This window comes from Musca vetustissima, unplaced genomic scaffold (genome assembly GCF_032173495.1).
Source record: "Musca vetustissima isolate MV318-11 ecotype Yass unplaced genomic scaffold, APGP_CSIRO_Mvet_v1 utg4101, whole genome shotgun sequence".
NCBI lineage: Eukaryota > Metazoa > Arthropoda > Insecta > Diptera > Muscidae > Musca > Musca vetustissima.
In genome coordinates this window covers 547,272-619,360 of record NW_026886930.1, presented here as the reverse complement: position 1 = coordinate 619,360, position 72,089 = coordinate 547,272, and the positions used below count along the sequence as shown (strand labels likewise).

Genomic DNA, 72,089 nt, shown 5'->3' with positions numbered 1-72,089 from the left:
ATTCTATAGGCATTAAGATATTTTATTAGATATTTGTTAAGACATTTTGGTCGTCTATTATACGTCTTGCTCTTCATAAGTATTTTTGGCCTCCTACAGGAATTTCAGAAAGGATAGGTCTACGAGAGGAAAAGTAATTTATTTAGAACGCCTTTTGTGCTCCGTTAGACCTTCTACACATCTATGTATATGACCTTTTGGTAAACCATAAAATCTTCCAACATTTCATAAGATATTCTGTCATTCTAGGCCTACTTATAGTCCAAAAAATAGATTTCTGGATTTCTATAAGAACTTCATACCTTCTATAGGTCTTTGGCTTTCGATACGATAATTCTGGGTTTCCCATGATATTCCTACCTTCTGGTCATTTAAAAGACATTTAAGTCTTGTACAAGATCTTCAGGTCTTCTATACGCTCTTCAGGTTTTATAAAAAAACGTGTGGTCATTAAAAAACCTTGCGGTTAGATTTCTGGCACTTTAGATATTTTTCTTAGATATTTTGATCTTCAACAAGATCTTCGGGTCATCTCTTATACCTCTTTTTATAATATATTGTATATAAGACCTCATCCTCTTATATTTTTCGAATACTAGAAGGCCTTCTATAATCGTAATGGTTGTCTACATACCTGTTTTTTAAAAATATTTGGACTTCCATTAGACCAGGTTTCCTATAAAACATTTTTTGGTATTCTATTAGATTTCTGTACTTCTATTAAATATTATGTATAATATTCTGGCCTTAAATAGACCCTTCTGGGCTCATATTAAAATTTCAGGCCTTCAATTTGAACGTCTAGTCTTCTATATATATAGAAGGTCAGAATATATAAGCTATTCTGACCTTCGGATTTTCTATATCTTTTTATATCCACATAATCTTATCTAGAAATTCTGCCCTTCTGTCAGACCTTTGTCTCTACAAGTACTTCTGGTGTTCTGGTCCTCCCTATGATTTTTACAAAATTTTGTAATTATCTATAACAAATTCTTGGCTTCCACAACACCATCCTTTTTAAGGACGCCTGGCTATATATTTCATCCTCTGATTTTTTAAATAACATTCTCACCTTCTATAGGACTTTCTTTTTTGCCTTGTTTTCTGTTTGAACATAGGCTCTTTTAAAAGTTCTTCTAGTTTTTAATACGACTTCCAGGACTTTCATAAGAAGATTTGATCTTCTGATCTGTTGGAGGATCTTCGACATGACCTTTTAACTCGCACCTTCGCACGATTTTATATATTATGTCAAGACCCTCTGATAATTCCGAATACATTTTTGGCATTTATTAGAAATTCTGGTCTTCTCTCCAAACTTCTCGTTCCTTCTACGGCCTTATATTTTCCTATAAGTCGTCCATTACATCTTTCTGAACTTTCATATAAGATTCTAATTTCCAAATACAATTTCTGGCCTTCCATGAGACCCTCTAGGCTTCTTTTGGTTGCTTATAAGACTTTAACCCGTTTATCTTTTTTGAAATTATAATCTTTTACCGGTCTTCTAGTCTCCTTTAGGACCATATGATCATCTGTAAGGCATTTTAAAATATATTCCAAGTGTTTACTTAGAGTAAAGTTTAGCAATGCTTTAGGGTATTCACTAATCGACTTGCCCAACTTATTATCTCCTCCCTTTGTTTAGATACATATCAATGGTATTGTGGCAACAACAACCAACGAAAAAGGTACTCGCACAAAGCAACAACAGCACCAACATTCGACTCCATTAGCATTCAGGAAACAAAGATATAAAGTCAAACCAACAGTACCGCATAACGTATGAGTAATGGTATTTTGGGCTAACCATCATACGCCACCATGAAAGGGAAATTCATAACCGTCTTAAAATCGTTTTCTTTTGCCGTTGTGTCTGCGTGCGCGCGTGTGTGTTTGTGTATATGGGACTTAACAAACATATGCAAAGTTAGTTAGGTTAGTCACCGTCTTTTTAATGACTATACAGGGAATAATTTAATGATTGTATTTGGAAATTATGTCCCGAGGAGTCAGGTTGTGGGTAAGGGTGTTTGATAGTCAAAGCAACAACATACATACATATGTTGAACATACTCGTGAATGATTTGGTATTAGGAATATGAAATTTATGAGATGTCATGTAAGATAGTGGCGGGTTTCGTGTTAATTTTGAATTCCATGGGGAATGTTTGGTACATGGTAAGCTTTTAGGGGGAAATGAAATTTGTAATTCCGAAGAAAATTTTGGTGGGAGTATTGATCTTTTAAGCATTATAATGCATTGGTTTTTCTTTTCGAAGGTTGAATTTTATTTTTTACTTTTAGGGTAAATTAGCATGGTTTGTCTTAAGTAACAATAATAATGAGTTCTCTTAGCTACAAATTGTAACGAATCCACCCTTGGCCTTTTTAAAGCATATCAACAATTTTCAAATCTTCTTTCTGCTTTAACCCAAATATGCAAATTGTTGGTGTATTCATTAGGGTATCAACATAAAAACTGAGATTCCAGCCATTGATGGTAGTAATAATCCGAAAAGGGTTACTTTGCCTTTAAGCACCATTAACGTACCAAGGCAAGGCAAATGTAAGGCAAACATGGCCAATATGCTTTAATATTTTCTTTGGGATAACGAGACTTAAACATACTTTCAAAAATTATCAACAAGCAAATGCAAATATTTGAGAGAGCTGTAAGAATATCTCCCCTATAGTTATTTTAAATTAATTTCAGTTTTCTTTTTTTTACATTTTCAAAATATTGATTCTTGCTTTCTTATGGCGGAAAAATAATAATAATGCTGCACAACTAACCGATTTTCTATCGACAATTTGTAATAGTAACTTGGGTAGAACAAAATCCTATTTTGTGACAAGAAATTGAATTTTTGTATAGGAAAAAAACATCATCATCATTTTTGTTGTTGTCGCCATCGTGGATGTGCTTTAACGGTTCCAATGACAAACATGGAGAGACGCACACATATGCACCCAATCAGCCATGCAAGGGATATGAACATTGAAAAATCTATTATTGACTATTTTTCTGAAAATCACAACAGAATCATATGTGTCTGGGTGTGTGTATGTGTGTTTTCAGAGCAAACAATACAATAAAAACAACATTGTATGGGTTTTAGAGAAAAATAGCAAACACTCAAATAATGAAATTAAATGCAATCTTATAAATATCACGTTATATATTGGAAAGAAAATTATTTCTATGAATGAAAATCGCATCTCCTTTTTGGGAATAGGTCTGATATATATTCTATGAGATCTACTGATATTATAAAAGATTTTTCTATAAGATTTTCGATTATTTCTATGAATGAAAATCGCATCTCCTTTTTGGGAATAGGTCTGATATAAACTATACAGATCTGATCTTCTATGAGATCTACTGATATTATAAAAGATTTTTGATTATTTCTATGAATGAAAATCGCATCTCCTTTTTGGGAATAGGTCTGATATAAACTATACAGATCTGGTCTTCTATGAGATCTACTGATATTATAAAAGATTTTTCTATAAGATTTTCGATTATTTTTGGAACTCTGAAGATATGACATTATTAGTAGAGTAAGGGTGCTCGACCTCACTTGCCTTCTGTAGAATCTAAGAATATTTTTATTATACTTTGTAATCTCTTAAAACCCTCTTTTCTATTTCATGATATTTATATTATTTTGAATATTCTGAAATTTTATACGGTTTTATGGTTCCACAAGATCATTTGTTCTTCCACTGGAACCTCCGTTTGTATATTCGACTAGTGTAGTACTTTCATAGGTCTCCCATACTTCTTCTGTTCGACTTCATATTCTCCCTTAAAGCCTTTGGGTCTTTTATGATATTTTCAAAATATGTATAAGCAATTTAGGTCATCCCATTATACATCTAAGTTTTCTAAAATATCCTCTAGTCTTCTGCTTAATATGACTATTTTAAAAGTCTTTCTAATCGTCTATGAGAACTCAAAATTATGAATACCTAAGAATTATGTATAACTAAGAATTTCTATCTTCTAAACTATCTTCGGCATCCCATACAACCAGTTGACTCCTTATAAAGCTTTCAGGTTTTGAATGAAATTTTCGGGTTTTATGAGATTATATAGCACTTTATACTTTTCCATACGACGACAGTAGTGGGACATAACATTTATTTATTTTTTAAATTAATTAGAATTATCAGTAGTCTTTCTTTTAGTTATAAAATTTAAACAATTTTTTTCGATTATTAAAAATAAAAAAATTAAGAGCAATAAATGCTGCGGACTTATTTCGTCAGTGAATATTTTTCGAGTGTATTTTTCACAACATTAACACACCAAATGATACTTTTACGCATTCATGTTATTGTCTGATAGCAAAAAGAAAAAAGAACGAGGAAACACACACACAAAACAACAACAGCAGCTCAGTCATTTAGACAGTCAGTCAGCCAACCAGCTATACCCGAGTCACAGGAAATGTTCACTGATATTGTCAATAAAAATAAACATTGCAAGGCTATACGGCAATGAAATCAAATATCAAATACTGAACTTCGATATTTTTCGCCATGGCGGGAAATAGAGGATTTGCCATGATGTGAGGAGAGGAGACCGATGCAGTCTCCCATTAAATGCAATGCAAACATTGGAGCCATAGCAAAAACTAACGGATGTGGAACAATAAAACAGCAGGACCAGCAGCCACTGCTACGGATTTCTAACAAACCAAACAGCAAATAACAGTGAAATAATATTTTCCCAAACCGAATGAACGAACAGACGAACATTTGCTGTGAATATTTTCCAATAACTGTGATGTGGTGGTGGCGGCACATTCATCCTATGTCACGAGCCTGCATATTTGGTGTTGGTGGCAAGGAATTTCTTCGGCGTTTTTTATGTGGTTTTTCGTTGGGAATGCCACCAAAAAAATATGACAATGCCAAATGGTCTACCAACTACATGCTAGGTGATTTGCCAAAGCGTCCAACCAACCAACCAACCATCCATCTGAGCTAGCGATGGGCGACATAAATAACGTTAAAAATGCACTGAACCGTGATTGCGAGGGGAGATGAAAATTTTCCGCACCGCCTAAAAAACATGTGGGTGTTAATTGGTCAACCATTTCCATGTAGACTATGTAATAAAAATTCGAAAAATTTGTTTCCGTTTTGAGGATTTTCTCTTTATGTAATAGCCAAAAAATGAAATTAATGAAATTTAAAGATAATGTTTTGGCATCACCTTGTCGGAATGTTGGAAGGAGGTATACTAGCATGTTAATGTAGATATTTACCACAACTCCTTTTCTCATGGTCATCATGTTACCAAGCCAACTGGACAATGGTAAAAGTTAATACAATCTACTTAGTTCGAAATCTCATTACTTCCCAAAACATAGAATGGGAGGTACCAAAGAAGTTAATGTGAAACATTTCAGAAATGCTTCAAGCCAAAGAGAGGTAACTGAAATTATCAAATAAAAAAGTAAAATTAAATTGAATGAGAAGAGCCCTCGATCTAAGAGTAGTGGAACGACATTGGCTAACTTTAAATTCCTAAAAAATAGATTTCAAATAAGGATGGGTAAATATGGTTTGTGCAGTTTTCATATAATTTTACTTTCCCTCTTTGGTATCCCGGCCCAAAACATAAAATGAATCTTTGTCAATCAGTTCAAAATTATGAAATGGGTAAGAATTCATAATCAGGGTGTCAGAGAAAATTTTATAAAGAAATCGCAATATTAAAGATTGAACAATTTTGTACATAGATTGCTAGGTTTCGTAATACATTTTAGGTATTTTCGTGGCTCTAACCCCATTTCCTTACATTGGATGATGAAAAAACAACGGCGACTAACCGAGTAAGATGACGGTTCTTTTTGGTAGAACTATGCTCCCAGGAGGGGCAACAGAAAAAATCCATATCCAAGCGAAGTGACTGTAATTTTGCATTTCGGGTAGTTATTATTTGGCATACCTCAAAAATTATTCTATATAGGTAAATTTTTTGCATAGCTCCCACCTGATTTTGTGTGGGTTAGGTTCAAGCGGTCAACACGTGCCCTGCAATTGGATATAAACTTAGAAAACTTGAGATTGGCTTCCCTTTACTTCTAAGAATTCTGTATTATTTACGAGGTTCTTCAGTCTTGCCATTCATACCCCTTCAAGTCGACCTTAATGACTTGATGATACTGTCCGAACTCAAGGATAGTTGTTTATTTGTTAGTCTTCTTTTTGAGTAGTTCTTTTTAAATAAATAAGTCCGAAAAAGTGCGAATTTCTGTAACCCTTTGTACATATTCACTAAATATCTACAAATCCCTGAGATATATCTTTGATCCTGTCATATCTGTGTGCGATTTCCAAATTTTTATTTTCTGTGGACATTCTTGGTCTTCATTCCCTCACCTGATGGTGTTGGAATTTTACACAACTATCTCTGCAATTGCAATGCCTCAGATGATGTTGGCAATTCGTTTTCCGCCTTCCAATTTGGAATTGTTGAAGAAAAGTACCGAAAATGTCTAATATAAGTGGAATAAACACCCACACAAACACTCACACACACATACTTAGTTATCAAAATGCAAACACATTCCCATCAAACGCACACACACACCGAGACACATTCACTTACATTTTGAACATAAGAAACGGTATGAAATTGTTGCTATTTGAATTGGTTTGAAGGCAAGAAAAAAACAACACTAAGAAGAGGAGCATTACATGGACGACAAGAGATATCCACATTGAGTGTTCTTTTTTCATTTGTTTCTTGTTCTTCTTCATTCTCGATTTCTTTACGCTTCAGTTGATATGTGGAAAAATTCGTTTTTATTGCAAATACTTTACACAGATTATTTTGGGGAATTCGAGCAATTTGTTCGAAATTAAAGGTCTGCTACTGCTGCTGTTCAACGAAACTAATATCCTGTGATGAAGAAGAAGAAGACGAAATAGCCAAAAATCAAACTTTATTTCTCAATATCGTTAAGTTGTTGCTGTTTTCCAAACTGCTTATCTATTTGAAATTCGTCTATTTTTTTTTTTTTGGAAATGTATACTTTGGGATTAAGGTCTCATGTCAGGATATATATTCTTTTCACTAGAAGGATTAGTTGAGGTCATGTTTGGAGTAATTAAACAAATAACACAATTTAGAGGAGGCGAAGGGTTGGAGTAGATTATTTCTAGACATATTTGATGGAATTGAGGAATTTATTTGCACTTCTGGAAGAGGTATCAGTTTTCTTCTCTGTTCTTTTTTATTTCTTGGAATTGTTGGTACCAGGGTCTGAATCTTGAAAAATATGCTGATTAACGTTAGATAAAGTTATATTTATATATGATAATTTTAATATTTAAAATATATATTTTTTCTCAACAGTATATCTCAAAGATTCCTAGTAATGCAGACATTCCTAGTAATGCCCTGATGAAATCATTGTCAATATCGCCATTTTTATTTATCCTTTTCATTTTTCACAATATTTTTTGCTATAACCTCAATTTTTGGGTAAAATTTGTTGTAATTGCTCAATGAATATTTCAGCAAAATCCGAAACACAAACACCAAAAACTTCCTTAGTTTATTTTGTGCGTTTAAATAAAACCACCACCAGTGCAGATTTGATTTTTTCATTTTTTTACAACTCAAAAGAAACACAGGATAACAACAAATTCAACGCATAACCAACACACAACCACAAACTGATAGCATCGAGAGTGTGTGTGTATGTGCGCTTATGGTTGAGGGAGTGGCATGTTTAGTGGAGAAATGCAGTCGTAAAAAAGGCAGTGTTGCAAGTTAGTCAATTTTCGCAACACCAGCAGTAGTTGTTGATGCCAAGTCCTGCACATCCTTCTTTTTGCTCGTTGCTCATTTAATAAAAATTCTCTTCACTACACATTTTTTTTGGCAAAAATGAATATTTGCTTCTTTTTTAACAAGCTGTGGTTGGAGCTCATAAATCTTGTAAAACTAAAACTAAACTTTTAGCAAAGATGCTGCTGCGGGGTTATTTCTATTGGCTTCTTTGTATATCTTTGGCGTTAAGAGTGTTGGAGGCAAGAGGATAGAGGATAAGGATAAATTCATTAATTTTTTGCCTTTAATTTAAATCCTTTCAATTATTCAACTGGCTCAATGCAACGCGCAAATGGTTAAGTTTTGGCTTTCCTGTAGATCTTTCTTTCTCTCTTTTGGCCAACATTGCTTATCGCTGGCGAAAAGTTGTTCATCACCACCACAACTGAAACATTGTCGGCTGCAACCTCAACTTGTTAGTGCTTTATATAATTATTTGTGTAAAAATGTTGATAACTCCGTGACATTATTTAAGAAGCAGTGTGGTTTGTGCGAACAAAACTCCAAGATGCAGCTACCCTGTGGAGAGCATTGTCAAAAAGTTTGGAGTACAGAAGTTGGGAGAGACGTGATTGGAATTAATTGTTGGATAATTCGATTTAGTAGATTTTGGATTTTTTTTGGGTTTTTCAATTCAGGATATAATAAAATTGATTTAAGGCATTTCAGCCATATCAACATATATATCGGATTGAAAGGAAATTCTGGAGATATTTGTAAATATAAATTAGTATACATATTGACATTTAAGGTGTTATCAACCCAGAAAAAAAGCATAAAGACCAGATCGGGAAATTACGGTTACTGTGTAAATAAACTTTCTTTATTCTACTCGATTTAATCTTCACACACCAACACACAGGGACAATCATACTCATAAAAACACAAAAAGCCAAACGTTGTAAGCAAATATAGGAGCTGCGAGAAAAAATACTCTTATTCCCAAAATAAATTGTGGCAATCTTTCATTTCGAAGCGTGGGTGTATGTGTGCGATATTAAGGAAACACATGGTGAAATGTGCTAACCCAGCAAAACTTAATGTAGGAGGTGTGATATTATTTTTTTATTCTATGTTTCTAGTCCATTTTTATACCCCACACAACTATGTTGTCAGGGTATTATAATTTTGTGTGGCCCCAACGCCGCGAAATATTCATCCTAGACCCACCTTTAAGTATACCGATCGTCATATCTCGACTAGCGGAGTCGATCTAGAAATGAGTGTCCGTGAGTCCGTCTCTCCATAATAATTTGTAAACACGATACATGCCACTGTTATGCACCAACCGTTATTTAATTTTTTCTATCGTGTTTGGTAAAACATTTTTCGCAGAGTAGCTGTGGACAGGTCAAGATAATGTAAATATTGCGGAATATTACATAGGCTCGGAATATAGATCCACAGAAACTAAGAGCTCATTGGCAGTTGTGCAGGGTATCATATGGTCTGCCCCGTCCGACTTTACTGGCTTTAAATGTCCCTTGTAGTCTTGCAAGAATTTATATAAAAACAGCTTAAGGCCAATCGATGATGTTCTTTAAAATTTACAATTTTCGGTATTTTGCGAGGTTGGTCACGTTTTCCAATCATCCCGTTTTTTTTCCAAAAATACCTATTAAACATAATCAATATTGACACAAGTCTCAGGATTTGAAGGATTTTGGCTTTGTCTTTGAATGAATTGGCTTACAATTAATATTATGGCTCCGAGTAATGAAAATCGGTATGTTGGAGTCCTATATTTCAACCAGTAGCCAGCAATTTATAAAGGCCCGCATATAAATGAACAGATCAATTTTAGATATTCCAAATATTCACATCAAGATGAGGGGTAAACATATTCATCCGGTCGAACTTTGAAAAATATTCCCTTGTGGTCTGTGGAATCCATAATTGGGGTTCCTGAAAAATATTTTTTAACAAAAATACTGATTTTCGAAAAATGTTTCTAGGTCGATAAAAATAAATAAAAGGGGATGAAAATATTTATATAGGAGTTATGTCAAATCATGGACATATATTAAACACTTCCATAGAATATTTTATTTTAACCTGCAATATCAAATAAAAGTCACTTCTGTAAGGCCGCGTAGGACCATTAATATTTTTTGAAATAAATATTCTTAGTTGAGCCCACAAAGCCGTTACTGATAATGTTGATCGATACCAAAATTTACTATTAGATGTAAAAATTTGAAAACAAAGCGTTAAATCATTTCTGTTTTGTTGTTGTAGGAACCACTATGAGTGTTTAAATGGTCGTATGATTTATATTTATGCTGACATTCATCATACGTTACATTGGAAAATCTAGAACAAATAAAGCGCCTCTATATGTGCGGAATTCCAAAACTAAGATATTTCAACGTATGAACCGACAGACAGGGCTGTGAATTTAGACTTTCTTTCCCGATTCTGTTGGTTTTTCCAAATTCAACAACTTGTTTTCCTGGGAAGTGAAATATCAGTGTGTATGTGTTTGTAAAGATCCAATATAACGAAATATGTTTCATGTACATGGATGTGCATACAAATGTACTTTGATTTTCGTAGTCTATAAATAACAATAAATAACGTAACGGGAATAAAGCCAGGCAACATTGTTTCGTTTCGATTGTTTTTTTCGGATCTCCGATATTGAATGGGATTAACTTGGAAATTTCCTTTTAACACAAGAAGAAAAAACAACACCGTTATTGATTTTCTTTTGTTGACTTTTTGGTTTTTTTGTTGCTGTTACTGTTATTTTTCGACATATTTTCACTTTCTGTGAGATTACTGCCAATACAATGACCACAAAATCTTTGCAACACTTGTCCATCATCGTCGTCATCATCATCCACATCCATACTTATCATGTGACCAAGAGTGTCAATCACAGATAAATTGTAATGTGGCCAAGTCGAAAGGCAAACACACAAACATTGTTTGATGATGAATTGCAAAAAAGAAAGAGGACTTCGATAACAGATTTTGAACTGACGCTTTTCAGTAGTTTGAATTTGAGAAGAAAAAATTGTCAATTGGGAGTCAAGTTTTTGAGTGCTAGAAGAATAGTTCAAATGACATACAATGAGATTTCAGATGACTGAAAAGGATGTTTGTTTATGTAAATTGGTTACCTTTTGTTTTGGGGTGAAGGAGGGGGGAAGTTCGAAAAATATGTTAATCAGTCCTTGAGGTAATTGATGAGGCAATTGATAAAGCAGATGTGACAATCAGGTTGTGGTTATCACAACTATTATCAGTTGGTCTCCTTTTTTCAGGGATAATCAATTTTCTTCTATGAATAGAAGTCAATTTAAATTGTGGTCAGATAGTTAAGTTATTAATGAGTTTAAGATCAATATTGGGAAAACATCAATCACTGACTGTTGTCAATTCTAAGATGAATACACTTATTTACACTATGAATTTGGGATTAGAAATATTACGTTTTATGCTTTTCTAAAGTCAGAATGAAAAAATGTTTATGTTTTTAATTAGAAGTTTTATAAAGATTATATCTCATAATTTTATATCATCATTGTATTATGTTCAGAGGAAAGCTTGAAACTTGGGTATTATGTATTTTTTCAAGACTCATAAGGAAACCTAATATTTCTACCTTGTAAAATATATATTTTTTTGTATACATTAATCGCCTTGATAAACTTCAACATATCGCTGCACGTGTTTGCCTTCAAATATCTCATAAACTTTACTTATGATCTGCCATATTACGCTTATGACCTACACTCACATAAATACCAATACAAGAATAAAATAAAACAAAACAAAAATATTAAATATTCCCATCATGTTTGGAAATTCAATGAACAATTTTATAAGCAACACCTGAGGCATTTTTTCTCGATTCTTCTTCTTTACGTTTTGGTTTTTTTCATTCTTAGACTACTTAAAGTCCTTAGATAAAAATGACTTTACTTGAAATTTTCAGTTGTTGTTGCTGTTCTATATAACATTTTTTTCTTTCGTTTAGATAACCTTGTGTCCCTCAGGGGCCAGTTTTTAGTTATTTTATTTTTTCTTAGCCAATATAAAAAATCACAGTCTCTATATTTTTCTATCTTTCTGGATTTATTTTTTAGTTTTCCATCAAGACAAAGAATAAAATAAAGCAATATGCCGGGCAGACAGACAAACAAAGTGACAGTGGAGATCCGAGCAAAACAAATTGAAAAGTTTTGTTCTTGCAGCTAAACAGAACAACAACTACCTCAATAATGAAGACCTAACAAGCCAAAGAAATTATATTTTCTCGTTTCTTACAAGGACGCAAGCATTTACTTCACCTTGATGGATAGTAGATTTTAGAAGGAATTCCTTGGAGAGATTTGCCTTAAAATAGAAAGGTATCTAAATATTTAAAAACCAAACATTAAATCATTTTGTGTTTGTTGTTATATTTTTAAAAGCCTCTTTTGAATGTTCAAATGGTCGTATGATTTATATTTATGCCGACATTCATCATACGCCCAATTGTACAATTTATGAAAATTATTATGCCAATGAAATAAGTCATAAACAAATACGTCACCTGTGTTAGTGGAAATAAATCAGTCTGATGTTTTAATATCCCCTATTTAAAGGCTAATTTATTTGTGTTGGAAGGATTCATAGCATATTTCGTAATTAACCCTTTGTGGCCCAATGTTGCCCACAGGCAACAAAATGTTTTAGAGCTTATATTTAATATATAGCTAGTAGATATATATTTTTTGGATTTCATACATCAAGACCTAATTATGGGCGACATATATCAAAAGAAAAATCTAAAAAATTCAAATTTTTGTTAAAGTTATGAGCTTTTCAATATAGAGAAGAGGGCAAAAATGTGTACTGTACTAATTTGTTTATACAGTCCAAATTATTTAAATCGCTTCGTATTCGAAATGTACGAATTCTGCCTTGGGAATTATTTTTGATTCTTGTAAAACGTAATATAGAGAATAATTTAAAATGATTTTTTTGTCTATTTTTCATTTGGTTTTCTTGATATCTCCCGAATGCAAGGATGTAGCGATGTAAAATTTTGTACATATCCTATCTAGGATAGTTGCATTAAATCTGTGAACAGAAAATTGTTCTATGATTACGGAAAAAAATTCGGGGCTCAAAGGGTTAAACAAATGAATATGTATTGAGGATTGAAGATTAAGAGAGAAAACAAATAATTGGGGGTGACAAGAGTAATCCAAACAAAACAAATAATTGGGGGTGACAAGAGTAATCCAAATAACGAAATATCGTCACTTAGAACTTTCAAAAATCCACAAATTTTCGATTCTGGTCATTTTTTGGAAGGAAGATTTGATGCCTAATGAGTACCCAAAATATAAAATTTGAGCCAATTCTGTTGGAAAAGTTTAGAACCACTTTTGGTATATAAAAGATCTTAGCCGAATTTTTCAACCTTAATCTCTGATTTATTAAAAAATTATTTGTTGCCATTTTTATACCCTTCACCACACTGTGGTACAGGGTATTATGTCTTTGTGCATATGTTTGTATTTTTTTGTTGTTTTAACTTGCATACTTCTTGAACTCATTAACAGCCTTCAAGCCAGACAGCTGTTGAGTTACAAAACAATCTCTTTAAGGCAACCTTTTAATTTTTGAAAAAAAAAATCCAAACAATGTCTTGGTCCATTTATCATGTCCTTTGATAATTTTTGATGTTAAATGAGAAAAGTTTCTGAAAAAATCTCGTAATAAAGGAAAAAAGGTTGTTGTCATCCTAAATTAAGTTTTTTTTGGAAAAAGGTTGATTAGGAAAAAAATTGAGTGAAATTGTTTTTATTTGAAATAATACTAAAGGGTAATAAGGTCGTATAAGTAATATCGCTCACAATATAAATCATACGCACCAAATTTTAATTATGAGTACATGTATGGATTTTTATATTACATTTTCTCACAGGATAAAACCGTCCTCGGAGCTTAAAAGGTTAAAAAATTAAAAAAAGAAATAGATTTTTTCTTTTCTTTTAAATATTTTTGAATTTTCCTAAGCTCCCATATAAAGGTACCAGATTTTAGGTATATTGGTTGCCATCCTCCTTAGAAATATTATTGCCTGGAGAAAAAACCCAAATATATTTGAAATCGATATATGGGGAAACAGCGGAAGGAAGTATGCGATGTGTTTCTTACATTAAATAAAGAATTCAAAGAATTAAATAAAGAATTGAAAGAATTCACTTTTTGCATCACTACCTTTTGTATTCGAGAAAAACATTTTTCGTCCAGACAGTTTTTCTTCAGTATATTTTTTATATACTTAACTATATTCGATTTTTTATGAATTCCTTAGATGCTAATAAAAGCTGCAACACACGCTGGTCAATGAAGTGCATTATATATAGAAAAATAACTTAAAGTTTTTTAGTTATTTGTTTGCCTTTATTTGAGAAAATATTTAGTTTTAAGATTTAATTACATAAGTACACATTTTTCCAACATACTATTCCACCGAAAAATTAATATAATATATGTACATGTCGTTTACAATAAATCAAATAACAACTCCCACAACACATGCACTTCTTTTTTTGTTTTTTTTTTTTTTGTTTAATAACATTTCATTTGATTTATTGAATATTTGTTGGTCCATACAATTTCTTGATTCAATTAGTCTAATTGGAAAATAAAATCCATTGTTCAATACTGGAAAGAAAAACAACAACAATGTGTACATTTAATGTAAGCATTTTTTTGGGGGGGGGGGGGGGGGAAAGTTTGGCATTTCCGTTTCCGTTTATTGATATAACGAAACGAGTCATTTCCCCACGAGTCATTGTGGCATTATTTATTTATTTTTTTTTTTTTTTGAGGGGACTCAAACCGACAATCAAATGAAATGCAAAAAATTCGATATGGATTGGATTATTTGTTTGTACATATGTATGTATTTATATTGTACATTGTTCTCTTTTGTGTGTTTTACAAAAAAAGGAGTTGTTTTTTGTGCACAAGAGTAACAATTGCGTACGATGGTACTTCATCGGAGTCATTCAGTGAAACAATGGCAAGTATTTGTAAAAAAAAACTGGGTTATGAACATAAATTGGTAGTTAGTAAAAATGTAACTTGTTTAAAAATATATTTATTTAATTTTTGTTATATACATATAAAATATTTTAATTTAAGTTATGAACATTAAAAATTGAAAAATCATATATTTTCTTCGTTTTAAATTTTGTTGCAGTTTTCCTGAACATTGTCTTTATGAATATTCCTATAGAAAAAACATATATTACCAGCAATACCCTGTTTGGCTGAGGGGTGAGAATAAACAAAAAAAAAAAAAAAAAAACACAAAAACAAAACTCTTCTATTGACCAGGAAAATAAACAACAAAATTGAAATTAATTGTTGCGGTTGCGTTGGTGTCCTGACCACAATCAAAAACAAAGACACAAAAAGGCCAACTAGCTAGCCAACCAACCAACCAAGCAACCACTCAGCCAGCCATACAGTCAGTGGCCTCAGGCTAGCTAACAAAGCACCAAACAGCAGCATGGCTGCGATATATTATGGCACTGCAGAGACACACAGAAAGACACAGAGAAAATTCAGATGATGTGAAATTTTAATAAAAATCGTTTATTTATCTCGTTAATAATCATTATTCATGATGGTCAACAGTTGTTCACAAAGGATTGTGGTTTTATATATTATTTAAAAATAAATCTCCTTTATTAAAGTTGGCCTAAAAACTTATTAGTCTAAAAGCTATATTTTTTATAAACACCCTTCCACCTTCTGTAAGCCATCATTAGCCCTTTGCTGATTTTTACTTAAAAAACTTTAATTTATTAAATCATTATTTGTTGTTGTTTTAACTTTGATACTTGTTGAACTTATTAACAGCCTTCAAGCCAGACAGCTGTTGAGTTATAAAACAATATTTTCAAGGCAACCTTTTCTTTTTTGAAAAAAAAAATCCAAACAATGTCTTGGCCCTTTAAAATCTTGTCCTTTGATAATTTTTGATGTTTAATGAGAAAAGTTTCCAAAAAAAAATTTCGTAATAAGGGAAAAATGTTATTGTATTTGTAAATTAGATTTTTTGGGAAAACAGTTGATTAGAAAATTCTTGATTAAAAAAATTGAGTTAAATTGTTTTTATTTAAAATAATACTAACAGTATTACTTTTAAATAAAAAAAATATTTTTAATGAAGAAAAATACCTTAATTCTTTTGGTTGCCCCATGAAGGCGTAGATTTCTTAGTGAAGAAGAATACCTTATTTTTTCATGAATTAAAAAAAAATAAGTTCAGCTCCTATATGAACATGAAGATGGCCTGTAGCTTTTTTACGAACATTCAAAAAAAAAAAAAAGAAATTTAAAATCTAGAAGATTTATGAAAAAGAATGGACCTTGCGTCTAAGTAGATTTCATGAAAGAATCTTATCTTTTTTAATACGAGAACAAGATAAGAACTTTTCCTGTATTACCTTAAAAATGAAGTAAACTTCCATTTTCTGTATGAGAAAGGGAATTTCTAAAACTTCCATGGCTCAGAGGGACTCTGATGACCTAAAATAAGTTTATAAGAAGGTGACCGGAAATAAGTTTAGAATTAAGTGTATGTCTCTATAAATTCTTTGATCAAGAAGAAGAACACCCCCAGCATTTCTAAGAAAAACACGATTACCTTTAGCCCTTCAAAGCAGAAGGACAATTTCAGGTCGTCTATGCTTGAGAAGGCTTATATGATGAATATATTGAGCTCTACCGAAGAAACCCATCAACACTATTATGAAGTATACCCTCCGATCGCATATAAGAAGACTCATGCACCCTCTGAATGGAATGGATTATTTTATATTAAATAACAAGAAAATACTTCTTTAAATGCGTACGAACCGAAATCGGTCGGATTCCCAATAAAGAATGATTCTAGAACCTTCTGTCATCCCATATTCAATACCAAACTTTCAAACATGAATCTACTTGGAACTTTATTCTGTAGTTTATTTTGATTTCTGGAATATAAATGGCGAATTTAACAATCCAGGATATTAAAAAGAGAAAAACTTTGGGTCAAGTTTTTGCGTGTGGGCTTTCTAGCCATAGAAGAGAATAAATACCATATGTTTTACTTTGTTTTCATTCCAAAATCTTGGTCCCATGTCCCAGGATTAACTATCTCAGTGACAATAAATATATTTTCATCTGATATCCTTTTATTAAACCTCCTTGGATGTATTGACCTAAGAAAAGGTTAATTGCATATCATTGTCTAGCCTAGATAGTGGCGGTGATTTTTTGTTTGAAAATGCTACTTATAATATACCACTATAACCTCAAGTGTTTCTTTTTTTTCCAAAAATGAAATTAGTGACTTTGTTTTGACAGCAAATCAGCACATCGTGTGATGACAATAAAATTTTATAACAGACCGACGACCAACTTTGAACGGCAAAAATTTGCATGAAAAACTTTTTAGCAAAATATTTTGCAACATTGTTTATGAGAGTTTCATCAGTCAGCGATTGAGGCACAACACACACACACAGACACTAAGCTCTCTGCGAACATTTTGTAGTCAACAAGGCATAAAACAAAAACTTTTGGGTTGTAATAACAAAAACAACAACACAAAATATGATGATAGTTTTTATGGTTGCTTAAAATCGCAGAAACAAAATTATGCAGTTTTGTGAAAAAGTTTGTATATCTTTTGCAGATAAGATATACGAGATATGAGAAAAATAAAATAAAAACAAAGAGAACACGGGATTTGAATAATTTAGGGATTAGTGTTAGGCTATGTGGCAAAATTATGAATTATGGAAAAATGTTATTGTTAATGGAAAAAATAGAATTTTTAAATCAAATACTCTTAATGTTTTCCACAGAATATCATTCTAATTTTATTTTCTTTTTATAGCATTTCAATTACTCCTCTGATTTTAATTTATGTTTACACACAAATCATAAATCCTTGTTGTTTGTAATTCTTCTTCGTCTACTTCTTTTGTTTTCTGTCATTTTCCATTCTCTGTTATAATCTTTTAATTGTATCAGTGCAGCATATCTGTGCCAGTTCCTAAGTGATTTCCAACATCCACGCCTAATTACTGATGGCAAACAATGAAATGAGCGAACGAACAAACACACACACACAACCAAAGAGCATATCATTGTAATTATAGATGATGCTCTGCTGCTACTTTGTGCCATGTCTAGCAACAACAATCCTCGTTTAAATGGACTTAATTGGTTTTAAAAAGAATAGAAAAAAATAATACTCTGCTTGGGAGAAATTTCATTTATTTTCTACTCATCCACTCCCAGGAGAGGCCAAGCTGCGGATTGCAACACTTCTGGTTAAATAATGGTATTCTTTTCCTTCTTCATGGTTTGATATGTTTTTCAAAGTTTGCGTTTTATTGATTACTTGCCACCTCTTGGACCCTGAGAACCTGTTCACCTAAACATTTTTTTCGCCACTGAGTAATGATACTTGGGAGTGGCCACTCTTCCTCTGCCTCAATTTCCCTGACTATCTATCACTTAACACAATTTCCTTTTCCTGCTATGAAGTGCAAGTGTTGCACACAGCAACTGTGATTCCTTCCCGTGTGCAAGTGTTGGTGTTGGCCACTAACACTTTTACCATTCCGTCCACAGTAGATTAAACACACATGTCGTTGCATAAATTAGTCTAAATGCTCAAGGTTTTATGTTGAAATGAATAACTCGTAAAAATCGTATTTGTTGTAGCCAATAGTTAGTTGTTGTTGCTGCTGCTCTGGTTTGTTTGTTTGCCAACCATCAGAAAGGGAAACATAACATTTTACAAACTTTGGAAGCTTTGTGATTTGGGGTCAAGTACTACTACTGCTGCAGTTACTACTTTTAAAGGAGCAGAGGGTAAGTGGGAAATGTTTGGAAAGTAAGTTACTTTAATTGATTTGTTTTTTTTTTGTTTTTTGTTTTGTGATTTTCTAGCAACAAATGCATTCTCGTTCGCATGTATGCATATTGTGGAAAATGGAGGGGATTTTCAATGACTTAACCAATAAACCCAATAAAAATGCTAGTCCATTATCAATAAATTACGTTTGCTTGAATGGGCAAGGAGTTAGTTTAAATAGTAGGTAATCTAGGGTATTGAGTTCAGGAATGTGTCTGAAACATCATTATCAATTATGCAGAGGCAGACATAATTAGTGTAAATCTTTTTAATAAATTGATACAAAAATAATACCAATACCAAAGTATTAACTTGTCTGCCAGTAAGAAGGAAAATTGCGCGGTGTTGGCTATGTGATACCCTACACCAGCTTGCTTTCATCTTGACAAAGTTTTTTATAACATTCAGTGTTCTCGGAGGGACAATAACTCCCTGGAAATAATTGCCGTGAACAGTTTTTTTTTTGTAATAATGCCAGTCTTAATGACAGGTATTTGTATTTTATATTTTTCGTTACTTATATCGAACAAAATTATCGATTCTTCCATATATATAACCATTTAATTTCCCTCCCACTTCCCTTCTAACAATATTTTATCTACCACCTCTCTCCCATTCTCATAAGCATACCTCCTATTATCCAAATGTTGTATAAATTATTGCACTTAACACCAAATCTAATTGAACTACGACCTTCGGTGGTATTACGTTTTAATTAATAATGCTTTAATACAAAAATGACACTCGAGACACAAAAAATATCGATTTCTCATACCAAACTCTCACACACTACCTCTCTCTCTATCTCTCTGTGACTCTGTCTGTCGGTCTCCCGTTTGTCGTACTTTACGATATTGTCAACAGAATGCCGCCACATGCCAATTAACATTAAAATTTCAATACAAATTTCCATGAGACCATAATTTTACAAGAGTTGATTGCTGTGAGATACTAAGTAATGCTAACACATACTAATGAACACAGACAAACACACACACATATATATATTTACATATATGTGTCTAAAACCACAGTCATACAAATTGAAGGAAACTATTAGCCCCATTTTTATTTTATTTGTTTGAGTAGCTTGTCATATGTGTGTGAGTGTGTGTTTGGGCTGAGTTTTTGGTTTGGTAAGTTTTACTTTGTCAGAATTTCTGTGCAAGTGTGTGTGTTTGTCCGTGTTGCTGACATAGTAAATGAATGTGCTGGAGTGTGGAAAGATAAGTAAATTTGATTTTCATATGTATATATCTATCGAATACATTTTTAAATTGGGGTTCCTAAATAGGCTTACAACAACTCTCCGAACAGAACATTAATTTTTGTGACATTTCTATTTAAATTTGTGGTACAATGAATGTGTCAGGTAAAATGTAATGTGACTTAATTGATATTTAGTAATTGATTGATGTGTTGTATATTGAATTCATTTTAATTAGGACTGAATGAAAGGATAAGACTGAGGATAAGGATAATTTCATGTCGACTTTATCGAAAGAGAAAATCAATTATTGCAATTCGTGCTGCTGGTAAGAGGAAAATTAACGAAATTTGGTCCTATAATCGGAAGTGGGGAGATGGTATTATACTAAAAAAACAAAACAATTGGACGGAAGAAAGTGACGATTTTAAATTATATTTTATAATCATTCCATATGATACCCTAAACAACTACCTCTTTTCTACTATCTTTTTGACAGATTCGATCATCAACAGATAATATCATGTTTTCCGCATTTAACGATTCCGCCATAAGATTTGAACTTTGCCACACAGAAGTCTTCGTTCATTTAAACCATACCCCTTCGTTAGCTAGATCTCCTTCTCCATGTGGTTTTTGACATATTCGGCTTATAATAGTCACCTATAAGGTGACAAGAACACCAGGCAAATATAATGTTATAATGTTTTTTCCATTTCATTAACTATAGCATTATAAAAATCTATATTAACATAAATAAAAATTTATCAACGAATTAAAAAAACTGAAATATGTAAAGGGGCTTAAAACCCTCCTTTCTTACCCTAACATCTTTTCATATTTTCCCTAAGAAAAGTATGACTTAAAAATGTTTGAAATTTATCCAACAAGAAATGTAAAGACATCATAGCTTAAAGTAAACACAACACGAAACGCTTCCAAAAAACGTCACTACAAAAAAATACGAAAAGCAAAACAACAAAAACTTCAGAATACAACGTGATTTATATTTTACCACCTTTTATGGCTTTTGTCAAATGTTGTTAAGACATGAAAGCCAGCTCTGGCTGTTTGAACCTCAAGTGTTAGGACCACCTTATGCCCCACAGCTAAAAGGAATGAAAAAAAAAACAAACACGGCGGCAACATGTGTGACATAACGACAGACAACCTACCTTTACCAAAAAAAGGAGGAAATATTTCTCCGTTTTTTTCTTTGGCACACAGAAAAGAAGAAAATAAAGGCAAATTGAAATGGGTATGGAAATTAGGGAAACATCTGCATAAAACATACGTGGTAACAACTGGTGTATGAGTGTGTGAGTGGATGTGTGAAGGTAGGAATCGTTGTGTTGGTGTGTGTGTATGCAATTGCTGGCGGAAACGGAAGTTTGTAATATCAAAAAATGTAACATTGTCAGATATAAATTTTTAAGACACATTTCGCTTTGATTATAGGCCGTTTGATTGTGCAAAAGTCAGCAAACGAAATGCTACATTCCAATGGGGCAAATCATGGTATATTCCACACAACTACCCATGTAGATTCACATTGTTAGGAGCCTAATCCAATTCAGTTTGAAGAATATTTTTCACGTCTTCGAGTTCCACACAAAAATGTGAATCTATGACAAACCTTACAAATTAACATGTGTATAGCACCCAAAAACATTGTTGTGTGGGCTATAAAGAAAAATAAAAGTAATAAAAGTAATAAAACATGTTAAATATTTTAAACCTAGTGTTCCACTTGTTTTATGTTAAAGCGATTCCCATTTTTTTTGTGTGTATTTTCAGGCTTTTTTATGAATAAGTTATGAATCATAATTTCCCCTTCCTGTGTGTGGGCGTTTGATGTTTCCTCCGCTGACATGTTAATCTTAATTTGGAAGTAAATGTATGTATGAGTGTTTTTTTTTACAAAATTGTCTAATGAATTTATGAGTCAATTTTTTTGTGTAGATTTGAACTTAATTATTAATGGCTAAAAATCCTTTTTATAAGCTATTTTATTATTCCTTTTTTAAAAATCTAGCGAAATAAGAAAAACGTTTTCAGTCAACTTGAAAATGTTGGTAGAAATTTTAATAAAAATTTAGCTCATGGAGAGAGGGGAAAAGGCGGAAGTTTGATCCGCTGAAATATTGATATTATAAAATATACCCTTATGGGTGGAGGTAACATTCTTTAAAAAAATTCTATAGATCACAGTTAAGGGTAAACACGTCATTAAGTTATTTCAGGCGGAACTATAAAGTTTTTTGAGCAAGGATCGGGTAAAAGTGAAGAAGAATGATTTAATCATACGAATATCTATTTATTGTATATGAGGACCACACCAAGAATCTTATGAGCGATATTTTGTATATAACAAAATATAGCCGGTCTCATCCCACTTTTATTGGAAGTTGTCTAGAGTGGAAGTCAATTCCACTTGCTGTCACTTTTTAACAAATTGTTCTATTAACACAAATTATCACATTGAAGAGCAAATGCAATCCAATCGGCAACCTGTATTTAAAAGCCTTATTTAGGTTGATAATTTCAAATAGTATATTTCTAAGTCACTTTTCTTTCATTGTTAAACCAACTATTAAAAAAATTCGAATTGCTTAAAAATATGACAATTTATCCCCAAATGTTAACACATTAATTTTTATATGATAAAAAAAACTGAACACTTAACAGCATTTTGCAGTTTGTTCTGTGCTAAATTTTTTAATTTGCTATTTTTTTTTATTGCTCACCCAGTCGTTGGCATTGTTTACTGGCATGCATACGAGGTTCTGTGGTTTTTCTTTTTTATGTTACCATTGTGCTTTGTGCATGAGAGTGTGTGTGTTTGTGTGTGCCTCTGTATAATTAACAACAATCCACTCGGGTAACCAAAACAGCCAACCAACGAACCCAAACCGACCCGACCCGACCAACCATCTGCTTCTATTTGCTTTTGATAAAAATTTCATTAAGGAAATTTCATTTTAAATGAATTGTTTTGTGTGTGTGTGTGTGAGTATGAATACGCTTGTGTGCCTGTGTTTGTTTTTTTGTTATTGCTGCAAATATTTAAATTATAATCTGCTGTTCAACAAGGCGTATGATTGATATTAAATGACTGTCATTTATTATGGGGAAATTATTGCTATGATTAAAATACTACAAAAAAGAAGAAAAATAACGAACAAATCAAAATAAAATATATATGGGGGCTTATAATTAATGGAATTATAAAACAATCAGAAATAATTACCAACATTCGAATATTATGGATGAGGACTAACAATTAAAGATTTTTTTGGTATGCGGGAAATTAAACAATTAAACAAAAAACAATATAAAATACTAATAGGAGATAAATTAACCTGAAATGGAATTGTTGTAGACTGGCTCTTAGAAATATTAACCTGCATAAAAATATAGGCCGATTTTTATTTATCGATTCAGACAAATAAAAATCCATATATTTTTGAAGGGGCGTAACACGTGTGTGTTCCCGTAGATCACAAATTGTCAAAAATTTAAAATTTAATAACGAAAATATGAAATAAATTTCTATAACTTGTACTTTGTAGACGGGTCTGAACACTCCGTATATTTATATCCTACGAAATTTTAAATTTATTCTGCGAAGAATTTCAACACCTTGTGCTCCTATTATCCGCTTCATCAATATATAGTCAGTACATTTCCTTGTCGGCACTCCATGCTTATTGTGTAAGATATTTTAGTAGGCCATCAAACCTCCTCCTTTCAATGTCCTTTCAAAAATACTAATCCCCTATATTTTCAATCAATAAAATTTCTAACTATATCAAAAAAAGTAAGTAAATAAAACGAATTTCCATGTAAAAGCAAGAATAAAAAAACTGGCAAACATTTCAAGTAGTTGCCATCAAACTCCTTTCTTCAAAATAAGACATAAAAGGATTTCTGTTTTCTTATTTTTTCAATTTAGACAAAAAACTCTATTACTTAAGGGCCCCACACACTATACATCATGCCGTCATGCCGATGAATCCTTTTGCATATGTGTGAGATTGACTAGTGTATGGCAAACTCTTCAATCACTATTCCAAAAAATCGATTTTTGTCCTACAAATTGCATTTTGAGTCGTAAATTTAGTTGTTTTTTTATTCTGTCACAACTTTCAAAATGAATATTATTCACCAGATTGATAGGGTTTCATTTTCAAAATCAAAACTATTTTGATTTTCTTCATGCATTGTGTGTGTCACACATACATAAATAAACTTTCAAAAAATAACACATACTATGATAAATGCTGTACGGCATGATGTATAGTGTATGGGGCCCTTTATATTTGGCCCATTGACAACATTGACGTGGTACGTGTTCGCCTACTTCTTTTCGAATTACTGTAAAAAACAACAAATAGCTAGTGTATGTTTTAGGCTCTTCTTTGTATTGTAAGAAACTCAATACATGAACAAATAAAAAAAATACCTAAATAACAGCAAAAAAAGAAAATGAAAACATTATGTTTCCTTTTGATGAAAAACTCAGTTGGCCTAATATCACATTCAATGCTACATTGAATGCCTGGTAATGTAAATGGAAATGCTGTGGCGGAAAATGTGAACTGTTTTAGGAAATTGTTTGGCAAACGAATTGAATGTCGTCGGCCTTATTAAATATTTATGAAAACATGAAGTATTCCATTTCATTTGGGTAGGTGAAATGAGAGGCAGAGATTTTTTCTATACAGTGGTGTGAAAGGGTTTTTCTTACCATTAACTACGAAGACAGATCACTAAGTCTGTATCATTTCTTTTCTTCTCTTAAAGAATTTCAGTTCGAACGATAATATTATTCATCGTCTTCGTTATACGCATTCTATACATGGTACTGTGAAAAGGGTAATCGGAGCATCATCCCTTGTGTGCTTAAATAAAATCATTCCCAGCTTCCCGATGACTGAAACACAAACAAATGTTTTTGCCTTCTCAAGTGTGGATTGAATACATTTTTAACATGTTTTGTATTAAGAAATTTAATAAGAGAATTATTACTGACCGCTATATGTATATCAGCGTTGTGGCAACACTTATACGCCTTATGGCTAATGAGTATATTGCAAGTCCCTATTTTCTAATAATATGCAGGCTTGGTAAAAATAGTAGGTTGTGTAAAGTTTGTACAATGATCTTACATGATATTAAAAAACAAATTATCAGCAAAATTTTGACAATTGTGTGAGGAAGAAATTCCTCATCTTCGAACTTGATTTAGATGGACATTTGCAAATTGAATCTTAAATTTATTTTGGTTCAAAAAAAAAAAAAAAAAAAAAACAGGGGACCTAAAACCAATATTTCGATGAGGCACATTTTTTGCCTTAGCAATGGCTGGTGGTATAAAAACATGACCGATTAAATACAGGATACGTTCTTCTAGACCCAATTCAATACGCTATGCAAAATTTCGTGTAAATCGAACTAATAAAGGTAGTATCTACAGTGATTATATTAAAAAATAGTCTTTAGAATTGTCTTCTACTGTAAGCTTTTAACAAAATGCTCCATTAGCACAAAAAAAGGTGTCATATTGCAGGGCAAAATTTTGTCTTCAATCTAGTATTAACAATTTTTTAAATATTTAAGTTTGTAATTTTTTATGGTATTCTTTAAAACAATATTTAGTATATGAATATATTAACAGATTTCAAAATAGCTAAAGTTCTTACCTTTCATATGATACCAATTTTATTTTGAAACTCCAAGTATTTCCAAAGTTATTGAAGATTAAAGAAACCCTTAAATTTTTTGTTCTCGCCATTTCGATCTACTGCATGAATAGATCCCAAATTGACAGGTCGTAAGGGACAAAAATCAAGGTATTGGAAAAATTTAAATAGCTTTGAAATGGATTTAGCTATTTCGAAAAATTCAACAGTTATTATCGTTTAAAGGATCCTCTCTTTATGCACACTTATTTGGTCTTCAAAAAATCTCATAGAGAGCTCGGAATTAACGGTTGATATTATGTTGTAGCACAATTTACCTACTTCCGGTAGAGATTTAAAATTTCTTGTAGCACATAGAGAAGTTTTAACCTGCTTATAACCGTCTAAATCTTTCAAAAAGCACAATTCGCTCAAAAGTTATTTAAATTTTATGAATGCCTTGATACCATAACGATCTGACAATTTGGCGACCGCAACACCATCTATTGATGTGCTAGATTGAAATGGCGATAGCGAAAAATTTAATGTTCTGGTATTTGTCCCATATGTTTTGAACTATTGATGCCATTGCAATAAAATTAGTGGTGCTAAGAAATCAGTTTAGTTTGAAACCCATTCGTATTCTCGTAAATATGAAATGTTGTAAGTGAAAAATTACTTAGAAAGATATGTTTCGAAATTGTCATCTGAAAGAAGTTTGAAAATTTAAATTTGCCGTTTCTACAATAAAGATCTACTCTTCAATATGATATCTTATTGGCTATTGGTAAAAATTTGGACTTGGTCGACTACATGTTGCCCTCAACCACTTTGGATATATACAGAAGATGTTTCGTGTAAACGAATTAGTCAATATTTAGTCAATTAGTCTTGCAGCAAATGAGCGATATGAAATAAAACTTCAGAAGTCCCTCGAACCATTTTTGCAAAATTTATAAAAATCGGTCGCTGAGTCGCTGAGTTATTTGCATTTCAATTCAACGATATTCCAAAACATACTTACTGTTCGGTGCTGGGCGCCTGTTACCTAAAAATGAAAATCTCCCATAAATCGTTCTTTTAAAAACGGACAAAATTTTGTCGTTCATGTCTGCTAGATTTGTAAAGAAAATTGTAGCATACTTTTAGGTCAGTTTAAATCTCTTCATAGCTAGTATCTCGCCTACGATTCGCTTCAAAGCTGCAAATTATATATATTTTTTAATACTTTTTGAATGTTTCTGGAGTGTTGCTTTCCCGATATTTTTACCCTGGGGGCTAACTCTTCTCTTTGTCAGATACAGCCACTGAAATATTGAGGCGATCCCGATGGCTTGCGAATTTGATTGCTTCAAATATCGTAGATACAATACCTAAAAAAAATAATGACCCATTCCGTAATCATCTACTAATAATGGTAAAAATTTATTTATAAATCCTTAAGGGAACCCCCCCCCCCCCCCCCATTCTCGGGGTCAAACATTTTTTTATGTAATTCGAATCTACACTAATTCAAGAATGTCCCTACAAAATTTCAAGTGAAAATCTCAAAAACTCTTGAAAATATAGCCGATTTATTGTGTCATAACGACTACCAGCTAATTTAGGCTAATTTAAATCAATAATGTTTTTAAAATTCTTCACATAATAAAAGACAAATTTAATTCGCATAACATGCCTCAATGTATATGTTTGTGAATTTTTTTTCTCCTTCCCCATTTCAAACTTGATAAATATTTTCTACACGTGCCTTTCATTCACTTTTTAAATAATTAATCCAAAGACCGTTTTCTGTATTTTTTTATTTTTTATTTCATATTTTATTCTTGTTTTGCTTCTTATATTTAACATGGATTTTCATTTATTTCAGCATTTCAATTTGTTTTTTGTAATTAAAGGAGAGAGTTCATTGGAATTCATTGGTGTAGTTGTTGTTGCTGTTGTTATTACGCATATAATTTTGGTTTGATTGGCTTAAGGGGCCAAGATTACTTTCAATTTTTGTTGTTTATATTTTTTCGGAAAAGCTTTGATATGATATAAAGAGAGAGTTTTAGAGTTTCAATAACAAGTTTTAATTTGTTTATAGAGTTAGTGTTAGCATTTGCTTTTTATTTTATTTGAAAACTTAATAAAGGAATAAAATAGGAAAATCTAAGTTAATTTTTTTAGTTAGGGGGATAGCACCGCATTATTTAATTTAAGTTTAAGGATTAATACAGATTTTAAAGAGAGAATTATTTTTGTGTTTTGTTTTATATATAACAAAGTTTAAATATTTTTTTATTTTTAACTTAAAAATATTGATTTTTTCACATTAAATTTATTGTGTTTCATTATATACTTAACATCAAATATAAATATAAATATTTTTTCCATTTTCTTCTTTTTTGTTCAATTAATAAATTTGGTTTCTTCTCTGCTTTTGTGTTTGTTGTTATTTTGCTATTATTATTAAAATTGTATGGTATTTGTGTATTTGCTTTATAACATTTATAAAATTTTTTCTATATCATATTTCAACAATTTTTGTTTGTAATATTTGTTTTTTATTGTTAAGTTTCTTTCATTCACATATTGTTTTGGTTTGCGGCAAAATTTTGAAATTTTATTTTCTTCTACTAAATATTTTTTTGTTTGGTTTGTTTAATATTTTTAAGGTAGCTTTCTCTCATTTGTTTAGTATTTTTTTTGGTATTATTATTGTATTTCAATTGGTTTTTCTAGAAGAAGAACAAATGTGTTTAAGGTCACCAAAAAGTAGGAGCAATTATTGTAACAGTTGTGATTAAATTAATAGCAAGGACTTGACCATATTAAGGGGTCAGCATACATTGAAAATTAATTTCTTGAAAGTAAAAAACGAGTTAGAAAAAATCAATTAAATAAAAATGCATTTATAAAAAATTTACAATTTATTAAAATGTTTGTGGAACATTTTTTAGAAAATCGTCAAATGAAGATGGATTTTAACCATTTTTAATAATTCTTCGAAGTAAATTGACAGCCAAGTCCTGCCAATTCATTTTGAAAAGGATCAAAGATTATTTTCCCATAGATGGTTCTTAACGGTCCCATTCCTATAGAATTTTCAAGGCGCAAGATTTCTGTACATATCAGAAAATAATTTTGTAAAAAAATATATTTCTGACTTTCTCCTCAAGTCAATTCTCAATAATTTTTCTGGATATTCATCACTGTATTTTCGAGCCCAACTTCGTGATATACGTGGGATTTCTAGTTTGGAGATTTTACATCTTTATACACTCTAAACAATTTTACATAGAGTCATTACTATATTTTTGAGCATAGCATATCATTCCAATTTGTAGTGTTTCAATATTTTGAGCACAGGTACAAACCAATATTGTCATAGAATTTTCATTGCTATTCGATCCAATTCTTTTGCTATATTTTAAAGGAGATTTTTTCGAAATATGGACATTTTAAAACTAATATTGAAAAAAAACTTAGATCACAGAAAAGCTGAACATATTCTGTGTACTCAAAATGGTGAACATATTCCATTTTTCCGTTAGAAAGTCACATTTTTTCCATTTGAAATATTACTCCATCATCCTTGCCTCCTCTTCTCTTCTCCTTTGCTATTATTTTAATCACAATTGTGTGAGAATGCCAATGCATGTTACGTTTTCTTCTTATAGTTTTTCCATTTTTTGTTTAATCAATTAGCCTTAAATATTTATTGACCCTTAATTGGCTTAATGCTAAGCATAAATTTTGTTTATTTTGGCCTTGGTTTGTGGTTGATTGATTTTCAATTTAGCTTTTCTTTTTCTTAGTTTTCAAGTTCAATAAAAAAAGCTTAAATTTTTGAGACAAATTTTGTTTTGTGGAGTGGGGGAAAAAAGGTTGTGATTTTGGAAAATCTCAAAACCATTTCAATATATTTTTGTTAATTTCAAAAAATACACTTAACTACAATATGGAGGGTGTGGGGGCGTGGAGAAGGATATTTATGAAGGGAATTTATGGAATTCGGGGGAATTTTAACCCCCCCAGATTTAAAATAAAGTTAGCTTTCCAAATTTAAAAAGAATTTCTTCTGATATTTGAACTTAACCCAAAGCCGAATAAATATATAAATATATGCCAAATGTTGTAGAGTACCATACCTAAATGTAGGTCTGGTAAACTCCCGAACTTCCATTTAAAATTCTCTTATTATAGTTCAAAATATTATCAAATAGATGTCCATAATCCTGTCGAAAATATTTGGATTATAATAATCAAGAAAAATTTGCATCTAAATTCACTTTTTTCTAAGAACAAATTATTGAGGTTGAATTTTAGCCCTCCACGCCCCTAAAACTTGTGTTTATTATTTAATTTATTATTTATATATAAAAAAATTATCTAAAAAATGAACTAAACAACAAATATGTATACATATACAATATATATCTCTATTGACTATTATTATTATATAAACATAATAAAATCGTTGATTTTTCCAATTTAATTCGTTAGTTTATTTCCTCTTGCTTACTTATTATTAATAAAATGGCAAATTCCACATATAATTTTTATGACAAAATTATTTTTGTTTCTATTAATATATATATTTTTTTGGTAATAAATTCGAAAATCAATTATAATTCAAATGAAAAGAAAACACATTCTTTTTTACTTAATCACTAAAAGTATTTAAATAAATACCTTGAATTATTTTTTTTCATATTTTATTTAGCTTACCTAAAAAGTTTTTGTATTTTCATTAAAGTATTTGAGTATATTGTTGTTGTGTTTCCTTAATTTTTTGCCAAAACTTCGACTTTAATCGCCACCAAATCAAGCAAAAGAAAAAAGAGTATTCCAATCATGCTTTAGTAATCATGAATTTCCTTATCTTGATTAAAAAAGGGATGTTGTTGTTGGTTTTTTGTTTAGGTTTTCCATTATTCTCCTGCTAAAAGGACTTTACTGTTCATCCTCTGGTGGCATCTTGGCCAAGGTCAGCAAAATCATGGTTAATTCTTTGCGTGAAATTTTACCATCCTTGTCATAGCCCACACCACGTAAAATGGTCTCTTCGAAAGCCTTCAGATCCTGGGCATCATAATCATCCTTTTTGGTGATGAAAAGGAAAAAAAGAAGAAAAAACATAAATTGAAATGAATTAGTTTCAGTCAGAAAAATAAATAATGAAATCATTCAATCATCAAAATAATTTCATGCTTAAATTATCGTCTTTTGTATATAGTTTTTTTCTTTTTACCTATTTATTGAAAAAAGCATAGCAATTTTTATTTCTATAAACATACAATTGGGAGTGAATTTCTTTGGTTCATCTTGATGAATTTGTGAGGCTATAACTATGTGAAGGAGTCAACCAATGGAATCGGGGTTTTAAGAAAAGTTGTTTGATTTGCTATTGGCTTTTCTTGTCATATACTGTTTGGCCGAGTCAGTAGCAGTTTCTAAAAAAAGTGCATAAAAAGTATGTCTAAATTTTAATTTTTTGCAGTTGTGCTATTTTCACGTTTTTTACTAAAACGTTTTTTAAGGTTAAGTGTATTACCTTTTTCACCAATTCCAATAAATCCTTAAGAAATCCTTTGAGCTCTTCATTTTCAATTGAACCGCTGCCATCCTGTCGAAGGTAATTGTTAAAGAAAAAAATGAAAGAGATGAGCATCGGTAAATGGTAATAAATTTGCATTTCCTTGACATGATCGTATTATATGATTGTAAGGATATTATATATATTATAGTAAGGATAAAAAATAAAAAAATATTTTTCACTCAGACGATAAAAGAATAATTATTTGAAATGACTATAAAATATGATACTATGTCCTAAGCAAATTTTATATTTTTTATTATCGGATGACTTAACAGAAAATATTCTTCATATTTCAGGATGCACAAAACTTCTGCAATTGTAGATTATCTTCGAAAGGGACTAAACTTGGCGCTATATTATCGGATTTAGCTCGTGTGGTGGAGGGTTCCATTGAATTTTGGTGTCCACGTCATATCCATAAAACAAGGGAGGACTGGAATGGCCAATGACAGCCTCCATATATTTGTATTATTTGTTAATTTATATATACTGACAATATCTGATTCTTAACTTTCCAAAATTTATAGACGCCAAAAATAATACTAATGTTATGTGGGGTCTCCAGTCAATAGAGCCATGTTTGACAGTCTGGTGAATCATGATACTGATAAGGCTTTGCAATTCTGCACATATATTGCAACTTATCCTAGCAAGTTTGGTATTATAAATGGAATATATCGGTTCACGTTTAGGTATAGCTCCTATATAACGATACCGACCACATTGCTGTATTTTTTTGGATTTTAGACTTTCTCATTCGAATCGGCTGTATTTTGTCATTCCGCTTACGTAAAGGGTGTGAAATATTTATTCCAGATTTTCTAAAAGGTAGACTCATATTTGGACGCCGCCATGTGATGTTCCTGTTCCATTTTAGTATTTTTTTCGCAGAAAATTCAACATTTTTACTAAAAATTCTCAGAATAGGCCCTAATTCCGAATGTATTCTCCATAAATGGGTCCAGCCCAATTTTCCCATTTACCACCGAAGTGGCTGTTATTTACCGTTCCGGGTTTGTGGTGAGAGACAACTCACAACGTAATTTATCTTTTGACATATTTTTGTATTTTGAATGCCTACCTACAAGTGGAGGCTACAAAAAATTCGGTCGGGCAGAGTTTAGTGAAATGTTGACTTATAGGAATTATTAAAATTCATACTGATGTCATAGATGTCTGTAGTAGAAGTGGATTTTAGGAGAATTATATCAACGTCCCTAAGGAACAAAATTTCCATTATTAGGTAACTTTTTAATGCAATCCGGAGTTCTATAGAAGAGTTTCGAAATATCATATAGAAATTCTACGACGTGGCAAAAATATTGTGGTTATTTTTAAAACCACTGAACTGAAAACAAACATTTTAGACCTCTATCGAGCCTCTGCGTAATATTATTATAATATACAAACATTATGGTGTGACATTTTTACGGTGTGACATAGAGGGTTAAAAATATCTTTGCAAGATTTAGCTAAGGTAGGTCTATATTTCGACGTCTTTATTTGAAGCTCCCGTTCTATTTTACGTATTATATGGCACATAAAAAAACTTCTTCGTAGAAAATTCTAAATGGACCAACGTTTTGGTATACCCTTAATAAGGGTGCCTCCCAATTTTTGTTTTTTTGAAAGGTTTGGACGTATTTTACAAACGAAATTGCAGTAAATTGGCATTTCTGGCTCATGGAGTGGGTATTTAAAGACCACACCTAAACCATTCCAAGTACATCTATCTGATTTTATTTTATAATTATATTACTTTTGGAGTTCCTAGCTTATACAAATTAAGAGATTTGAAGCCACTTCTAATTCTTCATATAGGTATTTTTTAAAAATGTTCAACCCATACTCAAACCCTAATTTTTTATATCTGCCAAATTTTTAGGAATTAAAAAAACTCCAAAATGTTCTTGTGTTTTCCAAAACAAAACCTCCCACAAAGTTTTTTTTCTGCTTATGCGGATATTCACTTCAATGATTTGTTTTAAGATTTACTTCCGTTTTTATTTCTAACATCCGTTGAAAGCAAAACAAAAAATAATACAAATCAGATTTGATATTTCTTCTGTTGTTTTCCAAAATGCAGAAGGAATGAAAATGGCAACGGATGTGTAACTTCAAATACAAAAAAAAAAACAAAAACTTCAAAAAACACATTCGAAGAACTTTGACTTACTCTGTCATAAAGTGAGAAAACTTTTTCAATATCCTCCTTTGTTAACCTGGCTGCACCCTGTAAATGAAAGCAGAAGAAGAAAAGAGAAAAAACTATAAGTGAAAATTGGAAAAATATTTTGCAAGTTTTTTTTTAAAAACAAAGTAACAAATTATACAAAATACCTCTTACATTTCTACTCAAGGATGTATATATGTATCTATGGGGGTTAGGGGGAGTTAGGGATAAATACAAATCTACTTTCGTAACTTTCTAATATATTTCAAAATTGTGAAAAACATAATATAAAATGCATTTCATAACACACAAATCATAATACTACAAATACACACAGACACAAATACATACACATGTATATTTAAAATTTATTCTACAATCATAATGAAGCCATGGATAGATAATAAGAATGAACGAAAGATAAAATTTATAGTTTCGGTTGTGATCTGAGATAGTGAGTGCACAGTTTCCTGCTTTACAATTAAGTTTCATTTATAATTTATTAATACATGTAAAAACTTTTCTGTACTAGCTACCAGTATGTGTGATTGTGGGTGTGTGTGTGGTTGGTTGGATGTAGAAGTTGTTAGTGTTTCTACTGCTGCTGCTGTAACAGAGACATGTCTTCATTTCGTGTCCTTGAACTTTCAACATTGAAGAAAAAACCTCAACAAGAAACGTTGTTGCTGCTCTCTCTCTCTGTTTTTACCTTCAAACAACGAAATTTTATTTTTTTATTTCTTCTTCGTCGTCTTTTTTAGAATCGTATTTTATCCAACACAAATTGTGTGTGTTTGGCGTGCTACAGCAAACGTTATCTGTCGCCAAATGTGTGTGTTGGTTGTACTAGGTAAGCGACATGTATTAAGATTATCTTGTGTCATACCTGCATGCCCACAGCACTTACTATAACAAAACAGCAACAACACAAACACACTCAACTTCAAACTACTTCTCCATAACATACACGTTCAACTTTGTATGGTTTTCATATGTAACGATTGTATCGGAAGGTTTTTCGTTTATTTCTCTCTCTTTTTTTGTTTTTTGGTGAAATAATTTATTTTCATTTGACACTTTAAGCATTACGTGTTCCATTTTCGATGGACGTGGGGAGGTAGAGACCGGGAAGCAAACAAAACTAAAATAAAACTTCCAAAAATACATTTGTATCACTCCAAAGAAGCGTATATGAAAACAGACCTTCATATGGAACCTAAAATCCCCAAAAAAGAATGATAGTAGCCTAGAGCGACAATAAGCAAATGACAATAAACACACACACACATGCACATAAGTAGGTGTGTATATGTGTATTGTGTTACCAGCTATACAATTGTAGAGCAAAAACACGCATAAGGTTGGGTTTGAATAATTTTACCATTACCACAAATGTAACATTTGTCGAAAACTATTTTTGAATGTTGGTGTGTAGGAGTTTTGGGACATTGAAATACATAGGCACGTCATTTTAAGGGGATTTAAAGCAACTAGATCAGTAGGAGTCAGTGTTTAATTGCTTAAGTAAAACCACTAAGGAAAGTAGTAAAGTCGGACGGGGCCGACTATATGATACCCTACACCATGTTGGGTATATTCAACAGATTGAATCCTAACAGACGTCGCATTTTTGAAGGACCATTAACATGAAATTGAACATGTCATTCTGCAACCTATACTAAATTTTGGTCAGATATATAGTTGCTTCTTACAATGGGACCAAATTATAAAATATCGAAATATAAACCGATTTCAACGAAACTTGTCACATGTTAGGTATTCGGCCACATTTTGAGTTCTTCATTTACTTATAAATCCAAATTTCGTGCAAATCGAAGGATACATAGGGACTTTGGTGCACCATTTACATAAAATCGGATAAAAATATATGTGGGAGCTATACCTAAATCTGAACCGATTTTTACCATTTACATAAAATCGGATGAAAATATATATGGGAGCTTTACCTAAATCTGAACCGATTTTCACGAAATTTAACATACATCGTTCTAGACTTAATTCAGTACGATGTATAAAATTTCGTGTAAATCGAAGTATATATAGGGACTTAATGCACCATTTACCTAAAATCGGACGAAAATATATAAGGGAGCTATATCTAAATATGAACCGATTTTCACGAAACTTAACACACATCATTCTAGTCTATATTCAGCACGTTATGCCAAATTTCGTGCATATCGAAGGATATATAGGGACATTGGTGCACTATTTACATAAAATCGGACGAAAATGTGTATGGGAGCTATATGTAAATCTGAACCGATTTTCACGAAATTTTTAATCAATCATATTCAACTAGGAAAAAATAGATTTTTTAACTAATATTCAAGATCATTTAATGAATTGGACTGCAAGGATTTTTTCAACAAATATTTAAGACCAATTAATTTTTTTAAGATTTTCTTTTCGAGTCGAAAATCATAAAAATGGATTTGTTAGGAATGTTAAATTTGAATTTTCAATACGGCTGATCTGTGAGAGACCTTCGATAAGGCTTCTGTAAAATTGTAGCCGTTCATATATATAACCTTTATAACAAAACTTACAATTGTCACAATAAATCACTGGACCACCCTAATATACACATCTCCCATTGTTATCTTAATCCCGATATGTACATATGTATTACGCCAAATGTGTCTGTTACACAAGTGCCACACTTCCACGACCACAACTACCAGGCAATTGTATAAATTGTTAATAAAAATAAAAATGAAAATACAAAAGCTTTAGTTTTATTTCCATTTCATTTGTGAAACAGGAATTAGCAGTCAGTGAACGAACGTTCACAATAGCGAACAAACACACACACACCATAACGATGTGGGGAGCTGGAGAGATGACCTGCAGATAGTCAAAACAATAGTTAACTATAATGGAAGTGTCAGACAATAAAATACTCCGATACATACATATGTTGTACACCAGTATTCGAGAGTATTAAATGGAGTTTATATAAAAGACATAGTATGAATTGTAATAAAAATACGAATATTATATATTACAACATTTTAATAGAACTATTCAATTTGACCTGTAATGGAACTTACATTTCAAATTTATGGGTAACCAAAAATGTATCTTCACGGAAAACGGAGTATGTTTGCAAGCCAAAAATGTTTAAAAACTAAAAGACGTTACAATATTTGTAAATTTTAATTTTTTTCTTAAATAAACTCTTTTTCTTTGCAAAACTTTTAGTTTCTCTCTAGACAACTTTAACGTGGTTACCACATTCATTTAACAGCAAAAGCATTTAAGTCACATTTTCTCGACCGACAATAATAATGAAAAATGTTTAAATACGTGCCAAAACTCGGCAATAACTTGGCCATTTTTAATGGGAGGATTTTTATATCGCACCGTACAATTGATTGTCAGCAACGGATGAACGTGGCTGTGAACGTATTTCAGACTTAGAGCAGCAATGGAGTGGTAATACTTTTACAGTGGGCTGCAGAAAATGTGAATAAGAACAATTTTTAAAAAGTTATTTGTTTCATATAAGTAAAATACCTTATTGTAAACTAACACTAAGTTTTCAAAATTAAATGTTTAGATATGGTATATTTGCATTTATCGAGTGTCCACTGTATATCCGCTCTCTCCATTTCTATTTTCTCATTTAATTCAGTGAAGTGTAATTTCTTAATCCTTAATCGTCTTTTAAGTACTTGCACAACATTGAGCATCCCCAGCGTTTCAGTTCACTTCAGTGTTATTTTGTAGATCCTCACACATACACACTCAAATATAGGCATTTTTGTTTGTATGTGTGTGTGCATAATAGAATTTTTATAGCTCCATTGCAAATATTTTCAATTTTTAAAGGTTCTTCTTCTTCGTCGTATGTATTCCATATTTGCCGAAACGAACTATGAATGGGGAAATTTCCAACAAAAGTTTAATATTGAAATATGTGTTAGGATTTCGGAAGGGCAGGGGGGAGGTATACGGTTTGGGTTGGAGGTGTATGATAATGGCCATAGCAATGGCCATTGAAATATGTTCATGAATAGTAAAAAAATATAATAGAAACCAACAAAGTTTTCAATATAAAACATGCTTATTCATGCACTACTCTCAATAATAGAAATGTTTACTCTACTTTTTGGGGGGAGTGGGAAGGAGTGTTTTTGCAAATGAGAAAGGCGGAGTTTAATTTTATTTTCTTTTCGTTTTTTAAAGCAGCAATTTCCATTTTAATATTGGAAATGGGGGTAAAATATGTTTGGTTTTTGTTTGGAATTAGTTTTGTTTTTGTTGTTGTGGTGTTTTTTTCTTTTGCTTTTTGGTTCTGTAATATAAAGTTATGTTGTATTTTAACAAAAATTGTAAATAAAGCTCAAAGTTTAACACATAGTAGTATCAACACTGTTTGAATAAATGTTAACGAGTTTTTTGTTTGGTTTTGTTGATTTTAACAAGGAAATAAAATAAATTGAAATATATTTGAGTTTTGAATAAGCGTAAAAATACGTATTATAAAAAAAGGAAACATCGTATTTAATGTATTTAGTTTGGTGTGATGTATTCATATAATTTGCAACACATATTACACATTTTTATTATGAGATTTTATTTGCCATACATATAAAGCGATATAGAAGACCAAATGTATTTAAATTTTTTCGCATCCTTCCTTGAGTTCTTATTAGGGTATGTTGCATGTAGAATCCCAAAACCACAGCTGTTGTGACAGTACGTATCCAGATATCTAACACTCAAATCGTCCTGTCACATTTCCCGGCTAGAGTCCTTGTCCAGGTCTCTAAACCAAAAGAGTACTTGTTCAGGTCTCGTCTCGGAAGGACGGCTAAGCTAATTATAAAACATCGATCTACCTTAACTGGTATCTGATAACACTGTGCGACAAGATTTTAGGGGCTGGAAAATCCTATTGGGGATGATGGACCTTTACGGTTATAAGAAATGCCCTAGAAGAAAAAAAATTCTCCATAGGTCAACGTTGGGAGATATGGCGTGTGGAGAGCTTATTATACATGTGATGTTTTTGTTCTGAATTTATATAACCGATATCAAATTATCAGAAAATGCTACATTCTACAAAAATATTGGTCAATTGGAGAAATCGTTATTTTAACGTTTCAACAGTAATTTCTCGAATTTACCCTGACACGTTTCTACAACCCTATATGTAGAGCTTTTAATAAATTCCGAATTATTGGTTGGGAAGTTTTAATGCATCCGCCTTTCCGTTCGGACTTGGCACCATGCGATTATTATTTTTTTCTTGTATCGAAAAATTTTTATAATGATAAAAAATTGGTATCTAGGGAGGATTGTGAAAATCGACTACTAGAATTTTCTGCTGGACTTCTATGAGAGAGTCATTATGAAGTTACCATTAAAATGGCAACAAATCATACAACAAAGCGGTGCATATCGGCCCAAATCGGACATTCCGAAGCATGTTAAATAAAGTCCTATAGTTCATATAAAAATAATGGATTTCTTTTTCTCTCACCTAATATGTATGTCATAGGTTTAGGGTATAATTCTGTCGACCACATCGACTAACGCTTTTGGGGAAGTCCAGTAAGTTTATCCATAGAAAGTTTCTTTGAAAAATATCGATCATATTCTCAAAAGAGTGCATTAGGACTTCTCTTTTCCATAAGACCGTTATTAGAAGTCGTCGTATTTAGCTAAAAAAAAGTATATAGAGGACTAATATATTTCCTACTAGAATGCTTGAAATATTTTTCCATGAAGTGTCATAAGATGCAAAGTGGAAGTTCTTATCTTACATGTCCTGAATGCAGATCTCATTGTAGAAGTTTTTCATGATGTTTCCTACAAGTACAACAAACCGTAACCATGAAGGGAATGTGTTCCATCCCGGAAGAAAATCAAAATTTATTTTCAGAGAATAGGAGAAGTCTACAGCTGCAGGATTGAAGTAATAGAATGAATGTTAGTCCTCTAGGTGAAGATGGGTATTCCGATTATTAAATCTTCTTCTATAAAATGCTGTTCGAATTTCAAAAATTTTTCAATTAATTTTCTTCCTAAATAATACTAAATTTTGTGTATTGTTTTCTTAGTTTAAAAAAAATATTTTTAAAAACTTAAGTAAAATACATTTAATAATTATTTTAAAGATTGGTATAAAAATAACATAGGAAGCTTTACGTATATGTGTATTATTAAATTTAATAAAGTATTATTAAATTTTTATTATTACTTTTTTCAAATATTGAACATACACATTTGTTACTATCACACCAAACTAGCTTTCTTTCATAATTAAACAAATAACTGAAAACAAAATTGGTAAACAATTAACACAACATTGTAACGGAATGTGTAAAACATTTATTAATGTCGTCTTGAACAGAACATAATGTCGGTTTTTATTGTTGTTGTTATTGTTCCAGACAAGGTACTTACTTCAATACCTTCCTATTTAGTTTGTTTGTATTTTTTGTTAATTATTATTTTTTTTTTATTTAAATATTTTTTTCAGCATGTGGTGGTGGTTGTAGGTTATTGTTGTAATTTAATTTAATTATTATTTTATTGTTGTTGTTGATGTTTGGTGCAGTATACATACGTACATATATGTGTTTATATTTGAAAAATATGTATATCATTAATGTTGAATGGATGCGTAATTAATTAATTGATTTCATTTAATTGGAATTAATGATGAATGAGTGCATGAACGAACGAACGAATGGATGGATGGATGAATGGCATATTGAGAGGCAGAGGGACGTACGTTATTTTGGGTAATTATTTAAATGATGCAAAAACGAGTCATTATCATTATAAGTTAATTGAAGGTAATTTATGCAGGGTAGGATATTGAAAATTTCAGTTTTTTTATTTTATTCAATATATAAAAAGGACGTGCACAGAAGAGCATTAAAAAAATATTTAGATTTGTTTAATTTTTATTGGATTTTAGATTTGAAATTAAGAGGGAAATTATAATGATATTTTCATTGCATAGAAATCATTGATATGTGATGGTGTTAGTGGTAATGGTGAGTTTTATCAAATGCCAAGAAATGGTGATAGTGAAAAAGGGGGAAATGAAAGGAAAGAAGAAAAAAGATTTTAAATTATAAAATTGTAATTTTTATTTAGTATTTCCTTAGTGACATGTTTTTTACAATTTTGTTAATTACAAAAAATAATTTATACCTCATAAAATAAACCAATTATTTTATTTTTACAAAATTCAAAAGAAATAATAAAAGCTAAGAAGCATTAATCTAAAATTTACTATTTTTTAATGTCCTTATTCTATTTGAAAAAATTTTTGCACACTTTTTGTTAGCTGTCCTGACTTAAAAGTTCTACCAACTTTGATTCCTTTTGACTTTTGCCAAAGATACTAATTACAAAAACACACACACATAGCGACTCACAAAGCAAATGGCCCACTGATATGAATGATATCCAGCTTGGAACAACTGTGTCAACATATAATAATAGCCGTAGGAGGCCTACTAAATATATCTACGGAAACCAATTGGCCTTATAAATTTGCAAGTATTCCACACTAACACAAGTCAACATTGGACATTTTCATATATGAATGCATGAATGTGTGCTCATATACATTGCCGAGCTACAATAGACGTTGTTAAATAATAGAAAGCATCGGAAACCACCGGGTCTTTTCAACCAACCAACACTAACAAAGAGATCTAAAAGCAAATTGAAACCATACATTTACCCGAAAAATTATTACCCAACCATTGTCCTGGGTATCCGTTTTCCTTTTTGTTTAAGTTTTTTTGTGCTTTGTTTTCGGTTTGAGGTTAATTGGACTGCATACATGTGAGAGAGAGAGTGTGCTTGTGTATGTCCGGTTGTATGTATGAGTGGTTTTGTACGTACATATGTATGCCATTTTCTCAGTGTCCGTTAGTGATATGAAATTTAATGCCGGAACCAAAAACAAAACTATCACAAATTATCAAAAACCTAAAGCACAGTGGGGGATAGTAGATGTTAGAGTTGAGAATTGAGAAAATTTCGTTATGGCCAAAATCAGTCAGGGACACACTGAAAAGATTTTTCTTGATTATTTGTTCGAATACAAGGTATTAGGACAAAGGACTGTTATTTTACAGACAAAGGACTGTTATTTTACAGACAAAGGACTGTAAAGATAAAAAACTTTCTTGAATTTTCAGCACTGACCAGAAAATCGTTTCATTTATAGATATTCTTCTTAAAAAAGTAGGCATGTTCCTGAAAAATTCATTCGATTGGAAAATCTTACCCTGAAAGTCCCTAAAATATCAATAATCATCAAATAGAAGACAGTGAATCTTGTTATAGAAAACCGAAAAATATCTCCTAGAGGACTTAGCCTTAAATGATCAGTAGACCTAAAAAGCCATTTTTATTTGTATAGTCCAAATGACCAGATCCTGTTTCTAGTCTTCCATGACAGTAGGCCCTGATTTAGAAACCGATATCCTAGAAATCCTTCTGGAATACAAGAATATCGATAGTTCTTAATGAAATACCATTAGGACATATTCATGGTCCTCTCGACTTCTAGAAACCCAGAATATATTTTATTAGAGAATCAGAAGTCTTCAACAGTATTTTAGATATTTTAGCTGCAGGGCATAATTAATAGGTCTAATAGTCTTCTCATACTACATTAGCAGGCCTACTCTTAAAATATTATGAAACTCTTGGGTAGAAGATCATTAGATCTTCAACATAAAAATGTATAGATCCCTTCTAGAAGAAGGCTAGGTTACCAGTATTTTCCCATTGAAGATTTGAAAAATTTCCAGTAAAACCCCAGTATGTCTTCCCCTAGGAGAACACAAGGTATTCTCTAAAAGTTATATTTTTTTCGTGAAAGATTAGTAATTTTTTCTTATAAATTCAGTGAAGATCCATTCAAAAGTTTAGCTAGACTTCCCTAAAATCTTCCAGACAATATCAAAATGTTAGTTCCTAGAATATCTGTAAGCAATTTCCTAGAATACAAGGAAAACTTCTTGCAGGAGGCAATAAGTTTTCCCCTAGGAGATAGTATCACTAGAAGTCTAGTAGATCTCTTCCTGAAAGGACTGAAAACAATAGACCCTTTCTTAGAAGTTCTGTTGGTTTCCTCCTATGTTATATAGGAGTCTTTTTTAAAAGACTGGTAAGTCTTGGTTAAAAAAAAAACTGTATTTCTTCTCATGGAATATCGATACAACTTCCCCAGAGTGATCAGAACGTATTTTAATAAAAATAAAGAAGAATTTTAGGTCAATTGAGGTATCAACAAGTCCCCCATATTATGATACCGATAGGTATTTTCTAAATACATCACAGATATTATCTTAGATTGGTTCTAAAAAAATTGGTATATTTGTTCTGATACAATCAGTGAGCATTCTAATCGAAATCATGACACAGAATACTACCAGGTATCGCCATTGAAAGTTGAGAATCTCCAAGAAATCGATTAACTCTTCGAAGACCTGTGAATTCCCTTCTAGTCTAATACCTGTTCTTGTCTTATATATTTCGATAGCCCTTCTTAATAAAAAAATAATTAAATAAAATTATACAGAGATTTTCAGTTATATTATATAAATTACTCTTTTTTAAATCAGCGGTCTCTAAAAATATTCATTGTAACCCACTGTGCCTTTCTAATCCCCAGAAAAAGAATCATATCTAATGACAAAGCCTCACACTTAAAGTCAAGCCTATAATAGTATTTCAAATCTGTGTAAAGTCGAAAAGTATGCTTTATAATATTTAATCTAAAAATAATAACACATGGCCTATTCATGTGTACTTATTTTCTCCACACACAAAATGTGCAATCCTTATCATTCTTGCTACAAATGACCATTGAAATTCATATTCATTGCTGGTCAAAACAAACACACCGTTATAAAACACAGAAACAGCTGTTAAATACAGATATTTCTCGAAACTACAGAGCATACTTTTAGGTGCCATAAAAAATTAAAACATAACTTTAATATGAAATACTGTTTGTTTGTCGAAAACAAAAAAATATACTGAACTACTAAAGTAAAATTTATTTGTTTATTCTACCGAAAAAAACAAATATCCTTTTGAATCCTTTTCTTTGTTTTGCTTAGTTTATGTGTGTGTGTGTGTGTTTTTGTAATGTCTCTATTATATTTGCAGTCATTAATTACAACTGTTTTTTCCATACAAAAATAACCGGAGAGTAAACAAAGAAAATTGTTTTATGGCTGCGTAAAAATATTCTTGTTGACCTTGAAATGAAGGTACACACAAGTACGTACATAGTACACCTACTACTTCCAGTCAGGCTCTTCATCTGTTTGGCTTCTAGAATAAATGAATGAATTGTATTGTGTGTGTGTGTGTGGAAACCACATGACATGCATTTTAACCTTTACAAATGCCCCTGAACTCTTTTCTGATATTGTTTTGTTTTGGTTGCTTTCCAAACCAAAAATACAGTATCAAATTATTTATGAGATTTTTTTATTATATTCTGCAGAAAATGGGCTTTCATAACTTAAATAAATGTCTTCTATTTAATCTTCGAGGGTGTTCCTTTTTAATGCCCTAGGCTTTGTTAATAATATAAACAAATAAAAATATAAACAATTGATATTTTGTTTACCCAGATTATTATTTGTTAGGCGAATGACACTTTTATTTGGCTGAAAATTTTTTCTTCTGTCTCGGTGACAGAATAATGAATAAATTAAAATTGTATCTCATATTCTTGTTGAATATTTTGACGCAAAAGAAAAAAATCCTACCATAACTATAAAAATATTTTAGAAGCAAAAAATAATAATAATTTTAAAAATGGAAACAAAAGAAGTAGTTTAAGACATTTTTTTTAGCAAAGAAAGAAATTTATATGGGAATATTTTAAATAATAAAATAAATAAAAACGTTTTAAATTTATGAAAAAGCTTTTTATTTTCATTGGAATTTCTATTTTTTGGGATTCGGTTCTGGGTTTATTGCTGCATATCTACCACTATCTAATATGCATACACATTCGTTTTTTCGCCTAAAATTATACACTTTTCGTAATATACTATTTGTATGCATCCTAAATGTATGCAATACAATCCTCTTAGTAAATTTGTGGTAGCCTTACTACTCCTCTAAATGTTTCTAGTTTTGCGTTTTTGCTAAAAATATGGGGTATTTATGCTTAAAAAATAAAACATTGGAAATAAAAATAAAAACTAAAAATAAATATTTGTTTAACATAACAAAAATATAAAAAGAAAAATAATTTAATAGAATTTTATTTATTTTCATTATTATTGTTAGAAATTAGCATCTATTTAAAGTGCAAGTTTTTTTGTTTATTTTTTGTTATACTAAAATCCAAATGCAAAAATTATTTAGTTTTGTTTTCATTGTCAAATGCATTTATCAAGGATAGTTTTTATATTCTAGGAAATTGAATGGGGTAAAAAGGATATATTTGTACATACCTTGAAGACTTGACGGCAAAGGAAGTTCTCTTTGACTGGAAGTAATCTGAAATAATTAAAAAAATTAGATAAGAAATTGATTAGAAAGGATACTATTTTAAAGACCAAAAATTACAGAAATACAAAAGAAGCCGTTACTCTCATACATCATATATTTCTGATAATTTTTGTGTGAATTATCTGATTTAAATGTTTAATACTATTCTCCTAATATTTATTCTCCTATATGAAGCCTAAAAGTATACCACACATCCCAAAGGATTTTTTTTTTTAATATTTTTGAACATTTTTATGAACCTATGAGTATATCATCCATTTTTGTTCTACTTTTTATATGAGAACTTTTCAACAACTTGGATTCATCTGTTTTTTTAATAAAAATTTGAATTATTTTACTACATGGAGCATAAAAGTATATTATAGTATACATTTAAAATAAGTCCTCCTAAGACATTTTATTAAGACTCAGAACTGGTAATTTAATTTACATCTGATTTTCCTTATCCTTTACTTGATGAGTACTATTGTTATCCTTGAACATTGTATTAACTCCAGCTTATGCAGATTACATTGTCCTTATAAATTCAAACTTATTTGAATAAATAATATAATACTTACTTGGCCATTTCGGATAATTGCAAGCGTCCATCTTTATTGGCATCAAAAACTTGGAGCTAAAACAAAGAAAAACCAAAAAAAAAAGAGAACATTGTGATGACAGGATTTTTCATTGGAAACATTTCTTAAAATTAACGATGACATATGCAAATTCTCCTCTACCACTTCGTAAAGAAAATAAAAGAAAAAACAATAAAAATATGGAATTTATTATGGAATTAAATGGAGAAGAAGATGGCACAACAAAAGAAACACAAAAATTCATTAGCATATTTTTCCGGCAAAAATGGTAAGAAAAGTGAATAAAAAACTTTTTTTAAATTATTACAAATAAAAACTTATGTTTGTCCATTTAAATTGTTGCATATTTTAAGGTGTTTGCAGGATATTTTGTTAGCCGTTGTTTCTTTTATTTTATATTTGTTTTATTTGTATACTTTCAGGCTTGTTAATTAAAACAAACTGTTGCATATTTAAAAACAAAGTGTTTTATTTTCCTTATTCTTTCTTTGAAATTATTTTCTTGGAAATAACTTTCACTCCATGTTATTTAGTAGCAAATTTATTAAATTCCAAGAATGTTTGCCCAAAACTAACAAAAAGTATCTTACGTACATTTTTAATTGTCTTGCAGGCAAAAGAAACAGATTCCCCGGCAGCTATTTTTGTTGCAGTATATTTTTTTGTTTAACAACTAAAAACACAATTGTTTTATATAGAAGAACCAGTCGTCAACTGCAGAACACGCACATTTTGTTAAAGCCCACCCTGCTCTTGGTATTGTGTTTTAGTGCAGAAATTAATTGGCTGAGAGATTGTCTGTTTTCTGGCGGCCATGCCGTTTTAGCAAAGTCCGCAGGAGGTCATAGACAAAAGAGATAATTGATTTTTCGTTCTTTTGTTGTGTAGCTTTTAAACAATAAGGCTTTATAAATAAATTGTGTTAATTTTCGTGGTAGTATATAGTTCCTGTCCAGTCAAGAACTTTTTGAAAACTCTTGTATTGTTTTGTAAAAATTGAAAATAGATTTCTATAAAAATTAGGAATGCCATCCGCCCACTGCGTCACTACTACGAAAATACTTAATATCAAAATGCAGTTAAAGTGTCATAGGACGACGTTTTTATAGGATGAATTCAAATATTAGACATTAAAATATTTTTTGACATCTAAGAAGAAATAAGATGGTCTCAAAAGTATCCTCATAAAAATATTGTTTCAAAATAAACTTGAAAGTCATATCCCAAGAAACTGAAAACATTTTCAAATGTTTTCAAAAGCAAAAATAAAGCCTCTATTTCAAAAATCCTATTAAAGACCCACAATCAATTTATAAAATCCAGCAGGAAAATTTTTATTTTCCAGTTTCCTATAATTCGCGGCTCATAATATTTGATAGACTTCATTATTCCAAATCATTTAATTCCGCCAAATATAAGCAACCATCTAGTACAACATAGTGTTGTTCAACTGATTATAACAAAAACAATCGAGGCCATACAACAACAATCCTTCAAATATTGTGCAAATATTTACATTTTATGTTGAAAGTATTACAAAATAAGTATTAAATCGCAACAACAACAAATTAATTCCACTTAAAATGTCCACATTGTTTACCAACGACATAAGCCTAAAAGTATACTACACATTTTAATATCACCGTCAAACAGACACGATGATGGAATGACGACAACAACGACGATGATGATGACACGCATAAAATTTGACAACAACAAAAATACATGTAGAACAATATACATATGTATGTTAATTACAACCATTGTCAGGTTGCAATGCCAATGTACGACCATGGGTCCCGCCCAGGGCAATATCACCTGCTGCCAGCCTACTCTGCATAGATGATTTGCATTTTGTATCAAGTACAAGTATTATGTTAACAATTCATCTAACTGCTGTCGATGAGTCACATTGTTGTCATACTTGCTGACAATGGCTTATAAATTTCAGTCTGTGTATGTGTGAGTATATGCGTATGTATGCAAATTGGATTAGCAAGTCGACAGATATTCGATGTGAAAAACAAAACCGGAAAACGAAAGTAAATTAAAAACGGCTACGATTTATCGCATTATCTATAAAAGCAGACGTTTGGGCATGTTGGCAGATTGCAGGGAAACGAAAAAAATATCCCCATATCAGCAGAAAACATAGTACACTCATATAACATAGTTGCCTCACATCGAAATTGACACCCCGTCTACAATCATAAATAATTTATGATATCACAAATCATTACAAAATGCTTTATTGCCATGCAGAGTAAGTGAACGGCAGGGTTGTATATAATTGAAACTAGAGAATTATGGTTATTACTCTTATAAACCATAATATACACAAGGACAAACAGCAGGATATCATATTCTCTTCTGATAACACTTATCTATGTACATTTGAGTGTATATGGTGTATGTGTGTGAGTTTACTTACCATTGTATCTGTATATTCAATTAATTTATCCTCAGATACATCATTGATTTTCTTGGCCTCTTTGAGTAAATCTCGTAAGAAATTTTTAAGTTCATCTGCCTCAATGTATCCCGAATTGTCGGTATCATATTCACGCCAAATCTATTTTTGAAAACATAAAATGAAGAAACATAAAATTAATATATGAACATTAATTAGTAATTGTAACTACTAGAAGTATGCTTTAATTTGTATGCAATAAAATTTAATGCCTCAAAGTATGCTATTAATATTTGTTATTATTAGTACTTATTGATAAATTTATATTAATTGCATTAATTATCACACATCAATGATAATTTTGTGTTATTATTTGTGGCTTACCTTCATAAATTCAACACTGGATTCTAGGGGATTATCAAAACGGAATAACAATAGGAAATTTTCCTCCATGGGCAGCAATTGGGCAAGCTGAAAATAATTTAAAGGGAAAATGTAATAAATTATTTAAAAAAAGATGTTCTTAAAATTTAAAGTACGTTTACATTGTACCGTATTTATCAAATTGATTTCATTACATATATGTCAAATAAATCCTCACAGAGGAGGTACAAAATTATAATAATTCCAAAATATTAAAAACTCATTTCAGAATTACTTAAAACAATTTTCCGAATGATTTTCATTTGGACTACATTAAAAAATTGTTATTAAGCAAAACATTGTCACCCTTCGTTTCAGGGCAATTCAATAATTTGTCTATCCTGAGGACATGCCAATCAATTTATCACTCGGAAACTAATGAAGTACTAGACATTATTTAAGGCATTATTAAAAAGGTTTATAAAGCCCTTAAAAGAAAAGGAGAGAGATAGCATGAACCCTCCAAGCAGAAACAGAATAAAAGGAAACTGAGTCCCCTAAGAAATTGATTTGCATTCAATTTAAAAAAAATTAAAGGCAAACCCTACACGGACCATTACTAATGGGCTTCCGTTCATCTGGTTGCTGACAGCAGCCATCAGCACAAGTTTATTGGTTTGTAAATGGCAAATATTTGATTTGAAATCAAGCGTTTATTGTTTCGATCCCTTCAGTGATTTTACTAAAAGGACATAAAAAGGGCGGGGGCATGGGCATGGGCGATGATGATGAATGTTAATGGTATTCACTTATTATTCTTGTTCTTATTATTTGCTTACTTACCTCTCTGATATCAATTTTACCATCTTGATTGTCGTCGTAGGCCTCCATAAAACATGATTTCAATTCACCCAGCATTGTGTCGGTAACAGCCTGAAAATGGAAAGAGATAGAGAATGAATGAGAAGAAAATTAAAAACACAGCAAAATGCTAAATGGTGATGTCGTCTCAATATAGAAAAATCTATTGCTTGGTATTATTATCGATAAATAAGAATTTCAAAAATAGAATAATTAAATTACAAGCCAATATCAATGACAGTTAATATCGATGCGGCAATGTTGTATGCCATGGCCCATGGTCTGTTGTTCTGCTTATTTTGCAGAATTTTCTCAATAAATCATATTTGTCATCTAGGGATTGTGCCTTAAGTCTTGATGCTATTAGCAGCAACAAAATCGAATGACAACTACAGTGACAAGATTAATATATAGGGATATAGTGATAGGCAATGACAATAGTAATTTTAGATGGAAAACAAAAGGGGATAAATAATAAAATTATTGGATTTTTCACTCTTAAATTTTGAGGACATTTGTTTAAAAGAAATCCCTATAAATAAATGTATTTTTTAAGTTTAAGTCGCTATGTCATGTACCAACCAGCATACATGCGAATTGTCATCGTTTGTAGTTCTGTAAAAAAATACTGGCAACTCATGCCTTATATCATTTCGTTTGCTCCCCTTATCCTTATACACATATCCTTCCATTGTAACTATGTTAAGAGTTACGATAAGAAAAAAAACCATCCGACACATCATAAAGTGGTCGGTTGCACCAGCATTGCCACCAACCACCATCATCATCCTTCTACCACCATATCTTCAACTATTTCAAGCTTTAATTTCTCCCACGCCCTGAACATGGGCAAGTAAACAGCAATTGAAAAAAGGACATCTTTTTTTTACGAAAGGCACAACTTGTAGTGATGACACATCAACTGACAGTATTGTCCTCAGTGTTACTTAAACGCCCTCATATTTTTTCGCACCAAAGAGATGCAAAAAAAAAGAAACAACAACAGCAAATTCAATAAAATGGTGATCCCAAAAAACCATGGACCATACTGTAACAATAAAAGGATTGCTGGTAACAATATATCTGTTGAAATGTTTTTACAGGCTTAAATCACCGTCGGAAGGATTTAAAATAATTTCATAGCACTTGAAGAGGAAGGAAATATGAAAAAATATATGGAGAATATGCTTGTATTGGGTATCAGAAATATAGGAGTGGAAATTTTAAAAATCTTTTTTGAAGAACTAAAAGAACTTGGGTTATATTTAAAACAGATCTAATGGCTGTTAGTTCGAATAGGTTTATAAAGGACTATTAGAGCGGACTTTTTATACCCTTTACAAATTTGTTGTTCTGTTTGCAAAACCTCAAAATATTCGCTCGAGCATCCATAACAATTCAGTATAAAATTCTATGTCAACATTTTTATCAATGAATATGTTTTAATAACTTCCCAACACAAAGGGTCACACCACATTTTCATTAGATTTTTGCCGCATTTTCGAAACGAAGGATCTGTAATTCCGAGTATTGAGAAGTTGATCAATATATTTGGAGAAAATTATGAATATAGGTCCATCCTTTGACCTAGCCCCCATATAAAGGATCCGCTCAATTTTAGATGTTTTTTTTATGGTTCTAGGTGAATTTAACAAAAGAATCGGCTGTAATTGGTGGCATGCAATTTTCAAACCACATAAATGAGTCTTGCCCGATTTTAGTCATTTTGAGTTCGATTATCGTGCTATATAAAGGCTTTGGCCAGCAGAACATAACATGTTATTGATGTAGGAACGAATCAGGCAAACACCCGCACGTGTGCCTGTTTCAGTTATAAAGATTATTGCCTGTCGGACTTAACATGTTTTTGTTATAGGGACGATGTCTCACAACGGTAATGAATCTCTCTATTTCTACCTACTCCATGCTATATTTGTTACTCAATCCGCAATTCAAAGTTTTCATCTTAAGGACCTATTCCTCTTCCATATAAGTTACAACATACCATGCATATAAAGTTTTCGTCCGATTTTAGGTATTTTCATGGTGGGGGATTATTATTTTTCTGAACCCATTTCTCAGTACGATACTTAATGTTAAGACCCTTCCTGTTCAAAATTTAGACCTGTTTTAAATCTGTGCAGAAATGAATTGCAATTTTTTATGAGGTCTTCACCAAAAAATGGTAAATAAATATTATATTTCCGAATTATTTAGAGGTGTCATAACATATATTCATTAAAATCTATTTTTGTTTTCTAATCTGCTATAAAATATTCGAATTTCACCCGTGGGATAACGCGTGATATTATGTTTGCCAATGAGAAAATTTTAAAAAAATATTTCAGAACTTTAAATTAAAAAATGGGTCCAAACGTTTATGAAATGTTCTTACATCTTGGTCTTTTCTCTACGAAATTTATATTTTTAATATCATTCGGTTCCCCTTTAAATTGTATATCAATACCAATACCAATTGTCCCCCTAAAGACAACCTTAATACATTTCCTCATCAAATTAAGACCCTTCACATGCACTCCCTCTTCAAGTGTACAATTTACATTTCAAGGCGTATACTTAATATCCACTTAACAAACCTTATATGATCAATTTCAACAAGGCAAACAAAATTAACATTCCAAAGTGTTTTTTCCAAACACACAATTTGATGGCACTTTTAACACTCAATTCCACAAAATGCCCTTCCCCTCCCCACCTTTCATCTCATTCTCAACAAATAAAAGGCCAACTGTCAAGTGTTTTGATGTACCCTCAGATTTAGATATTCGTACTGGCAAACTTGACCCCATTACGTACGTGTCTAATCTCTTCCAATGAAATCACTTCGTTTGCAAATGGTGAGTGATTCGAAATACTTTTGGTAGTCGAAACACAATTATAAAAAGCAATTTCAAAATACAATTCCTAATAATTACATCATTCAACCAGAGCAGGGACATGGAAAAAACCGAGCAGAATCTCCACTCGACATTTAACAAGAGAATTCCATTAGAATTTAACAAATTCAAATCGGGGAGGAACAAAAGGAGGGAAATAAAATGTAAAAATGTAATCAAATTGAGACAAACAAAAAACGGGGAATATAACAAATAATAGTAAGCCAGGCAATTGTTTTCTTTTTCCTACTACTACTCACCTCCGGACTAATATCTGTGGCATTGGCACTTGAAACAAATTCACGCAAAAAACCATCCAATTCTGTGCCCTCAATATAGCCATTGCCTAGAGGAGAAGGAATGAAAAAGAAAAGAGAAACCATTATGGACCATTAGTATGCTTTAAACGCCTCCTTAAAGTAGGCTTCATTTTCTTGTTCTACATTGTGGTCGCAAAATATGCTGCGGTGCCAATCACTATAACTACTTACCATCATTATCATAATGGGACCATACATCCATGAATTGATTTGCCGAAAGCTTTTTCAATTCGCGTGATTCTGGATCACGATACTGGCGCATAAAGTTTTGGGCCTTTTCGATTTGGACACGTTTGGCAGCGGCAGCAGCAGCCACTGAAGCTGCATTACCAGCACCATTTGTGGCTTCCATTTTATGGGTTGTTCGGTTTGGGTTGGTTATTCGGGGCTTGCTGCGAATTTATTTGTAAGTTAATTTAGGCAAATATTGCGTTACAAGCTGCAATAACTTTTATAACTTTAAACGAATATTTCGTGCTTCTTTTCTGACTGAAACTTTCTCCAGGAAAACAACTGAAAACGGACGGTTTTGATATTTTGCCAAGTCACGTTCCAAATAGATGTGACAGTCAAACAGCAGCAGCTGGCTTTTTCCAAACGAAAATCTAGAAACAAACATAGAAATGATAGTGAGTAATGTTTTTTGTTGCGGAGCAAAAAAAGGATACACAAACATATAGAAAGGACTGCCACCCACAAACATGACTACCTAAACGGAAATAATTTGATTTGAAATTCGAACATTTCATCTTCTTCTCTCTTCTTCTGCTGCTGCCATTGACAATCGACAATCAATATCAGTTGCAAATGACAAACACAAACGAATGATGCTGTAATTTGAGCAGGAAATGATTGATGTCCCTTTGGATCGGCTCCAAGGCATGTGCTGATGTTTGAGAGTGCCCTCTTTTGGGGCCAAATTACAAATTGATGAGGTTATTCTACGAAGTAACAAAATTTGCATAAATTTATGCATGAAGGTATATATGTCCTCTAGGTTATAGTCATCATCATTAAAATGGAATTCCCAGAAGAAGAAGAAGCAACAATAACTAAGATGATCTTTGGGAATAGAATTTTAATGATGGGTAATGGAAGACATTTTTTGATTGTTTCCTGGAAATCAAATGGGAAGAAATTAAAGCGATCTCTGAGAATAGAATTGGGATTTCAAAAATTCTCACATTGGAAATTTATCTTTTTTGCTGGTAAGTTTTAGTTATATCTCAAATAAAAAAGAGAGATGGAGAGGACGAATATGCATACGAACTACCAATCTAACAATACGCTTCTTTCCATAAACAAAAATGAAATGTGTAAATCATTTTAATCAAATTATATACAAAAATACAAATTCTGCCACCTCCCCCGAAACCGATTCAATTCCATTTTACTGAAGATAAAAAAGTAAATAAACAAAAAAATCCATTGCACAAAACAAAGTTCCCATGCCACATTCACTACGTTTATACCGGTGATATGTTTTCGATTTTTTCCGCACAAATTGAATTGCTATTGCTTTATTTTGGCGCTATCAACCAACCAGCCACCACCATCATCCTCAGCGGCAGCAGCGACTGCCAAAAGCGTCAGTTGCACAATCAACCAAAACTCAGCGTCATCATCATTGTTGTTGCTTTTTTATGAGGTTTTACCTTTGATTAAAAAAACTACAGCAGGAAGAGCACTTTTGTGACTGTAGATTTCAGTTTTGTTCTGGTTTGTTGTTGGTTTTTTTATTTTTTTTGATACGCAGTCAGCAAATCTTATTTAATCAAAGCGTAGCTGAAGAGCTGAAATGCAAATAATTTCTAGCAAGTGGGTGGATAATGCAATAAAATAATTAGAATTTTCGTTTACTTTAAGGAAATACTAAGTGGGTTATCCATATCATCATTTGAATAATGAAAACATAAATTTTGGGGTTTTTATTTATTTGATTTAAGAAATTGTTTATCACTCAAATGTAGTTGATATTAAAAATTCACATACATCAGCTTTATTTATTTATTTTTTGGAAAAAAATTGAAGGTTCCCAGGTCCATTTTTTAGTATAGGGGAAAAAATTTGCCGATACTTCATGTATCTTGTTTTTTTCTTTGTACAGAAACCAATTCGCACACTCCCAGACCTATTTTTGTATAGAAAAAAATATCAGACCCCCGGTTTATTGTTCTATAGAAACATATTGGCAGTCCTCAGGTCCAGTGTTTTTTAGATTTACGATATTTTTATGATTTTTTATTGGTAGGTTTTAAAATAATAATATGAAGAACGGACAGCGGTACGTATGATTAATATATTTAAGATGTTTACCTTTAACGCGCATACGCCTTAATGTAACTAAGATATTAACAATTATACGCCCCGGAGCCCTCTATTACATGACAATTAAAACGAAACTATTTAAATGCCAATTAAAATAAAAGATCTTGAGAGCAATGAATCAATTGAAGCACTTTCAATAGTTATCATGCAGTGAAACACTAATTCAATACTATACAATTTGAATTTTAAATAATTGTAGAATGAACTATGTATTAAGAATGTTCAGAAAGATTCATTGTAATTTAGTTTAATAAAATTGATGTTGCCTAAGAATCAGAGAACGAAAGTAAATACCCTTTAAGCATTTCATAGGAAGGTTCTATATTTGAAATTACGATATTAAAGCATCTCAGCTATATTTACTCAACTCAAAAAATTCAATGAATTGAAAGTCATCGATTTCCTGAAATAATGACTGACTTTCAATATTCCACATACATGATATTGTTGTTTTTATTTATTTACCCTTTTCGAAAACATATTCTGAAAAAGCCATGTTTTAACTTCCTTATATGTGAAAGTCACGTAAAACAAATTGATTACATTTCATGTAAAGGGTTATGCAGCAAAAAAAAACAACTTTGTCCTTTACAGTATTTGTTTGTTTTTTTTCTTTCTGTTAAATGGTAAAAGGGTTAACTGAAAACATACGTATGTCTGCATTCACAGGAAAGGTCTTATGAAGCCCATGAATTGACAGAAAAATCCTTAACACAGGTGTCAGGCAAAAAAGTGATAAGTAATTAAATAAATTGAATTTAGTTTCAAATCCGAATCAGCTTCTATGAAAAATGTGATACAATAAATTAAAGGAAGTTTACATTTCAAGTAATAATAATTAAAAAAAATCTCGGAAAGGATTCAAGAAATCATTTCAAATGGTGGCGAACTATTCTGCAATGGTAGATCAAGATGTTGTGAGTGAGGCAGAGAGTTTCTTCATCTACAGTCGATTTCAATTATTCTCACATTTTTCAATTTATATTTTTCATTATTTCACGCCCATAGCGCAACAAAATATTCCAAACAATAATCCTATCAATATTTTCACTTTTTTAATGGCTTATGAAGCCATATTTCACCATCGACAATGACACCTCTTGGTCCTCTACAGGAATAACTACTTAGACTTCTATTTGGCACATCAACTTGTTTTTTACAATTAGAGTTCTTCGATAGTATAAGAGAGTTTTTTTTTAATTAGTAGTCCATTTCAAGACATGTACTTTTATGGGAAGCTTTCATGATTTTATATGTTATGGGGGAATTTACTTGAACTCCTTTAACAAGACGTATTGGTCATCTAGAAAAAGATATATTGGTCTTCCAAGATATCTTGGGCCTCTATGAAAATACTTCGTGGTTTTCTATGGGAGGAATTCTAATTATTATGAAAGACCTATTCAACTCATAGGAAGACCTCTTAATCTTGTAATGGACCATATATTGAACTTCTATGGGAAGACCTACTTGTTATTCTATAGGAAGATGTACTTGGTCTTCTATGAATAGGATTCATGGACTTCTCTAAGAAAATATATTGGTCTACTTTAAAAAATACCTATAGGTCTTCTATAGAAAAACATTTGTAGATCTACTTGAGTTTTTCTTACATCGATTTGATTTATCATGTTTTTCTCTCAAATACTCCCAAACTTTCTTATTTTACAATTTATTTTTCATTATTTTGTAACAAAATATTCAAAATAATAATCCCATCATTATTTTCACTATTTGGATGGCTCTCAAATGACAACAAAGTAAAGGCCAACACCAGCAACAACAACAATTGGGAACAAAATAATCCTCTAATAAAACGCCAACACCATTGACACCATTTTCTCATCGAAATGACTGCTACCTTCGGTTCTAATGGCCCATCATCAACGTCATAACAATATATCTTTCCTCCCTCCCTCTCTCTCTCTCTTTCTGATATTTCAACGTCATTGTGATGGCAATTTTTGATTTAGTATGTCATGTGTTAAGACCAAAGATTGTGGCGGCAGGGTTTCACAGCGACGACATTTGACATGCTGTTGCTGCCACTGAACTGAACTGTTGCCGGTATCATACTGAACGAAACCAGGTGGTATTTGGCCATTAGAATCAAACTGTCAATAAGAAATCAATAATGAAAGCAATAGCAACAACAACATTGAACAATGAAGGGAAGAACAAGCAAAAATAAATATATTGGTCACAAAACAGAGCAAGAGACAGACACAAAAATTTAATATCCTTAGCAGGAAACTTATATTGGCATACTATTTTTTTCATTTTTAATATTAAACTTGGAAATGACCTTCATTTGATTCCCCATGTCGAAGCTCTGTTAGAATTTTAGCTATGCGGTTTGTTGTTGTTTTTGTTGTAAACAACAAGGAACCGCACATAACCATAAATGTGTTTATAAAATTTTGTTATCATTACCAAGTGGGAGGCGTTTTAATGACACAAACAAATAAATAAGGACTTAGCGGTAGAGTGGTGAGAGAAGAGGAAACGTGAAGCTATTTGTGTCATCCATAAAAATACAAGGCCAACAAAGATATTACATTCCAAACAAAAATATTTGCCTTAAATTAATAAACAGCAGTCGGCAGCAACAAGTGTTCGAATCATTGTTGACAATTTAATATTGGCAAATGGTTTCCAAGAGGGAAAACGGCAAGAGAGAGAGAGGTTGGTTGGTAGAATTCAAGGGTCAAAGTTAAAGCAATTAGTGTTACACTTGTCCTATATATAAAATTTTTTTGTTTAGTAGTACAACACGATATCGACAACAGTTTATAAATAATTCAGACATTTGGTTTCAACCCAACACTGACCACCAACACAACTCAACAACTTTCTCTTTCGTTCTCTCACTTTGTTTGTTAATACATGAACCCGTTAACTTTAACTAATTTACACATAAACTAAAAACATTTATCAAGCATTTTTTCCTCTCTCTCTCTCCTGTTTATTATATTAATACTTTTTTGTGTTGTTATTTTTAGAATTTTTGTTGGTTTTGTTTCTCTTGCCACAACTTGTTCAACGGATTTAGTTTTTTTTTTGCTTTCGTTTGTTTTTATTTTTTCTGCCGAACTGTTTTTGCGGAAACAGACGGAAGTAAACTGAGTCGGCATAATGTCAAACATAGATACTGGCATTGCTGGCTAGGCTAGGCTGGCTGACAGACAGACTGTTGGTGGTGGTGTGGTTTGTTAAAACAAAACAAGAGGGTGGATAGGCAATTTCGTCTTCCATCCTTCCTGCCATCCGTGCATTTGTTCGTTGCCCTCCCGCAAATGGCTAAAATGATTAAAAAAAGCTTTAAAACTAAATACTATAGAAATGTTAAGAGAGTTTTGTGTGTCGGCTTTAATGCGAACATATACGAGGGAGGATTTCTTGAGTAATAAAATAATATTCATTTTTTTCTATGGTTCAAAATCAATGCTGACCTCTTGGAAATTACAAAACGGTGTTAAAAAAAATTTTGAAATTAAAAGGAAGACCCCTTCGATTTAAAAAGACGACTATGATTGGCATTTTCAGGAAAATTACTTTGTTTTCTGATATAAAGACCAAAAGAGCCAAAAACGAAACCCCTCGATTACCTATAGAAGGACCTAATTAGAAATACCTCTCGAAACCATTTTAGATTTTTATAGAAAGACATTTTGGTCTTGTTCATGTTTGTTTGTTTGGATATTGGAAAACCTCTAAGTGCTTTATAGTCTTCTGTCGAAAGAACCCCTAATTTTTGATAGGAAGGCATCTCAATACTCCCAATCTTCAACATATTCTTAATATTCTATAGAAAGACCTACTTTGTCTTCTATGAATAGGGCTCATGAATTTCAATGAAAAGGTATATTGGTCTCCTTATAATGAGACATCTTGGTCTCCAGGAGTAACTACATGTTTTCTCTTCCTTTTCATACCATCCCTCAACTACAACTAACAACAAAAAAGCAACAACTTTTATACACAATCCAAAAAAATCTACTTTCCTTCCGAAGCCCCTCCGGGCGTTGGCATAAAAACGCGCCAGCGCACATTTACCAAAATTTTGTTTGGTCTTGTTTTAGGCCACTGTCAAGTGTTTGACCTGGTGTCTGTCTGTCTTTTTTTCAGACATTTATTTACATGGTGTCAAAGTTAGTTCCCTCGTGTTGTTATTACTGTTGGTGGTGGTAGTGAGATATTGTTTTTGTTGTTGTTTTTTAATTTCATTTTAAGTTGTTATTGTTGTTTGGGTATTGTATATTTCCTGTTTACTGGTATTTATTGTCAATCTTCTTTGAAAAATGTCTGTGCCAAAAAGGGGAGGATTATGGGCAAACGAGGTAGAGAGAGAGAGGGAGACAAAGTGGGGCAGAGAGTACAAGAAAATGTGTTAGACTAATAAAAATTACTTTGTAATCGAGACAAACGATAACAACCACAATTACAAATGTCGAAACAATGGCCAGAAAAAACAAAAACAATAACAACGGAAATGGGCAGTTATGGTTGAGTAAATACATCGACAAAAAGGGACATTGAAAAAATAAAAAAAAATCAAAAGGACCCTTGAGGCCATAACAAGGCAAACAAAAGATTTACCATAATTTCAAGGTTATCAAGTTCATAAACAAAAGTGATTTGCAAAAAGCTATTATCTCTTTTTGGGGAAATTTCATTTTTGGAAATATTTATCAAGAAAATAAAAAGAAAACAACTTTAATAATCTCTACTTAAAGTTTTCCAACATCCGTTATATGGCCTATTCAATTTGGCATTATGCCCTATAATTATGCAATTTACTTTGGTTGTGTGTGTGTTTTCCTCTTTAGCTTAAACATCCGCCATGCTTCGCCAAAGGCGAAATTGATAAGACCGTTGTAGGTGGAGACATGAATTTGCTATTCATTTGCTGGCCTCATAATGGTTTTTTTTTGGCAATGTCTTTCGTTTTTTTCTTTTTGTTGGTAAAGATACCAAAAGTTTTACAAGGTCTTTTTAGCGGTTTCAGTAAAAAAAATAGTTTCAAAGATGCTCTTGAAATTATGAGATCTGAAGCAAATATGTATTTAGATAAGTATGGCGAATAGGAGGGGGGAAATATAAATCAAGGTAATGGCTTTTCATATGGATTTTTTCTATGGCTTATGTGATGAAATGTGATTTACCTGAAATAGTTTTCGTTGTTGTGAATTTTTACATAAATCCTACTCTAAATAATTAAAATGTTCATGTATGCCTTTATGAAATAAAAATGATTTATGTGATTGCATATTCGTAATGTTTTTTCCATAAAAATGATTGGCTTATATGTTCGGATGATTGATGATAATTTAATGGGCATTAAATAATATGAAGTACATATATCATTATGAGCTGGCAGTCTTAGAAGAGGTTTCTAGAAATGCACCTCTTGGTGTTCCATAAGAAAACTTTGTATATGAAGATCTATTGGTCACCTATAGAAAGACCTAGTGGTCATCGATAGCAACATCTCTCGATCATTTGAAGGAGGGCTCTTAGAAGTTTATAAAAACATCGAACATTCTTGAAAAAATCCACGCTTGGTGGTCTGTGGTACATCTGTTTGTCGTTTTCACATTTCGCTTTTGATTAGGGTTTTTAACGATTTAAGTTTAATTGAATTGTCATTTCATCCAACCTAAATCCTAAAATCTAACACATTAATCCCTTATAACCATAATCCCAAAAAATTTTCCATCAATTATTCATAAAACAAATATTCTAAATATTTTTCTTTAGACTATGAATATTTAAGTACAAATTCGCACAAAGTCTGTCAAGCCGACAAAAGTTAATACATCAACTGATGCAGTATCAACATTATCATGAAAAATGTTTAGGATTTGGGTATTTCAATATTTTTTATTTATAAAACTTTCGGATATCCTTTAATACAATTCAAGGAAAAAATTGTTAATAATATGACCCTTGTTTCAGTCAACAGATGATGATGACGATGCCACGCACATATAAAATATTATAAATATGCTTGACAGACATCAATCAAATTATGTACATACACATGTTAGAAAAAGGCATTTCTCTTTTACTGTAAAACCCATTGCATTTTGATATGAGGGCTAAATTTTCTTTGCATATCAACAAAGAAGACAGTTTACTTAATGAAAAATAGTATGGAAGGAAAATGAAATACAAAAAAAGACGCATACACGATAAACAACACAAGTGACAGTCATTCAAAATCATACAATAAATGTACTCACACACACTCACATATGGTAAATGTACTCGGGTTTGAAATATATGTTTTAGAATGCAAGCATAACCTACCATGCCAAACAAACCCTGACGATACTATTCCTCTTCCACTAAACTATGTTAGTAACACTGGCAACAACAGCAACGACAACAAATCAACTCAAGTACTAACAACAAGTGGTCTCCTTAAACGCCAACACATTCACATTTTTAAGCACATTTTTGTGTGTTTAAGAGAGAGAGGGGGAGGGAGGGAGAGACCATGACAACAACAAAAAACCAGAAATAAAACGTTAAAACTATGACATTGCCATTCGGTCGATGTCTGTCTCTTTAACTCTTGAACTTGTTCTTGTTCTCATTCTTCTTCTTTAGTAACAGTGGCCATAGTTTAAGTTCATCAGTGAACCTAGAATTGTTAAGGAATTTTACACTCACTCGTGTAACCCAAACTCACAAACATTCATGCATACATTTACTGACAAAAAGAGTATTTATAATGCCATCGTCATATATTTTACTTGGGGGTTGTGTATAAAACAAAACAAACACGACAACAACAACAAAAAATAAAGGCAAAGGCAATAAAGGGAATTTTAAAAAGCAACTACTCACGCATTTTACACATATATATACGTACAATCGCCTACATATGTAATATTAACGATTTATACATTCATAGTTTCACATGTAATATCTCAGGCCCAAATACTCACAGCCATCCATATGTGCATATTAATGAAGGGAAAAATGATTTATAATGGAAATGTAATAGGGTGGAAATGATGAAAGTAATATGAGAAAATATTTGCTGGGAAAATCTGGAATCTCTAAGGGTATTTATAGGACTTTTATATAATATTTCCTCAGGGTATCTTAAAGCTATTTGGTCTACTAGGTTTTCACAGAAGTCCTTAAAAGTTGTTCTTAAAAAAATCCACGCTTGGTGGCCCAAAAGTCCTTGAAAATTTTTCTTAAAAAAATCCACGCTTGGTGGCCCAAAAGTCCTTGAAAATTTTTCTTAAAAAAATCCACGCTTGGTGGCCCAAATGTCCTTGAAAATTGTTCTTAAAAAAATCCACGCTTGGTAGCCCAAAAGTCCTTGATAATTGTTCTTAAAAAATCCACGCTTGGTGGCCCAAAAGTCCTTGAAAATTGTTCTTAAAAAATCCACGTTTGGTGGCCCAAAAGTCCTTGAAAATGTTTATTAAAAAAATCACGTTTGGCGTCTAAAAGCCGTAGAAAATTATTCTTTTAAAAACCCAAGCTTGGTGGTCTAAAAGTCCTAGAAAATTATTGTTCGAAAAATCCACGCTTGGTGGTCCAAAATTTCTTGAAAATTATTCTTTAAAAAATCCGCAACTGGTGGCCTAAAAGTCCTTGAAAAGTGTTGGTCTAAAAGTCCTTGAAAATTATTTTTTAAAAAATCCGTGCTTGAAAATAATTCCTTCACCCCACCCTATTGCATAGCAAATTGTAAAATGTAATACAATATTGCGTTGAATGAATGGAACGACCATAGGCTCTAATGCGTTGAATACAAAAACACATGTATGTGTGTGTGTGTGTGGGTACACATTGTTAACAATGTCATTGTGGATTAACATTCATGTACTCTTCTAGCAATGCTATTGTATATTTGTGTAAACATTCACACACACACAAATACACCAACACAACTCTTGGGGTTTTTTATGTGGTTACTGTTTGTTTTTTCTCTGAAAATCCATTTGAATAGAGGAAGAAAGGAAAAAAGAAGAACTAACTGAAAAGGAAATCTGTGGCTAACCTTCAATGGTGCAGTTGTTTGTTCGTTCGTTTGCAATGTTGAATATATGAATGAATGAATGTTGAATTATGACTTATGAATATGAATTCGAATCTGCAGCAAATGAGTTGAGTTCATCTTTCAATATTTTTTGTATGCAGTTACTGTTTTAATGGGTATTATTCGTAAGCATCACAGTACTTCACCTTGCACCTAGTCATACAAATAGGTTTTGATTTAAAAAATAAATTTGAATATTTCAATTGAGATGTGTGTATAAAGGTATGACCTAGAAGTGTTTCTTAGAGCTCTTCAAGTATCAGGTTATCACCAATCAATTAAATTGTCTTAAAATTGTAAAGGTCTTTATTCATTTTGAATAAAACTACAATTAAAGATTTTATATTTAATTAATTGTACTATACACCATTTGAAATTTGTTACACATAATATTTGAATTTTTCGTGTGAATAAATGTGTCATTTCATATTTGAAATTCTACACGTGTTATAATTATCTTATTAAAATTTCGATTCATTCATTCACCTACTACTCATTCACCTTTCTCCAAACAAATGTTAATATCTAATATTGTATAATGTGACATGTCATAGCATGGCACATGTTATATACCCATAAATACATATCTATATATGTCTGATTTTTTTCTATACACGTGTGTGGATACAAAATTCTTTCTATGTCTATACCTTTTTTGTTGGTTGCTAACATTGAAACTTTCTGAGAACTTCTGTTGGCCAAAGAAAAGAGAAGAAAAAAAATAAACATCAATATTTTATTTGGATAACATTGACACTTACAAGGTTTTCCCTTGAACAAAACAAAAAAAAATATAAATGTTGATTGGAAAATTATATGCAACAGCAAAAAAAGATGTGAAGAAGTACCATAAACTTATATAAAATTCTCAATAAATATCAATATCACCAGGTAAAGTGAAGAAATTAGAAAAAATGTATGCGCTGTTTTCAGTTGACAGGCTTTGCCATTGAAGTGAATGGGATAAAATAAAATGAATAAAGTGGAAAATGTGATAAAAATCTTTGAATAATACATCACAAGGTAACATTAAAGATGTAGGCGTTACAACTCGCAATTTAGGCGTATAAGTAACAACCATTGCAAAAAATATTTAGCATACGCCACCGTGATCTGCTGATAAACTCTGGTTAACACATCGTTAAGGGAAAATAATTAATGTTTTAATGAAATGTCAGAACTGTGAAAAAGGTATTATTTAAGGTTCACTGTAAAAAAGGTATTATTTTGAAGAAGAATATTTGAAAGGCCAGGTTGTAATTTTTTAAGAAATTCTTTTGAAGTACCATCAAAGCAATTTGATTTATTTTTGGAATTATATTTTGGAATTATATTTTGGAATTACTTTTATGGATTATTTGAAGGGTTATAAGTACACGTTTTTATAGCGTTTCCCACATCTCTGGGCTTTCAACTCCTTCATACTTGTCGAAGATATACTTGGGGATATTTGAGCGTACTAAGGGCCGTTTTATTCTTCTGATTCCTGAAATTGTACTAAGCAATTAAAAGTCTACTAGACCATACATCTATGGTAGAAATCGAGCTTGCAGGTTTTTATATCCACTTTTTTGTTTAAAAATTTTCTCTACAAAATCCACGCAAAAAATATAGTTATATATTTCTTTGGAATTGCTTTCATGGATTGTTCAAAGAATACCTTTGTAGGGTTGTCAGAGAGTAACCAAAAATGTACACGACGTATGGTCGTCTATGGTAGAATTTGAGCTTCCAGATATTGACATCCACTTTTTCTATCCGTCTTTTCATTGATATAACTATATTTTAGAATGATCGTCGACAAGTTATTTCTAGGATATTTGGCATAAAAATAAGGATATATCCCTCCATGATTTCAGATCACATTCATATAAATGACTCGTTCAATTTCAAAGAATTTAAACGCATTTTCAAACCGAAGGAACTATAATTAGGCATTTGTGTAATAAAAAAACTGCAACTAAGGACATAAACAATCAGAAACTAAAAAAAAATCATAGATATTTTTTCTCTTACAAGAATTTCTTAGAAAATCTGGAGCAATTTTTTCCAAAGATCCATTTTTTATTTCGGAAAAAAGCCTTAGAATATGTGGTACATTTTTTGCGTATAGAAAAAAAAAACATCAACATACTCACTCATATAAAGGAATGGCCTCATTTTCGGCATTTTGAAGATTTTGGCCGCATTTTCTTGGAAGGTGATAAACATCTTTGTAGAAAATTTGCAATATTTTTACCTATCCTCCATAACAATCGGGAGACTTTTGTTCAATAAAAAATCTTCAGAAACTGAGGGCAAATTTGTTTTCAATAGAATTTTTCTCTTACAATAATTTCTTAGAAAATCTGGAGCATTTTTTATAGAAAAATTTTGACTATAGAAACAAATTTCAGATAGTGAGGCCCATTTGTATTTTGTAAAAAATCTATTTTAAGGATTTTTAGTGGTAATTTTGAGGACCATTTTTTTCTTTTGAAATAAATACTCATATAAAATACTCTCTTCATGTCCCTCTGAGGTGTCTTTTTCTATAGGAAAACCTCTGAGGTGTCTTAACGATGCCAATAATGTGTTTCCTAGTCAAAGAAAATTTAAACTATAAATGTAACAACTTCTTCAATATCGTCAATGATGTGATTGACTTATGAGGCTGAAATATTGTAAAAATATAAATCAAGTACACGGTTCCCCAAATTAGACAAGATTTTGTTGCGAAATTAATCTGGTCATCGCCACAAATTCGCATTGAAAAGTCTATAAAAAAATCTATATATGTTATTTATCCGATTCGTCCTTCTATATCTAACATTGTATGATTCCCATTTTAAAAGTTAATTTGTGAATAAATAAAGTCGTTTGTGATGATGGCGTATACTTTATGACAGATATTAGTGGTTCACATTAATCATACGCACTCATGCCCAAAATACATATATTTGAATTTGACCAAAGGCATATATAATTATTAGTGTGGATATCTGTTTATATAGACGTATATACCCGCCCTGTCGGCGTATACTTCATAATATATCTTTTAATTTATATTACTCATACGTATACATGCCAAAAATTATATTAAATTTTGGAACGCTATTTAAATTATAATCTACTTAAATATTTAGAATATCTTTACATTCGTCGGTCTCTTCAATGATAAAAAAACATGCAAAGGATATTTTAGGCCATATTTTCATTTATTCAATAGAACTTAATAAATACAATAATATATATGTGTGTATATATATATATTTATATAATTAGGGCGTATAATTTATAAAAAGATTTTTTTAATTATATTATATTAATACAAGGTATTCATGCCTTTTTTAAATATAATCTACTTTTTCAATATTATGCTTTCATTTTAATCTGTCCCTTCATCAAAAAAATATAAAGTATAATCTACCTCAACTTTATTTTCTTTCAATAGAAATTAATAAAGTCCTCAATAAACTCTTCATGAATTCTTAAAGAATGACACATAAAGAAACATTTTAGTATCGCATAGTATGACTGGCATGACGAAAACACAAAAAATGAAGGAGCAAAAAAATGGTTGTAAAGAATATAAAATCTTTTCGCATGCAAACATCCTAACCTAAGGCCAGAGAAAAGACGTTCCAAGAATAATAGATAAAAACAGACAGTAAATAAGAATATAGATGCCGGAGTATCAATTTCTTTACAATATTTTCAGTTAACATTTTTTTGTTGTTAGTCTTTAAGTAATAAAAATTCAAAATATAGACTTATTTAATCTTAATGTTTGAAATATTTTCTTTTTTCTGAGAATTTTATTAAATTACCAAGAATTGTTTATTAAGACCTCAAAAATCATTGAAAGACCATTAAATGACCATAATTTGATAATTACGAATTTCTACGCTTTGAATCATCATTATTAAGCAAATTGATTTAATTATGATTTCATGGAAAATTTGGCGAGATAATAACTAAACATCACAGATTTTAATGGCAATTAACACCTAAAAACTAATTTAAACAATTTTAAATTAAATCGGCCATTTCGTTGCGTTTCGTTAGCCACTGTAATCTAGTCATTATCTTCTCAGAAAAATCATATAATTATAGTGGATAATTTTGTTTTTGATTAATGATCCTATCTAGAATGAGTTATAAATTACATACTCATGGCTTGTATAAAGAGATTCCAATCATTAATAACACAAAAACAACAACAAGAACAGTAGCAACAACATCATGAATAAATTAACAGCACAGATATTTATAATAAAAGCGTCTCATATTATTATTGAAGGTCAATTGTTTTGTTGCTGCTGCTCACACACACACACACAACACAACACATTCGACACATGTAGTGTATGCAATATGCACAGATATTGCACAGTGGCTGAGAATGTGGTACAAATAAAAACTCCTAGAATAATAATGAATTAGAAAATGAATATGGAAGAGGTTATGGGGCTAATATTTCGATATTAAACGATGGTACTAATTACATTTTTAATAACATTTTGTTTTTTGGTAGTAAACGAAATAAAAAATAGTTTGATTTTGAGAAATATGGTGGTTGCTTCAAACTGTTCATACCTTTAATCCTAAAGACAATTTCTGGGACTCAAAAGAAATAATATGCGAGCTATACTACTCCTTTGAAGACCTACAATTAAAAATCTCTTTCAGAGCAACCACTGTGCGTACCTCACCTCACCATTTCTTCTCAACATGTTCATACAACAACAAAACAAACACATAAAACACTTGATAAATATGAAATGAATCTCTTTGATTTTTAATTAAATAAACACACACCGACATTGTCGACGAAGACCTTTTGTATTCTCAATATTGCAAATTTTCAATTTCAATGTAAAAATCATAATAACAACAACAACATCATCACCGCCACCGCCAATTATGACATGATTAAGTGGTGAAATGCATTTAGCCATAAACACACACACGCTCACACACATACGGTCGTGTATTTATAGGCTGAAATTGAAATATTACAGATATGCTTGAATAGAGAGCTAGAGATGCTTAATTAGACAGCGAACAGCGTGATTATTTGTAAACTATACGCCCACTTCCTATTTGTGGTTAGCGATGTGGTTTTGTCGATAAATATGAAATATGGATTTTGTAATTTTTAATGGGATTTTAATTGTGATGACCAAAAACGGGAGGAGGTGATTTTGAATGGTAAACGTTTTACAATAACACATAACAATTTTATTTAAAAAAATCGAACAGCAAACATAGGTGATGCATACTAGATGATACATAATCCTTTGAATATGAACATTAATATAATGTCCTGATAGAAATAGTTGTTTAACATAAAACGTAAAGCATCGTCGATTATCGGTGGCAATACCTAAAATCGGTGTTAAAAAATTTAAGAATTTGAAGAAAAAAATATTCTATTCAAAAATCTACGGCTAAAAACGCACTGAAAATATTTTCTGACAAAATTGACGCCTATTGTAAAAAGTTCATATTATGGTAGCCTATGAAAAAAAAATTATTTTAAAATCTACGCCTATGGGAGGCTTTAAAAATGGATTCTTTAAAAATCAGTGGACAATATAACTGTAATAGCATTATTACAAGTGTTTTATTTTGTCAAAGACCTATAGCATACGGAACATGTGGCGAGACATTTATATGGAGGCTATATTGGTCGTTATTAAAATTTGTGAGCCAAGTGGTTATTTATTCTCGGTAGACACGAAGTGCCACCACAAATTTTAAAAATGCGACGAAAGATTTTAATGTTTTTATTACGAAATATGGACTTGAACCCCGGTATGTCAAATTACAGCACATCTATTGAAAAATTATTATTAAAATACGAAACTGCCTATAATCGGGCAGGGTATTAGTATGTCACAATATGTGTGTATATAAGATGTTTAGAGTGTAAGTGTAAATAAGATGTTTATTTGTCCATCAAGAACCCAGAATACCAAAATTACAGCATCTTCGACAGCCATTAAAATACCCAAAATTGGTCGGAGCCTTTATGGAAGCCTTTTCGGAAAATATATTTTCTCCAAGGACCCGAAATACTAAATCACAGGCACTTTGGTTAAAAATGCGGGTTTAACCTTTAAAATACAAAAAATGGGGCGATACCGTTATATGGGTACTATAGCAAAAAGTAGACCTACATTGAAGTTTTTTCTGCAAATATATTTTTCACCCTTCAAGAATCCGGAACACTAAATGACAGCCAATTAATTTAAAAAATCCTCCAAGAATCCGGAAGAACAAATTACAGTCACTTCGGTTGAAAAATCCGGTTACATCTTTCAATATATCGAAAATTGGGTTGCTATACAAAATCAGAAAGAGATATATCGTCTTTGTAACTCGATATATTCCAATTTAAACATCCTGGCAATTTTCAAGAGACGAACAGGGCTTAATTGACATGTCATTTTATTGCAATCAAAAATATATATTCACATAATGCTTTGATTTTTGACGTTCGGAATAAAAAATATGAGAGCAAACAAATTTGTAAATTTTCAGAAATTAAGGTTTTATTCTTAAAGTTTCCAAACTAGAACCCCTATAACACTCTAGTTTAATAATTTTGAAGTCAAATTCCTGTCCATTTTTTACATTTACAGCTTTCGTATCCCTTTTACGATTTCTTTTGTAATAAAACAACATCTTCCCTGAAATTAATTCTAGATATTTTATCATAAAAAATCACCCCCTCCAAAAAATGTTTTAATAAATGTGTCCCTAATAATAATAAACCCGTGTAATATTTTTTAATTACCATATCCAAAATATTTGATCATTTAATGATGGGGCGTAAACATTTGCCTTACATTAAGAAAACATTTAATTCAATATTTCGAAGGTACGATAAAGCCAATAAACTTTGTTTATTCTTCGTTTTCATTTCGATTATTAAACTCAACACAAAGTTGAGGGAACAACGAAACATAATCGTTATGGCTAAAGACGACATGCCGCAACAACAACAACAAACAAACATCTGGACAAAATTATATACCAAATAAAAATACATAAATATATATATAAGAAGGAATATATTGTATGTTTGTTTGTAGCCATATGAAAAGTAAGTGTAAAACTTTGTGTTTTTTCTTTGTTGTTGTTGCCGTTGTTAAATGCTGGCAGTCATAAAGGAAGTTAACGTTACTGTTTCTGGCAATAAAACATTTTTTTAAGACAGACATTTGGCTGAGAGGGAAAGAAAACAACAATAACAAGAAAAACGTTTGCAGAAGAATACAAGTTTTGTAGACGAAATAAAAAGAAACAACTTTTTTGTATTGCTGGTTATCTGTTGAGTTTGTTTGTGAGTGTTACGACAATGAGATAAATATATACAGCAAAACTATCCTACAACAATTTTACATACACATAAATATGTAAAATTGCCAAAAATTTAAAGATATTTTTGTATTAAATATGCATTGTCAACTGATAAGCTTGACATATGCAAATGAAAGAAAAAAATACTTGAGATTCCAAAGAAAAAATAAATCGATATTGTATAGCAGTAGACATGTAACAGGGGAAAAGAAACGAAAAGAAACAGTTTTTTTTTAAATTATTATTTTATTTTTTATTGGGCTGTTAGAAAAAGATAAAGGCTTGAATTTCCTAAGGAAATTTATTTTCACAATATTATGTGAAAATATGTATTATCTCAGATAAACTTCAATCATTTAGTACAAATAAATGCTTAAACATAGCATATATAACACAAAAGGATAGTAGATTTGTTTTTTAATTAAAAAAATATGTCATTGACTATAAAAGTGTGGAAGTGTACATTTTTGAAGAAGCGCATATTTTTAACATATTTCCAGCAAGGACTATAAACAATAGTGGATTATACAAAAAGTATATATTCCACGAGGACTACCAATAATTGTAAATATTTAAAAGACCTTTTTTACAAAGACTATTCACAAGAGTTGATATAAAAACATTTTCTTTAGAACTGTCTACATTCAAGGATTTTTTAAAATATTTATTGCAGAAATATCCTAGAAAGAAATATCCAATTTTCCATTTTTTTATTATATTTTGAGAGCAATATCGAAAAGCGGGGATTCGACAGAAGGAACAAAGAATTTTTGAAAAAAAAAATATTGTTTTAATGACGATCACAAGCTCGAATTTTTAAAATATTAAGAACTATGAACAAGCGTGCATTTCTGAATATTTCTCAAGTACCATTCAGACGGGCGTTTTTTTCGAGGACTATCAACACACATTTCTTAAACATTTTTTTCCAGGACCGTCCGGACAGAATTTGATTAAAAATATATAGTAAGGTCAATCAATATGCGTGGATTTTTTGTAATCATTTTCAAAGGCTATTGTAAAGTTTTAGAAAAAATTCTTCAAGCTATAAGACCTGGATTTTTTAAGGAATATTTTTTCAATTATTAGCAAAGAGTTAATTTTTAGAGAATATTTTTTAATGGTTTTCAAAGGCTATTAAAAAGTTTTAGAACAATTTCGATTTTTAATGACTATCCGATTGTAGACTGTTAAAAAAATATTTTGTAATATTAGGTTAATTTATAAAGAATTTTCAAGAACCGTGACATTTGTAATAATATTTTTAGGGGACTATTGGAGAGTTTTCGGTAGTATTTTTTTTTTTGTTTTTGTTACCTAATGCAACATGAGAATGGATGCGTACGTATGAATAATGGTTGTTATTTTAAGGATTATAATGTTGAAGATATTTTTGAAATATGAAGAATATTTTTTAAAAACAGTTTTCCTCGATTCATATTTTTTTCACTAACATTGGAAAGACGATTTTTTGAAAAAATATTTTTTCAAGGACTTTAGGAGAGTAGGATTGTTGAATATTTATGTAATTTCATAAAAAGTTAATTTTTATTTTTGTTACCTAATGTAATATATTTTTTCATTTGAATCAATTTTATCAATTAACACTGATGACCAGATGAGAATGGATACCTACGTATGAGTAATAAAATGTCATTTATATAATTCATACGCCAGGGATGACAGAAAATATTGTATTTTTTCTGATTATTATTTTGAGGTAGTTGATTATTGTTATTATTTTTAATTTGTTGTGAAGGACTATTAATTCGTAGGTGATTTTTCAAGAATACTTATTGAAAAATAGTTTATCATGAAATAATATTTTTTCGAAGAATATTGGGCAGAAGATTTTTTTAAATATTTTTTCCAGACTTTTGGAGAGTATATTTCCTGAAGAAAATTAATGTAAT

General features: G+C 31.2%; 1 protein-coding gene across 1 annotated transcript; it reads right to left on the bottom strand.

Moving 5' to 3' along the window:
• Positions 1–30,624: 30,624 nt before the first annotated feature.
• LOC133334413 (calbindin-32) lies at positions 30,625–52,904 on the bottom strand. Its single transcript, XM_061542709.1, has 10 exons — positions 52,602–52,904; positions 52,371–52,456; positions 49,196–49,285; positions 48,374–48,460; positions 48,011–48,151; positions 45,559–45,614; positions 44,941–44,986; positions 33,455–33,511; positions 31,234–31,305; positions 30,625–30,779 (listed from the first exon to the last, which is right to left on the bottom strand). The coding sequence occupies exons 1-10, from the start codon at positions 52,780–52,782 to the stop codon at positions 30,633–30,635; spliced, it is 963 nt and encodes a 320-aa protein (XP_061398693.1). The 5' UTR covers positions 52,783–52,904; the 3' UTR covers positions 30,625–30,632.
• Positions 52,905–72,089: the final 19,185 nt, after the last annotated feature.

Excerpts from the sequence above, each read along its gene's own strand:
- LOC133334413 (XM_061542709.1), bottom strand. The coding sequence starts at position 52,782 with ATGGAAGCCACAAATGGTGCTGGTAATGCAGCTTCAGTGGCTGCTGCT. Across the intron at positions 52,457-52,601 it reads GTCCCATTATGATAATGATG|GCAATGGCTATATTGAGGGC; the intron begins GTAAGTAGTTAT and ends CTTCTCCTCTAG. Across the intron at positions 44,987-45,558 it reads CAATTATCCGAAATGGCCAA|ATTACTTCCAGTCAAAGAGA; the intron begins GTAAGTATTATA and ends TAATTATTTCAG.